The sequence below is a fragment of the Chrysochloris asiatica genome, unplaced genomic scaffold (genome assembly GCF_000296735.1).
Source record: "Chrysochloris asiatica unplaced genomic scaffold, ChrAsi1.0 scaffold00008, whole genome shotgun sequence".
Lineage (NCBI taxonomy): Eukaryota > Metazoa > Chordata > Mammalia > Afrosoricida > Chrysochloridae > Chrysochloris > Chrysochloris asiatica.
Window position 1 is genome coordinate 10,528,110 of NW_006408526.1, and position 67,399 is coordinate 10,595,508.

General features: G+C 38.8%; 2 protein-coding genes across 2 annotated transcripts; both read right to left on the minus strand.

Moving 5' to 3' along the window:
* Positions 1–15,273: 15,273 nt before the first annotated feature.
* Positions 15,274–32,971, minus strand: MMP27 (matrix metallopeptidase 27). The gene is made up of 10 exons (XM_006833952.1): positions 32,870–32,971; positions 29,408–29,646; positions 27,640–27,788; positions 27,421–27,549; positions 21,202–21,363; positions 20,889–21,009; positions 18,876–19,006; positions 17,324–17,483; positions 16,661–16,764; positions 15,274–15,515 (listed from the first exon to the last, which is right to left on the minus strand). The coding sequence occupies exons 1-10, from the start codon at positions 32,969–32,971 to the stop codon at positions 15,274–15,276; spliced, it is 1,539 nt and encodes a 512-aa protein (XP_006834015.1).
* A 10,236-nt stretch (positions 32,972–43,207) lies between these two features.
* MMP8 (matrix metallopeptidase 8 (neutrophil collagenase)) lies at positions 43,208–57,799 on the minus strand. The gene is made up of 10 exons (XM_006833773.1): positions 57,689–57,799; positions 54,363–54,607; positions 53,140–53,288; positions 52,928–53,053; positions 50,090–50,251; positions 47,719–47,836; positions 46,456–46,589; positions 44,518–44,671; positions 43,514–43,617; positions 43,208–43,308 (listed from the first exon to the last, which is right to left on the minus strand). The coding sequence occupies exons 1-10, from the start codon at positions 57,797–57,799 to the stop codon at positions 43,208–43,210; spliced, it is 1,404 nt and encodes a 467-aa protein (XP_006833836.1).
* Positions 57,800–67,399: the final 9,600 nt, after the last annotated feature.

Here is a 67,399-nt window from a genome sequence, read left to right on the forward strand (position 1 = left end):
AGAAAGCCTCATCTTTCTCCCGTGGAGCGGCTGGTAGTTTCGAACCGCTGACCTTAAGGTTCGCAGCCCGATTCGTAACTGCTACGCTACCAGAGCTCCTGTTTTCTTCAATACTTCTTGGTTCCAGCCCCTCCCAGTAGTTGGCGTTCCCTTCTACCCTCAAGAAAAGTTCGTCCTTCTCTATGGGTAAAACCACTTAGAAGGTTTTGCACAAGGAAGTAAACAACATAGTTTTATGGGTGATCTGTTTACAGTAAACAGACTCAAAAATGGGCAAAGTCTTGGGATTAATGCTTTCATCCTCCAGAGAATCTCTAAACTCCTAATCTCTGGGAGACTTGGAGAAGTCAAGTAGCAGATGTTAGGGGTTGGGCCACATCAGGGCTTCAGCTGGACCCATCATAGCTGCTCAGGGCACTTCCTTGGGGGAGGGGACTACAGTTCTTAGAAATCATCCCTAGTACTCAACAAGCATTTACTGAGTCCTGGTGGTTTAGAAGAGAATCAAGAGACCTCCTGTCCTTGAGTCAAACTCTTTGCTTTTGTAGTAACTCCGAAAGGCCTTCTAGGCTCCCTACCCATAATGTGTATGAGGTGCATGGACCAGGAATCAATCACATCAGGAGCTCCCCTGTGGAAAGAAGGAATTCTAGCACTGAGTCATCAAAGCCTATTAACAGCTTTAAAGTAACCTAATCACATTAAAATTAGGTGCAGTTCAAATGGAAAAGATCCTTTTTACTCATTGTGTGGAGAGCCTCAAGATAGACTTCACCTGGGAGCTTGTATAAATGCAGATTCTCAGGCCCCACCTAAAGTCACCCTAAATGGGAATCTGCATTTTACGAAGATCCCCAGGTGTTTCATGGGCACATTAAAATCAGAGACACACTGAAATGGGTTAAGGGGCCCTTATGGCACAATTGCTAAAGTGCTCACTTGCTAACAAAGGTTGGAGGTTCAAACCCACAGCTGTTCTGCAGGACAAAGATGTGGCAGTTTGCTTCCATAAAGATTTACAGCCTTGGAAACTCTTAGAGGTAGTTCTACTCTGTCCTAAAGGTTGCAATGGGGTGGAATAAGCTCAGTGACAGTGGGTTTGATTTTTGGTTGGCATAGGTTGTGTTTGCACTTTACCTTCCTTAAACACAGTTCAGATCCTACAAGAGATAAAACAGTATATTTCAGTTCACTGAATTTTTCACTAGAGGGCGCATGAAGAATTTAAATGATGCTTAAGATTTAAACACTGAAATTCAGAAGACTGTGAAAGCCAGATTTGGGTTCACTTAACTAATTTAATGAGAAGTTAAAAGAAAGTTAATCTAGGCCTGTGCTTAAAGAGTGAGTGATCACAGAATGCTCAGTTCTGTGGTCTGGTTCTATTCCCTTCTGGTCACGGATCTGAATGTTCTCTCATTGGCCAAGCCTGGTGTTTTCTTCCTAACAACCCACAGATATTTATGGAAACTGCTTGTTTTCTATCAGGCTGTAGAAATGAAAGTTTTAATGACAGAATCACCCATTTAGTAACCACCCACTCCAAGTAGACACAGCTGGCACTGCCGTGTGGTTAATTATTCTTACTGCCCTGGGCTTCCATAACACTGGAGAGGTATTTTGTCTACCCTTCCCTCTACACAAGGAGCACCGATGACACAGTGGGCTAAGTGTTGGGCTGCTAACCTGACAGTTGGTGGTTCAAACCCACTAGCCACTCTGTGGGAGAAAGACGGGGCAGTCTGTTTCTGTAAATATTTACAACCTCAGAAACTCTAGGGAGCAGTTTAATGCTGTCCTTGTGGTGCTGTAAACTAACGCATCAGACGGCAAAGCCATTTGAACTGCAAGGTCGGCGGTTCAAGCTCACCAGCTGCTCCTTGGAAAACTTATTCAGGGTCACTATGGGTCAGAATTGACTCAACGGAACTTAACAACAACATAGAGTCATTCGGAGTTGGAATGGCAGTGGGTTTGTTTACTTTTTGACTCTCTTTTACACAGAGCCTAAGAACAAAAACAGAGGAAGTGTCTAATGGCAACCTGGTGTGGCACTGTAGGATCAGCGCTGGACTACAAACCATGAGGTTGGCAGTTCAAACCCATGAGCTGCTCTTCGGAAACTCTACAGGGCTGCTATTAGTTGGAACATACTCAACGGCACTTAGCAACAATAACAATTGGGGCAAGAAGAGTAAATCAGTAATGTTTCACAAATTGGCACTTCCTATTTCTTTGAATGTTGTTGTTGTTGTTGTTAAGTGCCATTGAGTCGGGGATTCTGACCCATAATGACTCTGTATAGGATTTCCAAGGAGTCTCTGGTGAGTTTGAACTGTCAACTTTGTGGTTCAAACCTACCTTGGGGTCCAGTGCTTTATCCTACGGTACCACACCAGGACTCCTGTATAGTTCCTGACGAGTAGTTGGCTCTGTATAGGATTTCTGAGGAGCAGCTGGTGGGTTTGAACCACAAACCTGTGGTTAGCAGACCAGTGCTTATCCTACAGCATCACACCCGAACTTGACTAAATAGAGAGAAATTTGTGCATAATATAGCAGCACCATTTGGTATGCTTGCTAGAAATGTTGAGTCTTAGGTTCCGTCCCACTGAGATTCCAATTTAATTGCAAAGAATACAAATTCCAGAATACTTAATTGTGCTTATGTGGAACCAGTAAATAAACAAAGAGGCAGTCATTCAAGCAGAACAAGGGGATACTGCATGTTTCCAAATCAGGAAAGGTGTGCATCAGGTTTGCATTCTTTTGCTATACTTATTCATTGTGGTTGCTGAGCTAATAACCCAAGAAGCTGGACTGTATGAAGAAGAGTGTGCCATCAGGATTGAAGGAAGACTCATTAAAAATTTTCAACACGTAATTGACACAGTCTTGTCTGCTGAAAGTGAAGAGGACTCAAAGCACTTACTGATGAAGACCAAAGACGGAAGACTACAGCCTTCAGTACAAATTATGCTTCAATATAAAGTTGTGTTTCTTTATTTTTGTTGTTAAGTGCCATTGAGTCAGTACCAACTCATAGCAACCTTATGCACAATATGGCAATAGTAGTGAAGTTGGACCAAGATCAGGCAGTATTTCATTCTGCTGTGCATAAGGTCACTATGAGTCGGTACCAACTCGATGGCACCTAACAATAGCAACAACAATAAAGAAGACACAACTTCTCACAACTAGACCAATAAGCAAACTTCATGATAAATGAGAAAAGATTTAATTTGTCAAAGAATTTTTTTTTTTTTAACGTTGGTTCTACAATCAACACCCATGGAGGCAGCAGTCAGGATATCAAATGACATACTACATTGGGAAAATCTGCTGCAAACTGACTGTGTATAAATGATTTTTTAAAAAAACGTTTTATTGTGAATTATGTGATAGTTTACATGGGAGAACATTAGCTTTACATTCATCCTATCATATATCGTTTCATTGCCATGGTTACAGTCCCCTCCATGCATCATCAACCAACCAAAGGGTATACTCTGCAAGCCTGCCCCCTGGTTGTCAGCACACAGCTCCTCTCCCTCTCTGGGTCTAGAGTCCCCAGCCGCTCCATCTCTCCACATCATCGTCTCTGCCTCTATCTCTGGCGTCACTGTTTCTCTGGGCAAGGTCCCACACTTTGCTCTTCTCCCTTGATGGTCCCAGGGACCTCCATTCCTGGACTGCAAAGTCAATCATTTCCCTCCTTTTGCTACAAAACATCTACCTTTACATTTCCAACCCTCACAGTTAGTCCTGATAACAATTATTCACTATTGTACCACAAGAAACCTATCCCCATCTCCTTTCATCAGCCTTGCCCAGACAGATTGGATACTATTCATACTCTGTGGAGATTCTACCTTCCTCTACAGCCTCTGGATCTAGGCTCCCTCTTGAAAGCTTGTAACCCAGTCACTTCTTGCCTTTGTAGCTCCCCCGTCCCCCATTTTGGGTAGTTAATGTCCTAGTTGCCCATCCCTGTGTACTCTGTGTATGGAAGGGGTGGGAATGATCCTCACTGTAAAGATTTGTTCCCTCTTTTGAGCTATTGCATCCATAGGTATAGGTCAAGTTCATCAAATTGTATCAGATTATTCTTTTTTTCCTCTTCTTTCTTCTTCTAGTTGAGCTCTGATAATCTAGTCATTGAAGCCAGGTCAAGTGGGTATTATCTGCAAGTATGGGTGTTCTTACGCATGTGCCCTCTCTTCTTATCAGCTGGACACTTCACTCTCCACTCTAGTTCTCTATGGCTTTGTCACTGACTCTGGGTCAAAGAGTTCCCAGGTCTTGTCACACTGCTGGCCAACCAGGTCTTCACCCAGGTTCACAGAAGTCTATTGAATGTTGTAGGGCTTAGCTCACAGCTTCATTGCTGTTTATCCCTCACTTCCCCTTATTGGCGATGAACGTGGTCACCCATCAGAGCACATGTCTGCTTGTGTATTCCCATTGAGTTTTAGTCTTGGATGAGGGTTTGCTCTGAGTAAATGATTTCTTAAGGGTGATTTTGTGGACACCACGGTCACTTAAATTCTTCAGGTCATTGGCAATTAGGTCTCTGGGAGTTAAATTTTAAATTTACTGAATGTGCTTCTGTGTTTTGGGTTATGTAAGGCAGTGAGTTGAATTTTAATATTTCCAAACAACGATTGGCACCTCATAACATTAAATTTCGAACAATGGAAGCAATGAAAATATGGCTGTGAGGTGGTTTATTGTAATCCAACATATATTCTTTGAGGTCTGCTAGGGACTTGATATTATACCGAATATAAATATGTATAATTTATGGTCCCTACACTTAGGGAGGGTTTCCAATTAGGTGTGGCACTATGGATTAATGTGCTGGACTGCAAGGTCAGTTTGAACCACAAGGTTGGCAGTTCTAGGAAACTCTATGCAGGGTTGTTATGGGTTGGAACTGACTCAACAGCACTTAACAAGAACAACAACAACAACAATAAGACTAAAATAATCATCAACAAACAAGAAGTTGGAGGTCAAAGAATGTTACACAGGAAAGAATAGTAATAAAAAAGAATGCAGGAACATTAGCCACAATATTTGAATATAAATTCCACCTTTGTTACTCACTAAATGTATATCTTAGTGTTCATATCTGTAATATTGGTAAAATGTATTTATCACGACCAGCGTTCTCTTTTTTACCTCACAGAGTTATCTTGAGAACCACATAAGATCATGAATGTGGAAACAATTAGTAAAACACAAACCTTCTGTTCTCACTAGTGTCATCATTTGTTCATGTTGTTGTTGTTAAGTGCCATTGAGTTGGTTCTGACACATAGTGACCCTGTATAGGGTTTCTGAGGAGCAGCTGGTGGGTTTGAACTGCCTGCCTGGTGCTTTGCTGTCCAGTGCTGATCCTACAGAGCCACACCAGGAGTCCATGTAGTTCTATGAATAACTTGCAAGCCAGCATTTTCAGTCAGTTTTATTACTGTGAAATGAGAGAGTCCCAGGCTGAGAGGCAGAGAGGTTGGAGAGTTGAGATGCTGTCAGTTCTCCAGAGCTGCAGGGAAATTTTATTCTACAGGAATGTCTTGGGGGTACTGATACAAGCACCGTTGGGTTTTGCACAACTTGAGTTACTATCGTTTATCTCTTGGTGTGTTACAGGATTGCTTAAAAGTAGAATGTGCTGTGCTCTTTCTTTTTCCTTTACACACATTGAGAAAATAAACCACAGCAATAATGAAACCAGAACTTTGGTGAAATATGTTGCAGAAGAACTGGGAAATACCATTGCGATGGAACCTCTTGGGTGTTGGTTGCTTCAAGATTGGGGGGTTAAGAGAAGACTCAGGTTCCTATCAGTAAGCAGATAAAGGAGGTTTTTTTTTTTTTGGTGGGGGGGCTGTGGTGATAAGTATAATATATGGTAGAGTGTCACATTATTAAGATTTCATGAGAAGATGGAAACTATAAATAGATGAGACAAGATTTGTATTTTAACATGTAATATAACTCTGGGCAAGTAAAATAATTTCTCTTCATTTATAAAATGGGAGCAACAATACTGAACCTTATAGGATTGTAATAATGATAAATAAGAGAACACAAACTAACTAGTATGTTCTAAGTGTTCAGGGATTTAAAAAGCCCTTAAAGAACTATCTTGGATATCTTTAACAGTGAAGATAAAGTCTTAAAAATACAGGGGCTCATTTTCCATTGAGTATTTGCAACATACAAGATAAGTAATCCATTATGAACCATGTGCTGTTCATACTATTGGAAGTTAAATTTAAGAAAGTAAGATATTTTCCTAATTTGAACATAATGATTGAGGTGGAAAATGGTCAAATTTTTTTTTTTTTTCTGTTCTTAAAAATGCTGCCTCTAATTTTAAAATTTAGGCTGACTCACTTTTTTGGTTGGTTCTTAAAACAAATTGCACATTCATAGAAAAAAGATCAGTAATATTTATAATGCTTATTAAAATAAAGTCTCAGCAACACTCAAAGCCAGAAACACAGTCATCATATCAGCAATTGCTCAAATGCAAGTTAAGGCTGAAACTGAAGAATTAAAACAAGTCCATGAGAGCCAAAATGTGACCTTGAACATATGGCACCTGAATTTTGAGACCAACTCAAGAACAGATTTAATGCATTCGATTCTAATGACTGAAGACCAGAAGAGTTATGGCATGACATCAAGAACATCATACAGGAAGAAAGCTAAAGGCCATTAAAAGACCGAATAGAAAGAAAAGACCAATATGGATGTCAGAAGAGAGACTGAAATTTCCTTTCCAGCAAAGAGGTGCTAAAGTGAATGGAAGAAATCAGGAAGTCAAAGAGCTGAACAAAATTTCAACGGTCAGCTTGAGAAGACAGAGTCAAGTATTACAATGAAATGTGCAAAAACCTGGAGATAGAAAAACCAAAAGGGAAGAATATGATCATCATTTCTCAAATTGAAAAAACTGAGGACAAAAATCAAGCCTTGGCTTGAAATGTTGGATGATTCTATGGGCAAAATATTGAATGGCACAGAAAGCACCAAAAGAAGACAGAAGAAAAGATAGAAGGAATACACATAATCACTGTACCAAATGTTCAACTATTTCAAGAGACAGCATATGATCAAGAATCAATGGTACTGAAGGAAGAAGTTCAAGCCGCACTGAAGGAAGGCCTTGGCAAAAAATAAGGCTCCAGGAATTGATGGAACACAAATTTAAATTTTTTGAACAAACTTAAGAAGCACTGGACAACCTCACTCATCTATGCCAAGAAATTTGGAAGACAATTACCTGGCCAACCAATTGGAATGGGCACAATTCATATTTGTGCCCATTCCAAAAACAGGCAACCCAATGAAATGCAAAAATCACTGAACAAGTAAAATAAAAATATGGCAGCCACAGTATATCAACAGGGAACTGCCAGAAATTCAAGCTGGATTCAGAAGAGAATGTGAAAACAAGGGATATCATTGCTGACATCAGATGGATCTTGGCTGAAAGCAGAGATTACCAGAAAGATATTTTTACTTGTACTTTATCAACTATGTAAAGGATTTCAACTGTGAGGATCATGACAAGTTAGAGATAACATTCCAAAGAATGTGTATACCAGAACACTTAATTGTGCTCATAAGGAACCTGTAACTAGATGAGAAGGCAGTCATTCGAATAGAACAGGGGACATTGAATGATTTTAAATCAATAAAAATGTGTGCCATGCTTGTAGTCTTTCACCATACTTAATCTATATGTTGAGCAGATAATATGAGAAGCTGGATTATATGAAGAAGAGCATGGCATCAGGATTGGAGGGAAACTCATTAACAACCTGCTATATGCAAATGATACAATCTTGATTATTGAAAGCGAAGAGGACTTAAAAATACTCACTAATGAAGTTCAAAGACCACAGCCTACAGTATGCATAGCACCTCAATGTAAAGAAAACAAAAATCCTTACAACTGGTCCAATAAATAGCATCATGTTAAATGGAGACAAGATGGAAGTTGCCAAAGACTTCATTTTCCTTGGATCCACAATCAGCACTTATGGAAGTAGCAGTCAAGTAATAAAATGACATATTGCATTAGACAAATCTGTTGCACAAGGCATCTTTAAAGTGTTCGAGAACAAAAATAAAATTTTGAGGACTCAGGTGTGCCTGACCCAAGCCATGGTATTTTCAAAAGTCCCATATGCATGTGAAAGTTGGACAATGAAGACGGAGGATTATAAGAGAATTGATACATTTTAGTTGTGGTGCTGGAGAAGAACAGTGAAACTATCATGGACTGCCAAAGAACAAACAGATCTGTGTTGGAAGAAGTACAGCCAGAGTGCTCTTTATATAGACCAGAATCGTGAGACTTTATCTCTCATATTTTGGAATTTTTTTTTTTTTTTTTCAGGAGGGACCAGTTCCTGGAGTAGCACATCATGCTTGGTAAAATGAAGGGTCAGTGGTAAAGAGGAAGACCCCCAATGGGATGGATAGGCACAGTGGCAGCAGCAATCGACTCAAGTGTAACAACTGTGAGGAATTGCACAGGACCGTACAGTGTTTCATTCTGTTGTATATAGAGTCACTATGAGTCTCCATGGCACCTAACAACAGCATACACAAGGATCTCACCAGAGTGAAATACAGGAATCAAACTTACTAAAGCTCTTATATGCTAAAGGGATGGAAAACATGTGTTCACATAAATCTTTGTTTCCAAATCTTTATATCAGCATTAATTTTAATAGTCAAAAAGTGTTCAGAACCCAATATCCATCAACAGATGAATGGATAAATAGAATGTGGTATTGAAGCTTTCACTCCAATATACCATGATAAGTACCCACCCAGGAATTGGCCGATTGTGTGGTTTTTAAGTTACATCTTTCAGGGATCTACAAGGACAGAAGAACCAGTTCTCTTGGTTCTCTGTATCTGTGCAGACAGGGCATTGTTGTCCCACAGATTACTCCAGAATGCTCATTCACCAGAAGGAAGCCTGTGTTATGATACAGCTGCATACCAGAACCATTTCAGAAGTGAGGGATCTGTTTATCCAGATGTCTGGCCCAGATCTACAAGAATCTGTTGCAGTGATGTACAATATGCAGATCAAACCGACCAGTCGCTCCTCAGAAACCCTAGACAGGTTGCTATGAGTTGGAACAATAATATGGTATCTCCATGCTTAACCTCTATAGTAACTGCCAAACAGTTTCCAAAGTTGTTGCATTAGGTGGGGTTTCCAATTCATTCGTCTGCCTATGGCTATTCAGTCTTGGTGTGGTGCTGTAGGATAAGTACTCAACTGCAAGGTCAGTTTGAGCCACAAGGTTGGTGGTTCAAACCCACCAGTCACTCCTGGGAAAACCCTACACAGGGTCACTATGAGTCAGAATCGACTCGAAGGCACTTAATAACAACAACATATTCAATTTTAGATCTTTCCCCACACTAGTTTGAGGGAGTCCTGTATGGCGCTGTAGGATAAGCACTGGACCACAAGGTTGGTTTGAACTGCAAAGTCACACATTATGAGTTGGAATCAACTCAATGGCACTTAATACCAAGTAGGGTTCCAGATCATACATGCAGGGGTTTATTCCAAACAACATGTGCTTAAACATTATGTTTCTGTGATCAGTGTAGGGATGCAGACAAATTCTCCCAGTGATATACTTGTCTAAGTCTCGAACTTTTCCAAAAATAATCCAATCATACATAACTAACTTCTGAGGGAATATGCTGGGCTGGTTCAACTCAAGGCAGAGAGGTCACCACAGAATGTTATAGAGATTGTTTTTAGGGATTGCTAAAGGATAATCTTGGAGTCCTGGTGTGGTGCTGTGAGTTAATGTGCCAGACTGCAAAGTCGTTTGAACTGAAAGGTCGGTGGTTCAAGCTCACCAGCTGCTCCTCGGAAACCCTATACAGGGTCGCTATGGGTCGGAACTGACTCGAAGGCACTTAACAACAACAACAAGGGATGATCTTAATAGATTTTCTCAAAGCACACAGGGGCATATTATGAAAAATTTTCTTTTTGTTGTTATTAGGTGCAGCTGAGTCAGTTCTAACTCATAGTGACCTTACACATTACAGAATGAAGTACTGTCTGATCTTGTGACCACCCTCACAATCATTAAGTTTGAGTCCACTGCTGCTATCAGTGTGTCAATCCATCACTTTGGAGGGTCTTCCTCTTTTTCATTGATCCTTCACTTTATCATCTAGTGATGATGTCCTACACTAGGTCTGACCCGTTCTGGTAATATATCCAAAGTATGAGAGATAAAGTCTCACCAGCTAAGAAGCATTCTTACTGTACTTTTTTTGAACAAATTTGTTTGTTCTACCATTGGTGTTTTTTTTTTTTTTTTTAATATTCTTCTCAAACACCATAACTCAAATGCATCAATTCTTCTATGATCTTCCTTATTCACTGTCCAACTTTCACATGCATACTGAAAATTCCATGGTTTGGGTTAGGCACATCTTAATTCTCAAACTGACATCTTTGTTCTTGAACACTTTGAAGAGGTCTTGTACAGCAGATTTGTCCAATATAGTACATTATTTGTTTTCTTTCTTTTTAATGTTTTATTGTGAATTATGTGATAGCTTACATGGGAGAACATTACATTCATCCTATCACATATCGTCTCATTGCCATGGTTACAATCCCCTCCATGCATCATCAACCAACCAAAGGGTTATGCTTGCTTCATAAAATGTATTAGGAAGTTTTCCATCCTCCTCTATGTTCTGGAATAATTTGAGTAGAACTGGTGCAGCTCTTCCCTGTATGTTTGGTAGAACTCACCAGTGAAGCCATCTGGGCCTGTGCTTCTTTTGGTTGGGAGTTTTTTGATGACCTGATCAATTTCTTCTTTTGTTATGGGTCTGTTCAGGTTTTTTACTTCACTGTTTGTAAGTTTAGGTAGGTCGTGTTTATCTAAAAAAATGTATCCCTCTCTTCTTAGTTTTCAAATTTGTTGGAGTACAACTCTTCATAACTATTCTGTTGTTGTCCTTTTGGTTTCATTTGGTTCCATTGTGACATTGCCCATGTGGTTTCTAATGGGTGTTATTTCTGTTCTCCTTCTTTTCTTTTGTTAGGTTTGCCAGTGGTCTGTCAATTTTGTTAATTCTTTCAAAGAACCAGCTTCTTGTCCTGTTGATTCCTTCTATAGTTTTTCTGCTTTCTATCTCATTTATTTTTGCTCTAATCTTTATTATTTCTTTTCTTTTGGTGGTTGTAGGTTCCCTCTGTTGGTCTCTTTCTAATTGTTGTAGATGATGTGTTAATGTGTTAATTTTGGTTCTTTCTTCTTTTTGGATGTATGCATTTATTGCATTAAATTGTCCTCTCAGCACCGCTTTCGCTGTGTCCCAAAGCTTTTGGTATGTTGTGTTTTCGTTCTCATTTGTTTCTAGGAACTTTGTGAGTTCACGTTTAATTTCTTCTACTACCCATTCACTTTTCAGCAGGGTGTTATTCGGTTTCCATGTATTTGACTTGATTTCCTTGGTCTTCCTATTGTTGATTTCTAATTTGATAGCATTGTTGTCTGAGAAGATGCTTTGTAGTATTTTGATATTTGTAAATTTATGGAGATTTGTTTTGTGGCCTAAGGCATAGTTTATTCTGGAGAATGTTCCATGTGCACTGGAAAAGAATGTGTATTGTGCAGTTGTTGGGTTGAATGCTCTGTACACATCAATGAGGTCTATTTGGCTAATTGTGTTGTTTAGTTCTGTGTCTTTGTCAAGTTTCTTTCTGGTTGTTCTAACCATTTTTTAAATTGTAGATTCATCTATTTCTTTCTTGAAATCTATTAGAGTTTGCTTTGTATATGTTGGCGCTCTTTCCTTGAGAGCATAGATATTTATTATGGTTGCATTATCTTGTTCAATTGTCCCTTTAATCATGAGATAATGTCCATCTTTATCTATTATGCTCATTTTTGCCTTAAAGTTAATTTTATCAGAGATTAGTACTGCCACTCTTGTTCGTTTTTATTGCAATTAGCTTGGTAAAATTTTTTCCCATCCTTTGACTTTTAATCTGTTTTTGTCTCTGTGTGTGAGATGTGTCTCTTGAAGACAGTATATTGAAGGATCTTGTTTTCTTATCCATTCTGCCACTCTGTCTCTTAACAGGTTCACTTAATCCATTTACATTCTGTGTAATTATTGATAGGTATAGATTAATTGCTGCCATTATGTTTTTTGTTTTTTTTTTGTGGTGTTGCTGCTGTCTTTGTTCTGTGTGTCTTTCTTTGTTGAGTTCATGCTTTTTGTGTTCTTGCTTGTGAGTTTCCTCATATTTTTAATGTTTCCATGTTCTTCTTGGATTTTTTTTTTTTTTTTTTTTTTTTTTTTTTTGATTTTTTTTTTTTTTTTTTTTGGTATGTTGTGAATTATTACTTTTCTTTGAGCTTGCCTTATAATCCATTAACTTTTCTCTCCATTTAATGCAGTCTATTTTATCTTTTAATCTACCTGACCTTCTCACCATCTGGATCTCTGTTTACCTTCTTTTACATTGTAATTGTTTTGATCATAGACTGACCTCCCAGATTCTCTGAGTTTGTTCTCATAGTTTTGTTCTGTTTTTGATTCTTCCTTCTGTCAACTTAGTTCTGGGAGGTGCTGCCACTCATGTCAATCTCTGGTTGTTGTCTGTTCTTGTTGGTTCTCGGTCCACAGATCTTGGCTTTGGCAAGATCCCTTAGCTTCTGTTTATCCTGAAATGTTTTATTACACCATTATATTTGATTGATAGCTTTGGTGGATAAAGGATTCATGGTTGACAATATTTTTCTCTCAGGGTTTTTAAAATATATGTCTCCCCATTGCCTTCTTGCTTGCATGGTTTCTGCTGAGAGAGCTGAGCTTAATCTGACTTGCTTTCCTTTGTGTGGAACACTTCTGTTTTCCATAGCTGCTTTCAGAAGTGTCTCCTTATTTTTGATTTTGGAGAACTTGATTATGATATGTCTTGGTGGTTTTCTTTTGGGGTCTATCCTTCCTGGGGTTCATTGAGCTTCTTGAATGTTTATCTTTTCATTTTTCAGGATGTTAGAGAAGTTTTCTTCCAGAAGTACAACTATTTCTTCTGTGGACTTGTGTGATTCTTCTTGTTCTAAAATGCTGATAATTCTTAAGTTATTCCTCTTCAGGTTGTCCAACATGAATCTTAGACCTTCAGATTTTTTTTATCCTTTTTTCTGTTTGCTCTTTTATCTTAGTGGTATTGAGTGATTTGTCTTACAGCTCACTGGTTCTGCCTTCCATTTCTTCTGTTCTACTCCTTTGCCCTTTCAGAGTATTGTCTATTTCTAATATTATATTATTGATCATTTGGACCTCTTTTTGTAGGTTTTGAATTGTTTCCAATGCTATATCTATCTTATTTTATTGTTCCTGTAGCTTTTTCCTGACTTCTGTATTTTTCTCAACTCCATTGTAAAGTGTTTTGAAACATTTTGTAATCATTTTCATGAATTCCTTCTCAGGCATTTCCAAGGCCTGCCCTCCTTCCAGAATGGAGTTCAGGTCTACCTCTAGGCCATTTGCCTCAGATATTTTATCTTGTTTCTGGACATGTGCTGATACAGTCATCTGCTTTTGCTTCTTGGACATATTTAGTGTTTATCTGTGGCCTTAGTGCTTAATTGAGTATATGTTTTGGTATTTTTTATGCTTTCTGATTGCTTCCAGGTAGATGTGAGCAGGATGTGGGCTTCCCTTTTCAATCTTCTTATTACTTAAGTCAGAGTAACTTTCACAGGTGTTGTCTGCCTCCTTTGTATATGGCAGTTGGTATTGATTCTTGCCTGGGTTTTGATGTTTTATAGAGTGTGATTATAGCTTGACTATATGGCAGCAATTGCTGACTCTTCTTGGGTAATATAGGGAGAGATAGAGTGCCCCAAAGGTAGAAGGGGGAGCATAAAACAGCAAAACAGCACCAGCAAAAACAACAAACAAACAATAAAACAAAATTAGACTGAATACTGTAGTCTATAATCACAGCAAAGGGTGAGGAAGGAGAGAAGAAAAAATGTTATGAATAAAAAATTCTGTAGCCTAATATGAATATGACTTTAATGTTCTCTCTTCATCTTCTTGCTTTCAAAGCTGCGTGAGAGATTTCAAGTTGCCACTGTTGGTTTTTAATCTATACCTCAGGCTTTAATTTAATTCTCAGCCTGTTTTATTTTTAAACGCTCTTTCCCTCTCTACATCCCTGTCCTGGCCTTTACCGTATTTAAAAACAAAAACAAAAACTTGAAAGAGGTTTTAAGAAAACTGAGAACTGTACTTGTGGGGAATAGGACAGGAAATTTGCTCCAAGAAATCTTTTCTATTACAAAATGCACCTGTTCACTCTTTGAGGGTAACAAAGGTTGCTTTATGAAAATTTTGTTGGGTAACATCCCCCCATCCACGCTACATCTCTGATCTTACCCCTCAGATTTCTTTTCCCCGCTTCCCCAAAACTCAAAGAATATTTAAAAGGGACACAGCTTTTGAACCCAAAGGATGCCCAAACTGCTATTTTAATATGGTGCAAACCAATGAATGCAAAATTCTTCAGAGGAACATTTATAGACGTGCAAACACTACTTTCAGTGTGTATAGCACTACATGAAGGATATGTCAATAGCTAATATCTTCATGTTTTGATATTTTTGTTTAAAGGTTTCTATGATTTTTTAGTAATACTTTCCACTTAGCCTCATATTACCTGGGGATCATATTAAAATATAGATTCTGATCCAATATATCTAGGATGTGAACCAGTTTGAAACCCTGCACTGAACTCAAGAAAAACAAATGTAGTAGAAAACCAGACTTAGGAAGTTGTGAGATTCTCTCTGCTTATTCTATAGCACTTGACTGCTGCTCAATGTATCATTTAACTATTAAAATAGAGCGCTAAAGATGGGTTTAATAAATTTCTTCAGTGTATAGTATTACATATAAAGCATATTTACATGTATTATAAACATATTTTTTTCCTCCACGTCTACAAAGGCATGCAACAGTTTTAAAGTACACTGAGAGATTTTGTCTAGAAATAATAACTTCCTGTAAAAGAACCAGACAGTTTGAAATGGCTGTATAATCTTTATCTGATGGATACTTAGAACTAGGACTGGTGACTCAAGGTTAAAAATCAGTTCTATTCTACTTTGAGGCAGAGTTCAGATTAAAAGACCTCTTGAGATTTATTTCAGAGATTTGGGTTTATTAATAACTGTATGTTTTTCTCAGTAGGTGAACAATAGTGAAAATAAACATGTTTAAATTCTTATGATAAGACACCTCTACTACTCCTGAATGTGCAATTTCTGTGTTGATACTAAAATCAGATGATGAGTTTAATGGCTCTTTGCATTGAAACCAAGTACTGCTTTTCATCATTCGGGTAATATTCTTTGATTTTGGGTCATATTCAAATTGTCTGGATCCACGGGTGAAATAGAAGAATCCTAAAGAGAAACAATCATGATTAGTTCTCTTGTACAATGATACATTAGTCCTAAGATGTTCTTTAATTATTAACTTTGAGGGGAAGGCTGAAGAATTTTTTTATAAACAAACTATTTACTTCATGTGCTCAGTAATTTTCAAACTTAGAACTTTGTTGTTGTTGTTGTTAAGTGCCATCGAGTCGGTTCCGACCCATAGCGACCCTGTACAGGGTTTCCGAGGGTGTAAATCTTTACGGGAGTAGAAAGCCTCATCTTTCTCCCACGGAGCGGCTGGTAGTTTCGAACCGCTGGCCTTAAGGTTTGCAGCCCGATTCGTAACCACTACGCTACCAGAGCTCCTTTAGAACTTTGTAGAGGATGCCTTTTTGCAGTATCTTGAATCAATGATAAGTTAAAAAACAAAAATGTTTCCCACTTTTTATATAGATTTGGATTAGCATATAGCTAAGAGAATATAAAGTGTCCTTTTAGATCTTCTGACTGCCATTGTCAATTTAATCCCACATAGTTAAATCCTAAAAGAGCACAAGGTTCAAGGCAGACATTCTCCTATTGTTTTATTTTTCTGGGGAGAAAGTCAAACTGTGAAGAATGAATTGCAAGGGAAAATTATGCCAGAGGTTCTCAAAGTAGGTTTCAACAAAGTGCTTCAGTGAGGGGAAGGAGAAGGTTTGGCCTACATCCCCATTTTATTAGAGTCTCTGGTTTTATTTGTTTTCATTTTTGAGATTCTATGTTAAATTTCATTAGAATAAAAGAGTGTGTCATTCAAAAACATTTTTAGATTCCTAATTAAAGCCATGGTCTAGCCTCATGTCTGTGAAGATGAAGTAGCTATACTGTGTGCATTAGAAATTCCTATGATTATTTTAAAACTACAGGTTCTTGAGTCTCACCCACAATTCTACTGACTCAGAACACAAACTGTTCCAGATTGTGTCCTTAGTTACTTTTCACACTTAGAACATTTTGTGATGTTAATTATATCCAAATTTGATATTGCTGTCAGGATCAATGTTTATTATTATTTACATTTTAAGAGTAGTAAAATTACATTAAAATTAAAACTTTTACATGTGACTCTGTCTTCTTCATAGTCAACAGGCTCCCAGTGTCCCAGTAATTTAGGTATTTGTGCTTACCTTTATGCTGGAAAGCAGCATCGACTCGGAGACCAATTCCTGGAAAGAACTTTACCACCCTCCGTGGGTAGCCTTTGTCCATGGTTTGGGCCATCTCATCATACCTGGATAAATGGATTTGAAAGGTTTCCAGCAGATCTTTGTTTAGGGGAGCTTACTTCTTCTATTGCCTAGCTTGGAGTCAAGAACATATGGGGAGAATAAGCAGGACTAGCAGAGGAAAACGAATTGGGTCAATAAGAAATATATGACAAAGATTATGATTAATTAGATCATGTATATTGCTGCAAAACAAGAAATGATCTGACATAAAAGCTACATCATTTGTTAGGTTACTCCTATTCTGAAAAATTATTAAACCAAAGTGAGGACTTAGTTTAGAGGTTTCCTAGATTTTGACTGTGTCTGTGCATGACTGGCAATTCAGTTGGCATCAGCAGCTTTCTTATCTTTATTTTTTAAGTTGGAGAAAGGCACTTGGACTCATTGAAATATCTTTTGGTTTGGTAAATGTCATTCATCAAATGACATTTTAATGTTTTAATTTACATAAAAATAGCAAAAATAAACTCGAGATTAGTTTTCTTTTTGCCTGTGTTTCTGTGATGTTACGTAAGTATTTTCTCCTGAATAAAGTAAAAAGTAAATTCTCTATCAATTTACCTCCAGCACCAAATTCCCACAAAGAAATAGGTTTTTCTTGTGCTTTGGTCACAGACAGCTGCATCAATTTTCTTCACGTGTCTTGGAAAGCCAAAGGTATGGATGGATTTGGGATAATCTGGTAAAACAGCATATCCTCTGATCATCCAGAAATTGCCATCTAGGAAGAGAAAAAGTGGTTTACCTTCTGTTTTGTTTCTTAGAAGGAGAAATAGATGTTTTCATAAGTGTGGAAATAACTAGATGCCTAGTCCCTTTCAGCTACAATACTTAGAGATTTAATAATTTTGTGTTCCCATTTATTCCTACCACTTTCTTTGTATTTTTATCATTAATTTGATACAAATAATATAGACCTACAGTAAACAGTGGAGCCCTGGTGTGGCATTGCAGGTTAATGCACTGGACTGTAAGGTCAGTTTGAACCACAAGGTCGCAGTCCAAGCTCACCAGTCACTCCTCTGAAACCTAGTCTGGGTCGCTATGGGCCAGAACCGACTTGATGGCACTTAACAGCAACAACCTAGTTAACAATGTGCCTACCCTTGCCAACTGGTTTATCTGCATTGACTACTTTGAAATTGCCAACTTTGCCAAAACAGTCATGTATGTTTCAGCATGTTCTCCTGAAATTCAGCCCTCAAATGTTCTCAAAGGCAAGTAACCTAGTGAAATGCATGTTAAATATAGGATTTTTTTTTTTTTTTTCATAGTGACCCTGTGTAGGATTTCTAAGGAGTGGCTGGTGGGTTTGAACCACTGACCTTGTGGTTAGCAGTCCAGTGCTGATCTTACAGTGCCACACCAGGATTTGTTGTTGTTGTCAAGTGCCATAGAGTCAGTCCTGACTTATAGTGACCCTGTACATGGTTTCCGAGGAGAGGCTGGTAAGCTTAAACCATCAACCTGGCATTTCAAACTGACCTTTCAGTCCAGCACATTACCTGACAATGCCAAACCAGGATAGCTAGATACTGAATACCTAACTAATTTTGAATTTCAGATAAACAATTAATCATTTTGGGGGGGATAAATATTTCTAAAATATTGCATGTGACGTGCTCATAACAAAAGATGATTTGTTACTTACCTGAAATTCAAAGTATACTGTATTTATATCTGCCAAACCTGACAAACCTAGTATACAGGGAGCTTGACTATTTTTCAGTTTTTATGATACAGGTTTCTTTTAGCCCTGTGCAACCAGAATGGTGTTTATCTTCATGTTGCTATCGTTAAGTGCTGTGGAGTCGGTTCCAACTCATAACGACCTTGTATAGGATTTCAGAAGAGCCTCTTGTGAATTTGAACCACTGACCTTGCAGTTCAAACTGAGCTTGCAGTCCAGTGCTTATCCTACAATGCCACGCCAGAACTTTTCACAGCCCCAGAGACTTCCTAGATGCTTTGTCTTTATGACCGGAACCTAAGATCAGGGCAGAAAATCTGACCATTTGGCACATGTATGAAGATTATATTATTTGCACCAAAATACCTACAGGCCACTTGACACATCCTGAGAAAGAAAAGGAATCATAATGAGCAAAGTTACCTTTAAAAATCAGAATCTTATCTTTGGGGTTTTCATATGCAGCTTGAATATTTGCTGGCAGAGATGGCCAGAATGAAGCGATTAATTGAAATTCAATGTCAGTAGTATCGTAATAGATTCTCCACAGGTATCTGTGATAAACAGAAAACATTACACATGTACAGCCTGTGTTATTGTTGTTAAGAGTCATTGAGTTGGTTCCAACTCATAGTAATCCTGTATAGGGTTCAAAGGAGCAGCTGGTGGGTTTGAACCGAGGACCTGGTGATTAACAGTCCAGTACTTATTCTATAGTGCCACTCCATGATTTTGAACAGCCTATGGAGCTCTGGTAGTGTAGTGGTTACAAATCGGGCTGCAAATCTCATGGACAACAGTTCAAAACTACCAGCTGTTCCATGGGAGAAAGATGAGACTTTCTGCTCAAGATTTACAGCCTCGGAAATCCTATGAAGGGTTGCTATGAATCGGAACCAACTCCATGGCACATAACAATAACAACATATGTGTATATATTTCAATGAAGACATTGCAGTCTTAGGGTTGTCTTTTACTTAATCAGTTGATGCTTTCCTTAAATAATTTATAGATAATAATAATACAATTTCCCCTAGAAATTTTGGATGGTTTTGAGTTCAGTTCTTCCTTTAGACTATTGAGATTGGGAGCTATCTTTGCTCCTCCTCTCTTGGGTTCTTGGGGTAGGAAACTATCCACAGAAATATTGTAAATAATTCTGAGTGCCCAGAGACTTCATGCAGCCAAAGCAGCGATACCCAAGGCTAGAGGCATTCTAAGTTCTAAACAGAACATTTTATCCTATTACTTGCTGGAGTAAGAAATGATAGTTTTGAAGTGCCAAGAAACTTCCTCAACAGTCCCCTTCTGGCTATAAAATTTTATGCATCTGTGAATGAAATACGAAAAGTCCTATATTCCATGTCCCTTCCTATGTAGCCAAACTTTCTTTGATATCCCTGACAGGTGGTCTCTCAGCCTTGGCTGCTCTGAGCATGGCAGTGACCCCATGTAATTGCAGTGCTTGTATAGTAGAATAAGGGAGTCCTGGTGGCATAATGGGTTATGTGTTGAGCTGTTAACCACATGGTTGGTGCTTCAAATCCACCAAAGATGAGGCTTTCTGTTCTCGTAAAGATTTAAAGCCTAGAACACTAGACAGGGTTGCTATGAGTTGGAACCAACTTGACATCACATAACATATAACTAGATGGGTAGAAGGAGCCCAATTTCAAATATTCTTTCCTTTTTACCTATATATTTGTCAGATTGCATATGACCTAATAATTTATTTGGAAAATATGGTCATGGTATATTTATTAACTCACTATGCTGGAATATATATGTATGTCCAATAAATTATACATAGTGAAAAAAAAGAGTTCTTACTGTGCTTAATATTTATTGATGCAATATTAAGGAATTTTCAGCCATGTGTTGGCAAATGATTTCAAAAGATGAGTTTTAAAAAGAAACACACACAACAAAAAACTTGAGTTTACCTTTTGCCAATTTTCAGGGTATAAGCATGCTTCCCGTTTTCAGTTTCAAACTACCGGTATGACATCGATTGGTTTGCACAATCTCTGAAAATGTAATGATTGGCTCTTGAGCCAGGATGAACTTGTTCCAAAATAACACTAGGATTGATGCATCATTTTGGCCTAAAAGTCACTGGAAGTAGACTCTACTTATACATCTTATCCAATGATAATTTTTAATAAAGCATTTAAAAATAATAAACAGCATAAGAGATTTATATTTGTAGTAAAACACTCTAACAGTATTGTTGGTTTTAAGTGCCATCACGTCAGTTCCGACTCATAGCAACCCTGCATAGGGTTTCCGAGGAGTGGTTGGTATGTTTGAACTGTCCACCTTACAATTCAAACCAACCTTGTGCACACATTCTCATCGTTCATGTTGACTCCCTCCAAATTCCTTGAAAATAAAAATATTTATAGGAAGTTGAGATATTTAAGGGAATGGGTTTACCTGCCTTTAAAGAACATTATTTCTCTGCGGAAAGTGGTGATAGCATCAAAAGTCAAATCAGATTCACAGACATGGGGCACAGTGGTTTCCTTTGGCTTTGCAGACACCTTAGGTAAACCTCCTTTGATTTAAGAAAGAAAGAAATACCACAGTGAATTAATTAAGAAAACATGAGGAAACGCCCTACTGAAAGGATCTTACCCAACTGGTTATTTTCTTCATGACACTATTTCAAGAAGTGATTTTTCTCAATTTCCTTCCTGGAAGGCTTTATCTTTAGATTGTGTGTATTTAGATTTATCATTTTGCTCACCATAGATGGACTGAATTCCACTGATATCGTCTTGAGAAAGTGGGTATTTGCTAGGATCCATGGAGACGTAATTTGGAAACATCAACGCAGTTTGATCATTGGAGTGAGAAAGCCCCAGTGAATGACCAAATTCATGAGCAGCCACAAGGAACAAGCTGAATCCTTAACAAACACAAAGCAGGTGAAAGAAAAGCACATGAATCAGTTAAACGGAAGATGGTGCATCTGAATTATTGTTGGTGTTTCAGTGCCATCAAGTCAGTTCCAACTCATAGTGACCCTGTATAGGATTTCCGAAGAGCAACTGGTGGGTTTGAACCACCAACCTTGTGGGTTTATCCTAGTGACACACCAGGAGTCATATGATGTGTACGATTGTTGTTGTTGTTGTTAAGTGCCATCGAGTCGGGTCCGACCCATAGCGACCCTGTACAGGGTTTCCGAGGGTGTAAATCTTTACGGGAGTAGAAAGCCTCATCTTTCTCCCACGGAGCCGCTGGTAGTTTCGAACTGCTGGCCCTAAGGTTCGCATGTGTACGATATACATTATTAATTATTTGAAAAATATTCTAAGACTAATTGTTGGTATTGAGAGCATGGTGGTACTGTAGAATAAGCACTGGACTGCTAACTACAAGGTTGGCAGTTCAAGCCCACCAGTTGCTTTTTAGGAGGAAGATGAAGCTTTCTGCTCCCATAAAGATTTACAGCTTCAGAAACCTTATGTTGTTATTATGTGCCATGGAGTTGGTTGCCAACTCATAGCGACCCTGCATAGGGTTTCCAAGGCTATAAATCTTTATGGGAGCAGAAAGCCTCATCTTTCTCCCGCAGAACTGTTGGTAGTTTCAAACTGTTGACCGTGAGATTAGCAGCCCTATTCATAACCACGATGCTACCAGAGCTCCTTAGAAACTCTATACAGGGTCACTGTTAGTTAGAACCAACTCCACAGCGCTTAGCAACAACAATAATTGGTATTAGTCATATGTTGGTGAATTATAACCCAGAGAAAGCAAGTGATTGGAACCAGGTGTCTTAAAATGGATATTATATTTAAAAAAAAAACAGAATTCATTATTTTTGGTTGTTGCTGGGCTATATTATATGGAGTCACATTGTTCTTTGTTTCATAGGGTCCCCAGACATTCTCCACAAACTACAAGATTAAGTCCAAATATGATAACATCAACTTCCATGATTTGGTGGTGGTAGGGTGCTGTGGAGTCGGTTCCGACTCATAGCGACCCTGTACAGGGTTTCTGAGGCTGTAAATCTTTATGGGAGCAGAACACCTCATCTTTCTCTCGCGGAACAGCTGGCAGCTTCAAACTGCTGACCTTGAGGTTAGCAGCCTAATTTGTAATCACTATACTACCAGAGCTCCTTTTCCATGATTTAGACCCTGCCTTTTCTCAACCTTATATTTTATTGTCATATTCCATCAACTGGTGGTGGTTATGTGCTGTGGAGTCGGTTCTGACTCATAGCAACCCTGTATAGGGTTTCTGAGGCTGTAAATCTTTACGGGAGGAGATAGCCTCCTCTCTCTCCTGCGGAAAGGCTTGTAGTTTCAAACTGCTGACCTTGAGATTGGAAGGCTAACTCATAACCACCAACTGGTGGTAGTGGTTATGTGCTATGGAGTCGGAACTGACTCATAGTAACCCTGTACAGGGTTTCTGAGGCTGTAAATCTTTAAGGGAGCAGAAAGCCTCATCTTTCTCCTGAGAAACAGCTGGTAGTTTGGAACTGCTGACCTTACGGTTTGCAGCCCGATTCATAACCACTATGCTACCAGAGCTCCTTTTATTACCACCAACTAGCTACATTAAATCACTTGAAATTTTTCATCTGTGTCATGATAATTCTAATCTCTGTGTTTACAATTCCATTCCTTCTGCCTGGAATATTGTGTCTTCTACCTTTTCTTTGTCTAGCTTTCCTACTTATTGACTCTTGAGAGAACTCCTCTTAAGAGTCACTTTCTGTTTTGAGGCTTCCCTTATCTCCCTGTCTCCCATAAAGTCTGAGCTAAATAGCACTTCTCTGAGCTCCTATTCTGTCATATGACATAAGAAACTTCACTGATTATTTCTTTTATCAAGCTTTGTACCCTTGAGTACAGGTATGATGTCCTAATCATCTTTTATTTCTGGAAACTGATAAAATTACTGTTAGTAGTGGGTTGGATTAAGAGTTACAAATTTAGATGAAAGAATGATTAGAGACACCTACTTCACATGGCTGGAGTATCCTGTGCGTAACCATACTAGAAGTCTTGCCACACATCTTGGATCGCTTTTTAAATTTGTCTTTCCCACTGGTCTATATGGTTCTAAATATAAAGACTTTCCTTATAGACTTGAAACCATGTCCATGGAACATAAAGAAAAGACTGGGCCATTAACAGTTTTTACTATAATGAAAATACATACAGTGAAGGCTTACCCCAAATACTTTCATTTTAGAGAACAGCAAAGGATAGTTTTGTGGTTTTTGGTGCTTGTTTGCTCCGACCTCTTCTGCTGGCCCCTGTGTGGCTGTCTGTTTCACTGTGTGCACTTTTGGTTAAGAGACTGGACAAGTGAATCTTTAAAAATAACAATTCAAATGTAGGTCTTCTAAGTCAAGCCCAAGTCTTTATCCTGACTTTCAAGGCTCGCTACATTATGAGTTCTATTTGCTTTTCTGGCCTTCTCTTCCACTACAATTGTAGTAGTTGAATTCATCCGGGTTATTCTTTCCAGAACATTCTTATATTTTGCATGTTTAGCCTTCCAGTCTCAGCTTTGGGATTACTTCCTTTCTTGGCCTCTAGGTCTGGGTTGGTATTTTTTTCTAGGGGCTTCCATCTTGTTGCCATGGTTTCCTTTATCTTAGTATGTATGATGCTGGCTTTAATTGCCATATGATTATCTGTGTGTCTCCTAGACTGTAAACTCCTGGAGAATAGATCTATGTCTTGTATATTCTTACATCCTCTATTTTTTCCATCATAGATCTTGGGTCCTAGTAAAGTTTCAATAACTGACTATCAAATTATACCATTTACCAAATATTTGTGGCAGCAGTATTATAGGCCCTCAGATACTGCAGGGAAAAATTTGGCAAATCTCTGGTATCTTGGAGAGGTTTCTGGTTTCTTGATGATGTTTCAGTAGAGATACACTTGCACGTCATACATTTATACTTTTGTGGATCTTTTTCCCTCTGCTTGGAATACATCCATCTTAATCACCCTAACCATCGTCTCATCGTCCCTATGAACACTAATACTCACCAATACACTCAGTTCAAGCATTTTGAATCCACTCTGGGCAAGGGCTTTGTGAAGTGATTTCCCTGTTAGAGACAATTTGTGTCACTTCCCCACAAGAAGGGTGCTGTTATCTTCATTTTACAGATAAATAAACAGGGTACTAAGAAAACTGATGACCTTGATCAGAGTCTCTCAGCTATTAAATTTCCCCAAAATTTCCTATTAAAAATTCTACTTTGATCAGAGATTATATTTGCTTAATGTTCTATACTTTTATTTGCAAAAAGGAAGACATTTCCCCTTCAATACCCTGAGTAAACTAAGAGTTATTTAATTAGATGTGACCAAGGGCCCACGATTATTCCTGGGGGAATAATAATTGGAAAAGTTTTTTTTTTTTTTAATTGGTGCTTGATTCTACCCAAAACTTGGTTAAAGGCCATATTTATCCTCTGCCTTGGCCACTGAACTCTTCAGAATTTTTAAGAACACACCCACTCCAGTCTTCTTACAGGGGCTTGAAGCAGTGTGGGTGATAGTCATTAGCGCTGTTTTTATTTTTAGATGCTATCAAGTTGATTTTCAACTCAAAGATCACATGTGACAGACTAGAGTTGTTCCATAGAGTTTTCTATTCTGTAATCTTAATAGTGTGGTGTTGTGGGTTAATGAGCCAGACTGCAAAGCATTTGAACTGCAAGGTCGGTGGTTCAAGCTCACCACCTGCTTCTCAGAAACCCTATACAAGGTCGCTATGGGTTAGAATAGACTCGACGGCACTTCACAACAATCTTGATAGTGAGGTTGGTCCAGGATTGGGCAGTGTTTCGTTCTGCTGTGCATAAGGCCGCTATGAGTCGGTGCCGACTCGATGGCACCTAACAACAACAACAATATTGTTGGTTTTTTCCCACAGAGTCACCTGGTGGGTTTGCACCACCAACCTTTCTGTGAGCAGTCAGCCATTCAACTGTTGTGCCAACAGAGACAAAAGGGTGGTGAAATCTTTGAGATCTACCTCTGGATATGAAAGCAAAATCTGGTCAAGCAAAGGGAGTCAACCTGCTTTTTGCTAGGCCTCAGGATATCTCTTATAACTTCCTGCTAGAGCATATCCTTTAGATCAAGTCCAAAGAAATATTGGGACATGACTCAGCAGAATATATACAACAAGTATGTCTATTTGAGTCCTCCTTTATTTGAATGGCAATGTTATCCCATAGCCTTTATTCTCTTATCTGCTTGTGATGTTAAGTCATGTGGTAATTACAGCAACCAATCCCAGATTTCCCCTGGTGCTGGAAGACCAGCCAGTAGCTGCTATTTTTCTCCTTCCTTGCTCATTAGCACTTGGAAGAAAAAAATGGCCTCATAACCCTGTGCAGGGTCGCTATGGGTCGGAACTGATTCAACAGCACTTAACAACAACATGCTCAGACGAAGCTATCAGTGACCATGGACTACTTTCAATTGCAGGTTTGAGGGCCTTCTCTTTTACTGGCCCAATAAAACTAAAACTAAATAAAACCACAACAGTAGAAACGTCCTAGAGTTATTTAGCAGCACTGAACTATGGTCCGTGTGCTACCTGTCAGCAGAGCTATAGCCTCTGCTTTCTGGGAATTCTAGAAGCTAGAAGCCAGGCGCAAGATAGCTATCAGTAATAGAAGAAAAAGAGGGTTTGGGGGAGAATCCAAGAATTTGGATTGAGTCTGATACTCTGATGTATACACTGTTACCGTAGTGAAGTTTATTTTTTATTATTTGTTAAGTAACAAGGCATCTTTTATTCAAGTGCCAATAAAGTCTATTAGGAGTCGTGTGGCACTGTGGGTTACTGTGCAGGACTGCAAAGTCTGTGAGCCGCAAGATTGATGGTTTAAGCTCACCAGCCTGTCTTCGGAAACCCTGTACAGGGTCGCTATGAGTCAGAACCGATTCGATGGCTCTTAACAACAAAGTCCATTAAGAAAAAAATAAAACCTCATATTAGTAAGTCAAAGGATAGGATCTAATTCCCTAGCAGATGGACAAAAGTTAGAAAAGGAAGTTTATGCTTTGAAATAGACTCTTTATGTACTGAATTTACCCATCATCCTTTTTGAGTTTTGCTAACTCAAAACTGTTACACTCCTCAAATCACAAATGACTTCTAAAACTGGTCCAATAATAAACATGTTCTGCCTTGTATGGTATATTTACACCACACAAAATCATGAATGTTGTTAAGGACTGGAAAATTTCTAGTATGTTGTATAGTTCCAGGAATACAGTGGACCTTATACAGGAATGTGTAAGTAAGTGAAGAATACTCTGGTCCTAAGAGATTAACAGCTTTGTGAAGCTGTTGTATGAATAAGGCTCTGAACTACATAAATACAATTATCTGAATATGTATTAAACACATTAATGATGTCATTATTATGGACTGAATTGTATCCACCCCCTGTGAAGAAATGTGGAAGGCCTAACCCCTGTACTTGGAAATACAAATGTGCTCCTGTTTAGAAACAGTGCTTATGTTTTATTAAGCTCATGAGGCTATGTGGAGAGGAGGGTGGGTCTTAAACCTAAATACCTTCTGAATGGTGTTTTATTAAAAGACCAGAATAGACACAGAGACAGAGACTACACCATGGGAAGGAGACAAGGTAAAGATGGAGACAGATTAGACTACAAATCCAGGTGGCTGGCAGCTGCAATAACAGCTAAAAGAAACAAAGACGCACCTTCTCCTAGAGGTGACATCCTGAATTCAGACTTCGAGCCTACAGGATTGTGAATTTCTGTTCTTTAGAGAGGTCACTTGTTATGGCAGGCCTAGGTGTCTAAGACAGTCATCTTGAAATATGGACAACTATGGGGGAAGTTTAGAAGGTAAAAGAAACTGATGCAAAACTATTCTTCTCATGGATTTCAGAATAATAAAATTTGTTGATAGAAGTAATTGGACTCACCTTCTCCATCTTTGGTCCAGTTTTCATCCTCATCAAAGTGAGTGTCTCCTCCCAGACCTGGACCAGGAGGAAAGGCATGGCCGAGAACCCCCAAGGGGCCATCAAAATACCGAGGGCACCAACCGTGGACTGAGATACAATTCATGGGGGGGAAAAAGAATCAGCAACTTCAATCTCGTTAAGATGAACAGATACTTTCTGCTCTGTTGCACATTTTACCTCTGGTCCTAAAGGCAATCATGATGTCTGCAATCCCTTTGGAAATCTTGGTAAATATCAGGGGTGTCACCTTGCTCCACACTTCTAATGCTTTCTGGATAGCTTCATCCACATCACCTTGGGCCATATCTGGAGTGTAGTTCATTATTCTTAAAAAATTAAATAAAACATTTAATAAAATCGCACGAATGGCTGGTTATGTATACATGTATAACACATACTAAGAAAATAAAATCAATTCAGATTTATTAATGATGCGCTGAGGTAACTTTTGGAATGATGTCATTATCTTACATTTGTGCATCTTTATGGAAGCTGGCTGCCTCATCTTTCTCAAACCACTGACCTTGTGGTTAGCAACCCAGCACTTATCCCAATGTGCCACCAGGGATGCTATTACAGTTGAATTTGTTGTTGTTGTTGTTGTTAAGTGCCATTTAGTCAGTTCCGACCCATAGCGGCCCTGTATAGAGTTTCCAAGGAGCAACTGCATAGTACTTTAATATTTAAATAAAGCGTGTTTACATATGCTATATAATTCACTGAACCCTGGTGTAGCACTGTAGGTTAATGCGTTGGACTGCAAGGTTGGCTTAAACTGCAAGGTTGGTGGTTCAAGCTCATCAGCCACTCCTCGGAAACCCTATACAGCGTTACTATGAGTTGGAACCAACTGAACGGCACTTAACAAAAACAACAACAACATAAAATTCACTGCTTTCAGATCTCTGGTAATTAATAAATGAGGGTCAAAGAGGTTAAATGATATCCCTAAGATTGTCCCATATGTTGTTGTTATGTGCCATGGAGTCAATTCCGACTCATAGCGACCCTGTACAGGATTTCTGAGGCTATAAATGAGAAAGCCTCATTTACAGCCTCATCTTACCAGCTGGTAGCTTCAAACTGCTGACCTTGCTGTTCGCAGCCCGATTCCTAGCCACTACACTACCAGAGCTCCTTGTCCCTATGTAGAAGAAGGTTAATCTCATGTATGCATTTGCTGTGTGGGCTGTTCTGTGGTTGTATGCCATGGAGTTGGTTTTAACTCACAACAACCTTTCATAGCGTTTCCAAGGCTGTAAATCTTTATGGGAGTAGAAAGCCTCATCCATCTCCCATGGATGGCTAATAGTTTCGAACTGCTGACCTTGAGATAAGCAGCCAACTCATAACCATTAAGTTACTGTATATGGCTATATTATAAAAACATTCAATAAAGAATTGAGATTTATTTATTGAATGGTTTATGGAAATTGTTTGTTGTTGTTAAGTAAAGTCATATTGGTTCCTACTCATAATGTTCCTATATAGGGGTTTCTGTGGAGCAGCTGGTGAATTTGAACTGCCAACCTTGCAGTCCAGTGCATTAACCCACAGTGCTACACCAGGATTCCGGAAATTAGTTATGTGCATATATCATATATTAAAATTCTCTCATGAGAGTTACAAAGTATTCAGGAAGAGGTTTATCTCCTTTTCTGACTTACAATGCCACTGCATAGGGAAGAGAAAAACTGCTCCAGGTTTTTATGTGGAACAGTTGGTGGGTTGGAACTGCTGACCTTGTGGTTAGCAGTTGAGCACTTAACCCACTACACCACCAGGGCTCCCTAACTCTGGACTCAGAGCAGTAAATCACTTTTGCTACAATGTCTCTGTGCTTAGGGCAGCAATAACACTAGTTGGTTAGGAGGATGGAGTAAATGAATGAAATAAATGCATTTTTTCCCGGTTTTTGCTTTTCTTTAATTGGCGGAAGCATTACCTGTATGTGAGGTTGTGTTTTCTCCACCCAGGAAAAGTGTAGCCATACTGACCAACATCAGGCACCCCACACCTGGGTTTCTTCATGATCTCAAGAGTGTTTGAGTCCAGTTTTCCAGTCACAGTTAACCCAAAAAATGCTTGCATTTCTCGAAACTTGCCACCTATAAGACTTCTGTTCTTGCTCTGAATGAGATGACTTCCTTCTATTTCTGGAGAGTAGAACTGGTTGAGATATGCCTGATAAAAACAAAAGCATAGACTATAGGAGAGCAAAACTGCCATCTCGGGAGAAAACAAAATTGCCTGAAATTCTCTTTGGCAGTGGTGGTGATTGTGTATCACTGAGTCAGTTCCAACGCATATAGACTCTTTATAGGGTTTTGGGGGCTGTAAATTATTATGGGAGCAGACAGTCTCATCTTTCTCCCACAGAGCGACTGGTAGTTTCAAACTAATGACCTTGTGGTTTCCAGCCAGCTTGTAGTAGAGAGGTAAAAAGGATATAAGGAATGAGGGACTGGAACAAGTGAGAGAGGAAAGAAGAAAGGAAACAAAAAGGAAGAAAAGTCATCCTGCTCATTCATTTTTTCAAAAAGCTTTTATTGTGAATTAAATGATAGTTTACATGGAAGAACATGGGTTTTGCACTCATCGTATTTCATTTCATTGCAATGATTACAGTCCCTTCCATGCATCATCATTCAACAGTATTTGCTTCTATTCCCTTTGTTTGTTTGTTTGTTTTGTTTTGATATACACAAAAACATGCAAGAATATATAATCATTTAAACAACCTAAGGGCACATTCTGTAAGCCTGCCTTTTGGACACCAGCACAAAGTCTTCTCTTTCCTTGAATCTAGAGTCCTCAGCTGCTCTATCTCTCCAGGTCACCATCTCTGCCTCCATCTCTGGTGTCATTGCTTCTCTGGATAAGGTCCCACATTCTACTCATGATCTTCTCCCTTAATGGTCCTAGGGGCGTCTGTTCCTGGAATGTAAGATTAACTACTCCCCCCTTTTGTAACTTATGTTACAAAACTTTTACCTTTACAGTTGTGACCATCGCAATTAGTCATAATAACAATTAATCACTATTGAATCTTAAGAATCTTATCCCCATCTCCTTTCACTAGGCCCATCTAGTTAGTCAATGTGAAAATTATTCAGTGGGGACTCTACCTTACCCCACACACTCTGAAACTAAACTTCTTGAAAACTCATAAACTAGCCACTTTGTGCCTTTATACCCACCTGCCCTCCCCCATGTTCAATTTTTAAGAACTAGTAAAAACTATGTGTGACCAGAATTAGGTGTGACACATCCCACAAAACTCAAAACCCTCTACAGAAGAAAGTCAAGCTTCAACATGTTAAATGATGATATGGTTTACATATTTTTGCTATTACTTTTCATTGTGGTGTTTCTTTGAAACACATTCTAGAAGACATAGGTGATTATCCATTTAAAATATTAAGTTGGTTTGTTGTAGAGAAGAATCCACTTAGACTGTAAAACTTGAATTTGAGATAATATATTCAGAGGAAGAATAATTCACACCTGTAGACATCAGTCTACACAAGTGAGAACTGCTAACTTCAACTAAAATTTTCTCACAGAGATTGATATCCTTTGTGAAACAAAGACATTATAAAACAGTCATTTGGTTAATTTTTGGTTGTAGTCACAAGTAGGATAGGATGGGGTGGGGAACAGGCTTCTATTGGATGATTGGATATAAAGAGTTAACAGAATGAGCTCAGAAATGAATTATAGGTGTCTACAATCATTTTCATAGTTTTCAGATGGGATCATAAAACATCACTGGTGGAGTTCACATAATCTTAATCAGATATCTCAGGAGTGTGTGAAGATGAATCTTGGTTCTAGGGTCTCATTACCTGAATCTAGTTAGTCAAAGCTCTTAGGTGGTCTAGGAAAGTTCAGATCAGTCTGGTTTCAAGACCCTTTCAAAGAATTATCTTATTATGTCATTGTATTGAATAAATATTCCTTGGCTCACTTCATACAAAGGCAATTGTGTTAAGATTCCTTTCCTTAGAGTGTATATCCTTCACAATCTAACTAAATCAGAGTGATAAATCACCTTCTCAGTTTTATAGCTCCCAGCAATGAGCATATCCAGATAATAGGAGTTTGCAAGAAAACAAATATTTAGTTCCAGACAGGCAGGCAGTTGAATAAAAAGAGCAGCCTAATTTAACAAAATCTGAGTTAAAATTTAATCATGCAAATTTAGTCAAAAAAGCTTTATGAATTCCTTCTAGATAGGTTTAACACATTTAATTGGCAACTTAAATAGGCAAATAACTTGGATGATTTCTGAGGAAATCTCCAAAAGGATATATTTTTCACTCATCTAAGGATGTTGCTATTCTCAGGTGCCATTGAACTGATTTAGATTCATAATGACCCTATGTAACAGAGTAGAACTGCCTTATAGGATCTTATAGGGAGTCCTGGTGTAGCGCTGTGGGTTAATGTGCCAGACTGTAAAGCCGTTTGAACTGTTAGGTTGGTGGTTCAAGCTTACCAGCCACGCTGGGTCAGAATTGACTCAACAGTACTTAACAGCAACAACAACAATCTTTATGGAGTCCTGGTGTGGCACTGTGGGTTAATGCGCTGGACTGCAAAGTCATTTGAACCACAGATCACGGTTCAAGCTCACCAGCCGCTCCTTGGAAACCCTATACAGGGTCGCCATGGGTTGGAACAGACTCAATGGCACTTAACAACAAAAACAGCAACAATCTTTATGGGGGAGTCCTGGTGTGGCACTATAAGATAAGCACAGGACTGCTAACCACAAGGTTGGTAGTTCAAACCCACTAGCTCTTATTCAGAAACCCTGTACAGGGTTGCTATGAGTCAGAATTGACTCTATGGCACTTAACAACAACAGCAATCTTTGTGAGGGAGTCCTGGTGTAGTGCTGTAGGATAAGCACTGGGCTGCTAACCACAAGATTGGCAGATCAAACCCACCAGCCACTCTTCAGAGACAATATAGAAGGTCACAATGAGTTAAAGCCCAATCTACAGCATTTAATAACAACAATCTTTACTGGATTGTTGGTTTTTGTCCTGAGGAACCAGTAGGTGGTCTTAAACTATCCCAAACCACAGATTAGGTCTTACTGGTTGAAATGTTTTTGTAGAGATCTCCATTTCTATTCAGGCTGTCCCTTTTCTCCTCTCGCTATCGTTCACTTGTACGCATTGCTTAGAGTTGTAGCAAATCCTGTCCTCCTCATGTTCCCCCCTCCATCTTCTACCTCACATACAGTTCCTTGATGTCTTTAGAGCTGAAAAAAGGAAAACTTCTTACAATAAAGTTCAGCACTCTTTTGTAAGGAACTGCAGTCTTTTGAGGTCAAAAAGTCATTGATAAAATAAATGTATTGCTTGTTCAGGCATAGTATTTATTGAGACAGTACCTGAGCCAGTTGCATGCTTTCTTCATTATCCAATTTTTGCTCTGTTGGAAACGCAGACGAAAATGTTACAAAGAACAAAAGTAGAAATGGAAGTCTCTTCATTCCTTTTTCTCTTCGGTTGAAGCCTGATTCTGTATAAACAAAATTTAGAAAAATAATAGTGAGACGTGGCATGAGTTGGCTTGTATTAACATTTAATTAATAACAGAAAACAGCTTTTGCCATAAACTGTGCCGCAATATGCTTCTCGTTTTCTTTCCTGGATTGACTTGATTTTTCATCATATCTGCAATTATTCTGTAAACACAGTCATTTTTCATCATTTAGTTTAATGAAGTGAGCCTCCAAATTACTGTTGTCCTTGCAAAGTTGGAGATTTTTGGATCCTTAAATACTTAAGAGTTTATAAAATGATTTTCTTTTGAATGAAACCTCTAAATAGCTCTGTAGTATAGTGACCCCTGAGTCAGAAATTGGATACCCTAATTAGTTAAATCATCAAATGTCTTTTGAGCACCTGCCATCTGACCATCATTATGAATACAAGCATGGATAAGTTACCTTACTGATCTTGTTGGAAAAATACAGACATAAACAGTTAAGTGTTTATCTGTTTGCATTAATGCTAGGCAGGAATCCCTGGTTGGTTGGTGCAAATGAGTAACCCCCTCAACTTCTAATCAAAAGCTCCCCAGAAGAAAATCTGACGATATGCTTCCAAAAGATCACAGCCTTGAAAAGCCTATGGAGTACAGTTCTACTCCGACACATGTGCGGCTGCCATGCATCGAAATCCTCTGGATGCCAACTGGTAATGCAAGATAAAATACAGGCAAGTGGCAAAATACACAGTACCATTGATAAAAACAAGCAAACCCAAAAGGCGATGATCACTGTTGTTGGGAGTGGCTGATAAAACTCCCAGCAGATGTGTAAACTGGATATTGATGCATGGGTAAAATGTGCATAGGAAGGGAGAGGAAGTGTGAGTAGAGGGTGACAAAGGAAGTGGGGACTAAAGCAGAAATTAATATAGAGTGATAGGAAACCTGACCTAACTGGAGTAAAGTATGTATAGATAGCAATGTGAGATAGGGATGGCTTGTAAAAAAAAAAAAAAGTAGGAGAGATTGTGAAGAGGGAATTGTCCAGACATTAGAATGATAAGGAAATCAAGGATAGCTGGCTGATACCAGAAGCTGGGAGTGAAATGTGGAACAGATGCTCCCTCAGAGCCCTCAGAAGGAATCAACCCTGCAGCATCTTAATTTTTGATACTGGGACTTCTGGTGAGGAGCTGTAGGATAAACACCGGACTGTGAACCAAAAACTCAGCAGTTCGGACTCACCAGCTGCTCTTCAGAAACCACGTACAGGGACTCGAGTTGGAATCGATTTAAAAACAACAGCTCCAGAATTATTATGAGACAATACATTTTTGACATTTCAAACCACTCAGTTTCTATTATGACATTATGGCAGACCCAGGAAACTAACATAGAGTGGAAAGAGATAGATGTTTTGAATCTTGATTGATAGTGTGACTGGGTATACAATTTCAGGCTGAAATAAAATTTCCTTAAAATTTTGAAGATAGTCTTCTATTGCTTACCAGAATCTAACATTGCTATTGAAACATATTTTATTCTGTTCTTGATATTTTAAACGTTTGGTCTGAAAAGTTTTAGAAATCACTTTACTCAGTTTGTAGAAGAGAATTTGGCCTTGCCCCAAAGAGATCTTGTCTCTACCCTTGACTTCTGGGAAGTAAGCAATATCATACTGGATAGGAGTGTGTTTGTTTTTTGAGGGAGGTTTAGCCATACTCTGTGGTCTTAGGGTGTGAGTTGACTGCACCAGAAATAGCAACCAGATGATTTAGGATAGGGGCTTTGAGTTACTTGCTGTCAGTTGACCTAAAGGCTGAGACCAACCACTTAGGTAATCCATCAATTATGTTGAAATAACAGATTCCCAGTAAAAACTTTCAACACTGAGCTTCCCTGGAGGGCAATTTTCCATGCCAATTGTCACACATTGATTCCAAGAGAGTAATACATCCTGACTCCACATGGGGAGAATACAATGGAAGCTCTGAATTTGGAACGCTCCTGGAGTCTAACCTATTTGCCTCTTTGTTGATATTAATCTATATCCTTTTATTGCGTTGAGTCAGTACCAACTCATAGCAACCCTGTATAGGGTTTATGAGGAGTAGCTGGTGGGTTTGAACTACTGACCCTGTGGTTTACAGTCCAGTGCTGGTCCTACAGTGCCACACTAGGAGTCCTAAGTAACCTAATTCTCTTTGGTCAAGTATAACAAGATAAACCTCAAATGTTGTTGTTGTTGTTATGTGCTGTGGCGTCAGTTCCGACTCATAGCGACCCTGTACAGGATTTCTGAGGCTGTAAATCTTTACGGGAGCAGAAAGCCTCATCTTTCTCCCGTGGAACAGCAGGTAGTTTCAAACTATTGATCTTGCAGCTTGCAGCCCAGTTCATAACCACTACGCTACCAGAGATCCTTAAACCTCAAACAGCAGATGCTAAATAAAATGAGCATTTATTCATCCCTCACATAAAACAAATGCAGATTTGGCAATTCGAGTTGGTATGATAACTCTATGTCATGAAGGATGCAGGTAACATTTAGCATATTGCACCACTATCTAAGTGCATTGCCTCATGGTTCAGGGGAGGTCTTCTAAAGTCCTTGTTATTGTATCTGTATTACAGATAGCAGGAAGGAGGAAGGCAGAAAAGAAGAAAATCCCTAGTCTTTTTCCAGAGAAACCACACAACATTGTGCTTATATATTTTTGTCAAGAACTTAAACACGTTTAGCTGTAGGGAGACCACAGAATATTGCCTTTCAGGTAAACGCATAGCTACCATGAAGTAAAGGCTTTCTCTTAGTAGAGGAGGAAAGGAGAATGGATATTAGTGTAGGTGTAATAGCTAGGGTTCTGTGCCAACTCAACTAGGCCAGGATTTACAAAGGTTTAATAGTTGGGATATGTTTATTCCTATGATGATAAAACTGAATACAGGTATAGTTAACTTTATGATGAGCAGCTATGAACAGTCGATCAATTAAAGGTATGCTTCCTTGGGGGTGTGGCCTGTTCCAATATAATGGACACCTGGGATGGCCTATTTCTTCCTCTGGGGACCTGGGATTCTACAATTGTAAGATGATAAACTTCTCTTTAAATATATACATATATATGCTTCACTGGTTTTACTTCTCTAGAAAACTGGGCCTAAGACATGCGGTACCCAGAGAGTGGGGTTCCAGAGAAACAAAATCATGAGGATGAGTTTTCTAAATTTGTACTCAAATCTGATTAATCTTAAAGGCACTGATATGGGGAATTGATGGAATAAAAATTGAAATCTTTCAAGAAAGTGTGGTGGCACTGGAGGCACTCACTCATCTAATTCAAGAAATTTGGAAGACAACTATCTGGCCAACTAATTGGAAGAGATCCATATTTATGCCCATTCCAAAGAGAGGTGACCCAATGAAATGCGGAAATCATTGGACAATATCTTTGATATCCCACGCAATTAAAGTTTTACTAAAGGTAATACAGAAATGACTGCAACCATACATCAACAGAGAACTTCCAGAGGTTCAAGTCGGATTCAGAAGAGGATGTAGAACAAGGGATATCATTGCTAACATCAGATGGATCTTGGCTGAAAGCAGAGAATACCAAAAAGATGTATACTTGTGCTTTATTGACTAAGCAAAGTCTTTTTATTGTGTGGATCATGACAAGCTATGGACAACATTGAGAAGTATGAGTATTCCAGAACACTTAATTGTGCTCATGAGGAATCTGCATATGGACCAAGAGGCAGTTGTTCAAACAGAATGAGGAAACACTGAATGTTTTAAAATTAAGACAGGTGTGTGACAAGATTATATTCTTTCACCATACTTATTCAATTTGTATGCTAAGAAAATAATCTGTGAAGCTGGGTTATATGAAGAAAAACATGGCATCAGGATTGGAGGAAGACTCATTAACAACCTGCGATATGCTGATGATACAATCTTGCTTGCTGAAAGCGAAGAGGACTTAAAATATTGACTGATGAAGATCAAAGATGACAGCCTTCGATATGGATTGCAAAGAAAACAAAAATCCTCACCACTGGACCAATAAACAACATTCTTATCAATTGAAAAAAGATTGAAGTTGTCAAGGGCGTCATTCTTTCTTGGATCAACCATCAACACTCATGGAAACAACAGTCAAGAAATCAAACAACGTATTGTATTAAGTAAATCTGCTGCACAAGACCTCTTTTAAAGTGTTAAAGAGCAAAGATGACAGCTTGAGGACTAAGGTGCACCAAGCCGTGGTATTTTCAATAACCTCATATGCATGCGAAAGCTTGACTGTAAATAAGGAAGTCCATAGAAGAATTGATGCATTTGAGTTATGGTATTGGAGGAGAATATTGAAAGTACCGTGGGCTGCCAAAAGAACAAACAGATCTGTTGAAAGAAGTTCAGCCAGAGTGCTCCTTGGAGGCCAGGATGGCCAAACTTTGTCTCTCATACTTTGGACATATTGTCAGGTGGGACCAGTCACTGGAGAAGGATATCATGTTTGGTAAAATGAAGGGTCAGAGAAAAAGAGGAAAACCCCCAGTGAGATGGATTGGCCAAGTGGCAGCATCAATGAGCTCAAGCTTGGCAAGAATTGTGAGGTTGCCCCAGTGTTTCATTCTAGTTTGACTCCTGGGGGGAGAGGATTGGTTTCACTCAGTAATCTGATTAACATTCTAGTTTGACTCCTGTGGGGAAAGGATTGGTCCCATTCAGTAACCTGATTAACATTTTAGCTTGTCTCCTGGGTGGAGAGGGCAGTGAATGTTTTTACCTTTTCCTGTTCACCACTACCAACAGAACTAAAAAGGATCACATTAGAAGGTCCTGGTTGGAGTGAGATAAAATGTGGACAAAACTCAAAATTATTTAAAAACAAAAAAGGCCAGAGTTACTTGTCAGAAAGAGAATGGAGGAACCTTAGACTATGGCCTTCGACCACCCTTCAGGTCTGGAATGGAACTCACCCTTGTGGCCCAATTTTCAACCTAGCAGTAGATAGATATATAGGGGGCCAACAACACTAGTAAGGTATGCTCACTACAAAATGATCAGTCATTCAAGGTCAGGTGGGCAACATTTACCAAAGGAAAAAGTTCAGAAAAGTAGGGAAGAAGGATCGAATGGATATAAGAACCATAAGGAGCAAGTGGTATAACTGTTGTTGCATGACAAGTATTTGAATCATTGAGATGAAACAAAGTATATGATTTGTTGAAAGTAAAACTGATGATCTTGTCTGTAAACCTTTACTCTATTCACAATAAAAAGTACATAAAAAATCATCTATAATAACTAGCTAGCCCAGCTAGCAGAGTATCCAAGAAGATAAATCTCACATTTTTGCTATTGTAAAAAACTAAGTTTTCAGAAAAAACAATAGTCTTAAATGGATTCTTCTCTTCAAAATGCAGCGCTTAGTTTTTACAGATCATTTTACTTTTGTTAATGGAGTCCTGGTGTGCTCTGGGTCAGGCTGCTAACTGCAAGGTCAGGGTTCAAACTTACCAGTTGCTCCATGGGAGAGAGATGATACTGTCTGCTCCCATGAAGGTTTACAGCCTAGGAAACCCTATGGAGTAATCCTATTTGAACTATAGGGTCACTATGAGTCAGAATTGACTCCATGGCAGTGGATTTGGTTCTGAGTTAGTTGTGTTAAATTGGTACAATTAATTGTTTATAGACCTTTCTCATAGTGCAGTACCTAAAACATTTAAATGATTAATTATTGTTTAATAAATGAATTACTGAGTGAAATGATAGTGTACTAAGGGAGGTATGCAAGGGCCAAATGGAATACAGGTGCGATAGATACACAAAATTGGAACCACAGTGCTCTGTGTGTAGATAGATAGACACACAAGCTGAATGAGTATGGGAGGAGGAGTGGGATATCTATATCTAATAATATCTATATCTATATCTATGTCTATATCTATATATAGTTGTTGTTAAGTACCGTGGAGTCGGTTCCAATTCATAGTCACCCTGCACAGGGTTTCTGAGGCTCATCTTTCTCCCGTGGAAATCCTATGCAAGGTCTCTATGAGTTGGAACCGACTCCATGGCACATAACAGCAACATATATCTAGATCTCTCTCTCTGTCTCTGTCTCTGTCTCTGTCTCTCTCTCTCTCTCTCTCTCTCTTAGTTTTTACAGAACCAACTTGATGGCACTTAACAGCACAACATATAAACGTATATGTATTTTTATATATGAGAGTGAGTCAAAAATTAGCCATACTCCAGTTATATTAAAACATCCTGATGGTAACATTGAGTTGCACATTAAATGATTCTGTCAAACAGATGAGTGGCAGTGTATTACATGTCAAATTATTTTCAAGTCAGCCATGGCTCGGTGAAATAATCCGTGACAAACCTGGGTTTCAAAAAGTTTGTGCAAGATGGGTAGCAAAACAACTCACGGAAGAGCAAAACCAGAAGTGTTTGGACATCTGCAAACAAAATTTGGTCTGATAACTCTAAGGAAGGTAAAAGTTTCTTTAAAAAAAAAAATTGTTACTGGTAACAAGACATGGATTCATCACTATGTATGACTCTGAGAGTAAACAGTAAAGTATACAGTGGAAACATCCTCAAGGTCAACCAAGAGAAGGTTCAAAATTCAACCATCAGCTGAAAAATTGATGTTTACAATCTTCTGGGATTCTCAAGGGCCCATATTAGAGCACTATCAGTAAAAAGTTTCAACACTCACCAGTGCTCATTACAGTGAGATGCTCACTGAAGAGCTAAAGCCTAAACTTCTGATAAATGCAGAGAACTGCTATCCAAGGGCAAGGTGATCTTGCATGACAATGCACATCCACACACTCAGCCCACACTGTTGACACTGCAAAAACTTCATTTTGAGGTTTTAAAATATTCTCTCTATAATCCTGATCTTGCTCTACTGAATTTTCATCTGTTTGGTCCCTTAAAGTAGTCCTTTGAAGACAGAGAGTCACCTCTGATGAAGAAGTGAAGCCAGTGGTGAATTTGTAGCTCACAGCTCATCCTAAACCATTTTAAAATAAGGTAATATTAAAGCTTGCTGGCAGATGGACAAAGTGTATTAAAAAGCAAGAAGATTATGTTGAAAATTTATGTATTTGTCTTTTCTAAAAGTTGATTAAAATAAATTCTACATCCAGAGTGTGGATAATTTTTGACTCACCCTCATAGTTATAAATCCCACAAATATGTAAGAGTTTGAAATAGGGTATTTGTACACATGCAACTGCAGACAGGAAGCAGGACAACTGTTGTTGCATGGAGAGGATTGAAATTATTGAGATGAAACAAAGTATATGATTTGTAAAGTATATGAAAGTAAAACTGATGATCTTTTCTGTAAACCTTCACCCAATTCACAATAAAAAAAACTGTTACAAAAAGAAATCATAGTATACTAATTTCTGTTTACCAATCTTATAAAGTAAACTGAAAATAATGTCCCAACATCTCCAAGGGAATTTTCTGGAGATATAAAATATTTAATAAACATTTAAACAGTATCCAAAATTTTATTATCAATATTATGATAATTCTGAAAAGGGACTAAATAGTTGAGCATATCTGAAATTTGCTAATTCTTGTTTATACTTTAGATAAAGTATGTGGTGATACTTCAAAACAAAATTATAAGTAGATCACAAGTCAGTAATTTGAAAGTAAAATCTTTATTTCAAACTCATTTAATAGATGATTTTGAATCAGAATCAGTAGAATATTATACTAAATTATTTACCTGTAGAATTTAAAGACTTAATTGGATACAGAAAACAGAATGTACTAGGATAAACATAATTTACAAGCCACATATTTTTGTGTAATAAATTACATTATATCTTACCTGCAAATATGACATTTGATGTCTGGACTAGACATTTTGATTATATAGCTAAAGTTTTTATAATTAACAAATGCATGCCTCTAAGCTGTTTAATTCAATTTAGTAAGATTTATTGAATTTTGTGCCCATGATTGCTCAGGTGTGCAGTAAATCCCTGCTACTTGTAAAGTGTGCCCCCGGAACACCCTAGGAAATAAGGGATAACAGGGCCAACTAGCCATACACTTGGACTCTAGAAGGAGAGACAGGAAGAAGGAATTTTCCTCAAGAGATGCCATTTTATCCTTCATGGAGGTTCAACTTCGTCATTTTGTGTTTATTCATTTTACAAATCAAAGTTGTTGTATGCACCATTGAGTTTATTCTGACATAATACAACTACCCTATTGAGTTTCCAAGGCTAATCTCTACAGAGGAGTCCTGGTGTGGTGCTGTAGGATAAGCACTGGACTGTTAACCACAATGCTGGTGGTTCAAACCCACCAGCTGCTCCTCAGAAACCCTATACAGTGTTGCTATGAGTCTGAACAGACTTGCTCATACTTAACAACAACAACAATCCTTATGTAAAAGGAACCCTGGTGATTTAGTGGTTAAGCATTGGGCTATAGGCTTTGCATTGGACTAACTGTAAGGTCAGGAGCTCAAATCCAGTAACAGATGAAGCTTTTTGCTCCTGTAAAGATTTATGTTTGCAGAATCCCTGAAGTAGCCATACTATTCTGAGCTATAGAGTGGCTATTGTTATGCCCAGAATTCGGGGGTCCCCAAAGACCACCCAGGAGCCGTGTACCGGATGCAAATACATAAGGGTTGTTTATTCAAGCTTGAGCCAGGTCTCTAACCTTATCCGACACTTCGGAATAGGGAAAGAGCCCCGAATTCATTGTCTGCAGGGTTTTTATAGAGTTTTCAAACTCTATAAAGCTCAGGTTTCTCAGCTTTACAATCTTTGGATTGGTTAACAATTGGCAAACTATAAGATGTTACAGTTTAATTGGTCAGGACTGGTGGTCTTTGTTCTTAGGCTAGGGTAAAGGAAAACATCTGGCCCCTGGCCTTGAGCTGCCTGGCTATTTATACATATATCATTTTGTTGGAGCTAGAGGACGTGTTCAGGCTAATGTACAGAATGGAGATTGACCTTGTCTCTGGAGGGAACTAAAAACTGAGGCCTTGTCTATTTAAAATGCTTTCCTGAGCCTGACTAGAGTTTAGTCAAGCAGCCTCTAGGTAGGCAAAATCAGGTAAAATCAGTTTGGTCCTTACACTATGAGGCAGAATTAATTTGATACAGTGCGTGGTTAACCAAATGGTTCATGGTTTGAACCCACCATCTCTTTGAGGGAGAAAGATGTGTCTTCTTCCATAAAGATCACTAAGTTCCGTCAAGTCGTTCTGACACATGGTAACACTGTATAGGATTTTCAAGGGATAGTTGGTGAGTTCAAACTGGCCTTATGGTCTGTTGCTTATCCTATAGTGCCACACCAGGACTCCACGGTCTTGGAAACCCTTTGGTGGCAGTTTTACTCTGTGCTGGAGTCCTGGTATGGCACTGTAGGATAAGCACTGGACCACAAAGTCAGATTGAACCTCAAGGTTGGTGGTTCAAACTCACCAGTTGCTCCTCAGAAACCCTATACAGGATCACTATGGGTTGGAATTGATTTGATGGGAGTTAACAAGTTTTCTATAAATTGGATACAATTTGATGACAATGGGTTTTTTTATTTTAATCTTGACAGAAGTATATCACCTGGTCTCTCTCACGGTGCTAGTGGAATGGCTTGAGCTTCCAGCCTTTTATTTAATTGGCGACTACTTAACCACTGTGCTGTCAGGCTCCTTAAGTCCACAAGTGACAACCATAGTTCTCTCAAAGAATGGAAAAACAGCACCCCATTTTCTATAAAGTCAGTTACCATCGATGGTGCTTGCAATCCTTATTTCTAATTAAAATCTGGTGCTCAGTTGTATTTAGCAGACACTTTTAACACTTGCTCAAAGAAACTTAGTAACATATGAACATTTTAAAAATCAGATTAAGCAAGTAATGAAATAGTGAATATTGAGATGAAAAAGAGGGCTTATTTTCCTGTGGATCTATTCTGATAGACTTACTAACCCGAGGCAGAATGCATAGGACTTGAATCAGCCTCTGTAAATAGTGGACTATTCCATACTTTTGTTGAGGGCAAGTCAAATGAATACAATGAATGTCAACCGCTTTGCTGTTTATTGTTGAGAAAAATATAAACAGGAAATGATGTAATGAGTATGCATATTAATTTGCCTACTTTAACACTCAGAAAATGAATCCAAACAAATTTGAGTTTGCTTAAACTTTATCAACAGTTAAGCCATTCATTGCTTCTTCCAACCCTAGTAACTCTACGGGCATTAAGGTCAAATGCATGATATTCTGGCCCAGTGAAGAAAAAGAAGAAGTCTATAAAAAAAAAAAAAAAGAGAGAGAATTTGTTAGATTAGTTTGTAGAAGTAAACTTTCAGACATTTTCAGTTATGAACCCACACCTCTTTTGATATAACATTCCACTGCAAGCATTTACTTAAAAAAATTAAAATGTAAACAGTTATTATATATATATATATATATATATATATATATATATATATTTTTTTTTTTTACTTACATCCCTGATGGAAAACTGCATCAATTCTACTGTATATTCCTTGAAAGGCATTTGCTATGCTTTGGGGATAACCTGGTTCCATGGATTGTTTTTTGTTGTCATATCTGAGGAAAATATGTTGCATATTTTAAAATATGATACATAATGCAGTTTTCTTTAAATTGAACAGAATTTACAACATGCCTTCACATACTTTTTTTTCAGTCAGTCCTCACAATGTCCTATTTATTGGGATTAAGAATGGTTAACTTCTCTACTTAATGGTTAATTTCTATACAATACATATCCATTTATAAAAGATTGCTGTTGTTAAGTGCCACCAAGTCAGTTATGACTCATAGCGACCTTTTACAGGGTTTTCAAAAAGCAACTGGTGGGTTTGAACCACCGACTTTGTGGTTAACAATCTAGTGCTTATCCTACAATGCCACACTGGACTCCTTTATAAATGGTATGAGTACCATTCATACTGAAACAAGCTTCTAATTGTTGTGAAATGTGGTTTTTTTGTTTTGTTTTCTTTTTCCAAAACTGAACAAAAAACTTATATCTACTAAGGGTTGTATTGAATTGGTACAACTGAGTATGTGTGCATATGCATACATATATGTGAATAAATATAAATAAATCTAACTTGAGCACTAAATTCTGTACATTATTTGCATAATATTTGTGTGCCCGAATTTAATTCATATAGAGACTTAGCCTAATTCTTTCTTTGCCTCCCACCTTAATGTTTTATTAAGATTTCTATGTTCCATGATAAGAATTCTCAGTACCATCAAGCAGTCATTTTAGTTCATAAGATTAAAAATTTTAAAAGTCAAAGCACTAACAATTGCACTACAAAAAAAATATATACATTTTAGCTAAATCCTATCAAATACCACCTAGATTTTTAAAATCTTTGTATTCCTGAATTTTTAAAACATCTTAGGTGGTGTGTAGACAGAAAGTCAGATTTCAATGTTTAATTAAAAACACAACCATACATGTTATCTTACCTCCAGAATTGATTGTTGACAAAGAGGTATGTTTTTCCTCTATAGGACACAGCTGCATCGATGGCGTGGACACTGCGGGGTAAACCGTAGTTTGATATACTCTTGGGATAACCTGGCTGAATGTCATACCCATTCAGAGCCCAGTATTGGTTGCCTGCCAACGAGTCATGTTATATGTTAGATAAAGTTCGCCCATTTTTATAAAATAATGTACACCGCTTTTTGTATAAATACAGCAGAGAAATAAAAATGCATCATAGAACAAAGAATCTTGAAAAGATAAAGATGGTAAAGTTAAATCCATGGGATTATGATATACTTAGCCATTCCCCGAGATGCCCTGATGGTCTTTGGGTTAGGTGTTGGGTTGCTAACTGAAAGGTTGATGATTTAAATCTACCAGTCTACTCCATAGGAGAGAGATGAGGCTGTCTGCTCCCATAAAGATTGACAGTCTCAGAAATTCTCTAGGGCCTCTATGAGGTACTGTAGTATAAGCCCGGGACTGCTAAATGCAAGGTTGGTGGTTCAAATCTACCAGCCACCCCTCAAAAATCCTATACAGTTTTGTTATGAGTCAGAACCGACTCTATAGCACTTAACAACAACAACATGAGTCAATGGCAGTGGGGGTTTTGTGTTTTAGCAGTTCCCCAGCATCTTTTTAAAAATTCAAACTTCTTAGTTTGATATTTGAGGACACCATAATTTGTTGTTTTGTCACACATGACTTCTATACAGAGATCAAATTACAGGAATCTTAAAATATGACAGATAAGTAGAGGTGAAGAAACACTAAAGATGATCTAATATGGTCTTCTGTAGATGAGAAAACTGAGATTTGAAGAGGGTACAATTTGCTCAAGGTCACAGAGTTATTAGTGGGAGAGATAGGATATAACCCAAGTCTCCTGACGAAACCTGAACAGCAAAATGCGTTTTCATTGGCATACCTCTTTTGAATCTAGAAACTCACTGTAGATTGAAATGTGCCTCCCCCCAAAATACATGAAGAAATCCTAGGATTTCATAAACCCCTAAACCTATGAAATTGGAGTCCTGGTGTGGCACTGGACTGCTAACTACAAGGTTGGTGGTTCAAACTCTCCAGCTGCTCCTTGGAAACTGTACACAAGGTTGCGATGAGTCAGAACTGACTCCACTGCACATAATAACAACAACACAGCTATAAATGAGCCCTGATGTGGTGCTGTAGGATATGCATTGGACTGCTAAGCACAAGGTTGGCAGTTCAAGCTCACCAGCTACTCTCAGAAACACTATACAGGGTTGCTATGAGTTGGAACCAACTCCATGTCACACAATAACAATGTATCTATAAAAATAATTCTGTTTGGAACTAGTTTCCTTTGTTATGTTAATTAGGCTACACCAGAGTAGTGTGGGTCCTAAACCTAATCACTTCTGAGTTATAAAAAGAGCATAATGGATACAAAAACACACACAGGAGAAAAAGACACATAATAGGATATAAGATTCTCTAAGGATTGCTGGCAGCTACTAGAAGCTGAAGTCCACAAAGAAGGACCTCCCTCTAGACCCACGCCCTGAATTGGGGCATGCAGCCTGCTGAATTTTGAGAAAATACATTTCTGTGTTTTAAAACCATGCCCACTTATGGTATTTGCATTATAGCAGCACTAGATAACTAAGGCAGGACCACAAAGTCCTGCCCCCTTCCATTGTTGTTGTTGTTATGTGCCGTGGAGTTGGTTCAGACTCATAGCGACCCTGTACAGGGTTTCCGACGCTGTAAATCTTTACAGGAGCAGAAAGCCTCATCTTTCTCCCGCGGAACAGCTGGTAGCTTCTAACTTCCGGCCTTGAGGTTAGCAGCCCGATTCGTAACCACAACACTACCAGAGCCCCTTTCCATTAGGCAGAACTAAAAGTAATTTGAAAATCTCAGGCAATTACCTTTAAATAAGAAAACTAGGTCTCTATCAAAATCCTCATAGGCAGCCTGTATTCCATTTGGCAGGGATGGCCAGAATAGAGAAAGAAAGTTTAATTCGACTCTTTCTAGCTGAGGGTGGCTTCTCCAGAAATACCTAAAGAAACACAAAGGGAAAAAAACTCACACACCCAAACCTTCACCACCATGGTTGAGATGGGCAGTTTCTGTGCGTCTTGAGCTTCATAAGATTTCCGGGAGAATAGTACATGATACTGGATACAAAGTTCCTAGCACAGAAGCCAGCACATGGCCAGGGCTTATGGTGATATTATCTATCTGCTGAGCAGTTTACAGTTTTCAGACAGGTGCATAGGAACAGCCTCATTTGATTACACTTTGTTCCTCACACAATGACAAATCCATTATTGTTCCCAGAAAATGATAGAAAATAGAAATACAGTCATCACATCAACAGTACCCACCCCTGCCATGGAGTCTATTTAACTCATAGTGACTCTATAGGACAGCATAGAACCGCTCCTTTGGGTTCAGGAAACTGTAAACCTTTACAGGGGCAATCAGCTTCTTCATTCTCCCACAGAGCACCCTGTGGGTTTCAATTTCTGACCTAGTTATCAGTCCAGTGTGTATCCCACTGAGTTAACAGAGCTCCTTAGCAATTAACAGTACGCAATAGCAACACATTCCATTTCTGATTACAAAATTAACAAACAAACTAGGTGCCCTGAAGTTGATTCAAACTCTTTGCAACTTCATGTGCTATGGCCTACATCTGTGCTTCATAGGAATTTCAAACCTTGACCTTTTGGAAGCCGATGGCCAGAACTTTCGTTCAAGGAACCTCTGAATGGGTTCAAACCAGCCTTTTGATTAATAGTTAAGTGCTTCACTGTGACCAACAGACCAGTCTCTGATTACACAATGACAAAATAGCCAATGGAAAAGTGACGAATCCAGTCTGTTTTTTTGCCTGTCAGCTAGTTAAATCATAATTTCCATTTACTTAACTGATTTTGGATAGAATTGAATAATGGTTTCACGTCAGATAAACCCAGCTCTGAGGCTCTGAAGCTAATACAGCCTGTTCTGTTTATAATATTTTCGTTTTCTTCCTCCCCCACCTGGATATGTTGTTATCCAGAAAACAACTGAAAGTTCCAATGATATGAATATGTATAGAATCCTAGGAAAAAGTTGGGAACTGTATGACTTATTAGAATCCAGTAAGAAAAACCAAAGGAAGGAAAAATTCAGTCTTATACTTGTCTTTAAAGAAAAATATTTCTCCTCGGAGTGTGACGATAGCATCAAATGTCAATCTAGGATCACACGCTGTGGGGGTGCTTGGTCCAGTGGGTTTAATAGGGTTGCTTGAAGGTCCTGTTTAAATACAAAGTGGGGGTGCATTTAATAAGCAAGTTTAGCATGACTTCGGACACTCTTCAGAAAGATGAAGGGCTTTCATGTGAAGGGAAATATGACCACACTATGCCAAGAGGTATTCAAATAACAGTAGATTTGATCCTCTTACAGTTTATTTATTTATTTTCTTAATAAGAGGAGTGATAGGCCACAGAGTCAGTTCCAGGTTAATTTATAAAGTAATTTGAATTCTAGCCTCTTTTTTTTTTTTACCTTTTAAAAATTCTTCTCCCCTTCTTGGTGCCTCTTTCCTGTTTTCCGCTTTGGTGACATTCATTATCTACTGACTGCCTCATCACTAAAGCCCACTACTAAGAAAGATCTGGTTATCAGTCTTCTACCCCACAGTGTGAGTCTAAATTGAGCTTTAGTAATATTGTTTTAATTATTTTTGTGTTAACCCATTTTCTCATTGTAAAATTAAGGTCTACTCTTCTAGTTCTTAAGTGCCATCTAGTTGGTTCTGACTCATAGTGACCCTGTATAGGGTTTCTGAGGAGCGACTGGTGAGCTTGAACTGCAGATCTTGTGGTTCAAACTGACCTTTCAGTCCAACACTCTATTCTACTAGTTAGAAGAATTTAAAGCATTGGTGAGTCGAAGGGAGTTCGAGGGTGTGGAGAAAGTGTTGAAGAATAGAGACCATTAGAGCAGGCTTTCTCATTCATAGAATTTCTATTATCCTAAAAGAAATTTCCTGGTGTGGCGCTCTGGCAGGTTTGGTGTTGTAGTACTGTCCTGCCACAGAGGGGGAATGCTTTCCCCAACTCCACGCCACTCAATTCCATACTGTTTAATGAAACACTGATGTGGCACTGTGGGCCAGACTGCAAAGCCATTTGAACTGCAAGGTCGGCAGTTCAAGCTCATCAGCTGCTCCTTGAAAACCCTATGCAGGGTTTCTATGGGTTGGAATTGACTCGACAGCACTTGACAACAAAAACAACAAGTGTCACTTTAGGATCAGAACTGAACTGCTGACCGCAAGATTGGCAGTTCAAATCTACCAGTTGCTCCTCGGAAACTCTATATAGGATTGCTATGAGTTGGGACCAACTTGATGGTATTTAACAACAACAAACTAAAAGATTAGCAGTTTGAACCCATTCAGTGGAATCAATGAGAGAAAGACCCGGCGCTCCTCCTGTAAAGAAAACAGCCTAGAAAAGTCTATGAAGGAAGTTCTACTCTGTCACACAGAATCACCACGAGTCACAGATCTAGTCAACAGCACCTAAACAAACAGAAAAATGAATACCCTGGCTTCGTATTCTCCCTCACAACTACTAGAGAGCAGGAGGACAAGAGAGAGGTGAAGATACAATGAATTTACCTACGCAATACTTCCTAGGACAAGACAAAACGTTTCTATGACCCTCCTGAGAAGTATCCGTCAGACATTTAAAAAAATAAAATGTTCCTTTTCCTCCCTATTTTCTATTTCAATTCCCTCCTGTCTCCACCATCACAATTTTAATATGTTGAATACATATAGTTTTGTTCATATGTATTCTTGAAATTGCTTTGCTTTCTCTATATGTATTTTTAATTTATACAGATCAATGTTATATGATATAATTTATATATTGTGTAATACATATCACTCTATTTCTTCTTCACTATGCACCAAGTTTTAAATATCAACTTTGTTGTCCTATGTACATCAAATTCAGTGCATCTGACTGCTGTACTGTACTCCATGGTGTGCACCGGGACATTTTACCTTCACTTTCTCCTCATGACACACTTTCCTCCAACTCCCAACACCACCACAAACAAGACTACAGTGACATCCTTGGCATACCTTGTACCTGTACCCTTATGGGTGTACGTGATATTTTGGAGAGGGAAATATATTGAGGAGAAGGATTGCTGTATCAAAAGAGACAGTTATGTTTTTTACAAAATCTATAAAAATTAGAGAGTAAGGAGGAGGAGGGGGGAAAAATCACCACCTTTTTAAAGGGATGGTTATGGTGCATTTCTTCCTATTCTTTTTCTTAAGGAGGCAATACAGGCTCAGCTCCCCATGGGCCCCAGGCCTTCTTTGTTAATACAATATTAGATGCAAGTCGCCTTCAGAGGGCAGTTTAAGCTTTCCTAGAGGAGAGAATGTGAGTGAAGTGCAAAGGAAGAGTCGCCCAGATCCTGAGCTTGTTGGGGCCTCATTGAGATCCCCGTGAGCATTCAGCATTCTTTAGGTGACCTTACCATAGATGGCCTGGATTCCATTGATGTCATCTTGATGGAGCAGGTATGTGCTGGGGTCTGTGAAAGCATAGGTGGGATACATCAAGGCACCAGCATCAGATGAATGAGAGAGCCCCAATGAATGACCAAATTCATGAGCAGCAACAAGAAACAAGTTGTAATCTGAAATGCAAGCATGTGTGGAGACTAGTGGAAATACAATCTCAAAGAAAGTAACTCCTAAGCCCAAAAGGCCTGGAGGAACAGTCCCCCCAACCCCCACTCCATCTGTTTTCACATTCCCCTCAGGTACATGAACATACTGGAGATTGGAAGGAATCCAGCTAAAAGTCATAGGTTGGAATTTGGTGAGTATGAACTTCTCATCAAATCCTGGATCCAAGAAAAACTGCAAGTATTCCCTCTTGAACATTTTTTGGATTTGGACCTGAAGTTTGGAGAAATGGTGATCACATGACTTGCCAGAGGCAAAGTCATCACAGGTCTCATGCATGACTCTCTAAATTTCACTCCTCTTGTGCTACTTCTCTCAGTGAATAAGCACCAGGCAGATTTTTGGATGCAGGACCAACTCATGTTGTCATCCTAATCACTTATAGCATAACACTGGCTCTTCCCTATTCCTGAGTTCTCCAATCAGCAGTTCTAGGAAGGCTGCTTTGGAAAGAGAGAAATCCCTTATCACTCTATTACCCATCTTTTTATGTCTCCTTAGCATCTTTCTTGGAGTCCTGGTGTGGTGACATTGGATAAGCAGTGGACTCCTTATCACAAGGATGTAGCTCAATATAATATACAGTCATTCCTTGGAAATACTATACAGAGTCACTATGAGACAGAATTAGCTCAACAGCACTTACTAACACCACCAACAACAACAAAGTGTCTTTCATGATACACCTCCCATGCCTCACTCACTTGGATCCAAGAAACATTGAAGGGCTTGACTTCCTTGATTCAATGATGTGAATTCTTCATTTTAGATTTTTCACAAACACCCTGCATTTTTCTACATGACCTTGACCATTAATATTCATAGTTGTAGAATGCTTACTAAATGGAAGATAATATCCATATGCAATGCTATGTAATCTTCACAGTGTTTTTGTTAAAGAGGTATCATTAAAAATATTTTACAACAAAGGAACTGAGGCCATTGGATTTTGAGTATCTTATTCTTTGTCTTAAAATGGGTAAGTGTTAAACCTAGGGTCCAACCCAGCTTCAAAACCCATGCTCTTACCACAATGTTAATTTCCTGTTGATAATTGCACTAGAAAAATTTTACCCCTAATTCAAGACTTGCTGCCTTGATCATCACATTCTTTCATTTCTACATCCATGCATGCATTCCAAACAACAACAACAATCATCTTTGAGTGCATGGACTACTTTGTGACAGGGCATTGGGGATTTTTCATAGTTCTCTGCTTTCTGGGGTTGTATAGTCTAGAAGAGGATATTTATTATATGTACAAGTAACTTGAATGCACAGCATAACTAGGAGAAAGCAATTAGGGAGGCAGAAGAAAAGGACTGTTGTGATTCTGAGGAGAAAGAACTCATTTCCAGCTGAAAGACAAGAGGTTGCATTTGACATAACATGGAATGATGAGAGAATATGTGAAAGGTGGGCCTGGTGTATGAAGAAAGGTATTTCAGGAGGTAGAAGCAATGTGAACAAACTTGGAAAGGTTGGAAAGTACAATATATGACCTAGTTACAGAAAATAAAGCAATATTGACTGTGACATATGGAATATAAAGACAAACCAAGAAAAATTAGGGCAGACATTCACCAAGAGCTTTGAATGCCAAGTGAAGATATTTGGAATTTATTTGGTATAGAATATTTAAAGATTGAAACTTTTAAACAAGAAAGAGTATGTTCCCAGGTGGGCTTTCAAATGACAAGTCTCACTGCAGCTAGGAAAATTAGAGAGAGCAGAGGTTGGAGATGGAAAGCTTAGTTAGGAACCTGATTATTTAGTTTGGGTCTGGACATCTGAACTAGTGGGGAGGGCAATAGGGTTACAAAGCAGTAGAGTGTTGATATGTGTCTTTGAGTACACACAGCTCCTAGCTCAGGGATTTAGGTGAAAATGAATGTATATGTTGAGAAAATGGCAAGAGGTGCCAACTAAATATAGAAGGTGTCTTAAAGGTGTATTGTTGGCCTTGTAAAGTGCCACATGACACAGATAAACTGGTCCTTAGCCATTTTCTTCATTGCAGACACTCATCCTTTCTTCTTAAGGATTTTTTCTTGAACATACCATTATAAAGGAGTGTTGTGAAAATGCAGTAGCTAGATGGACAATCAGGTAACTGCTCTTTCCTAAAATAGGACAATTTTTATAAATACACCTAGTTATTTTTGGACTTCAAAAAAATAGAGGCCTTTTCTAAACACCATTAAATTTCAAAATATTGAAAGAAAGATATACTTTAAAATGGAGGTCAGCAAACTTTTTCTGTAAAGCTACAGATAGAAACTATTTTAGGTTTTATGGGCTGTGTGGTCTTTGCCACAACTACTTAAGTCTGTCATTGTAGATGGAAAGCAATCATGGACAATATACAAATAAGTGAGTGTGCACCTTCTCCAATAAAATATGATCTATAAAAGCAGGGGCCCAGGTTAGATTTGACCCTAGTCTATAGTTTCTGATCCTGTTCTAGAGATAAGGTCAGTACTTTTTAAGCTAAATTAACTGAATATCCTAAAACAGCAAAAATTTAAATGATCACTTGGTTGACTTGGAAATGTTAAAACAAAACAAAACAAAACAAAAAAACATTCAAGACTTATATGTGAATATAGTCTTGGTTAACTTACTTTGTGAGGTTTTGGTCCATGTTTCTTCTGCATCAAAATGAGCATCTCCTCCAATACCTTGGCCTGGTTGAAAGGCATGAGCAAGGATCCCATTTGGTCCATCAAATGGAGAATTATCACCATGATCTGAAAGAAAACAGTTCACATAGATCTTTGCTGAGTATCAGGTTAGTCATGAAATGCAAAATTAAGCATGATTACTTTAAGTCTACCTCTTATGACAAAATCAATCTCGATGTCTGCTTTCCTCTCTGAGGTCTTGCTGAAGTTCAGGGGTGATACATTACTCCAGATTTGAAAGGCTTTCATAATAGCGGTTTCCACATCAGTCTTTGCAAAATTTGAGGGATAATTTCTAATCCTTAAAAGTGAGAAGATGTGTGAAGAGTTCAGTATTGTCTAGAAGAACAGGCTATCAACAGATGATAGATTGATCTTAGAGTGAATTGCATACATGATGTGCTTTAACTGGGGAAAACATAAGAAAGAGGTTCAGAATTCTGGGTTGGGAATGAATATGGATCATGTCTGAGTTTTGACCTTTTTCAGACCAGCATTTTGGACAAGTTATTTTATGTCTTTAGACCTCAGTTTCCTTGTTCATAAAATGAAGATACTAAAATAGTACGCATCTCATAGGAGTTCTATGTAGATTGAAGGTAAAACATTACCTGGAAAACAATACTATTTTTAAAAAGATTGGAAAGTCCATAGGTCAGGTAACAAAAGACTGTAGAATGAAGAGTGAAGTAAGAGTTCAGCCAAAATATTGATTGATAGTTTAGAGACAGAATACACTTTAGAGAAACTCCTTTTCAACAGATTAGTAGATTACATCATAGTAGATTACATTATGGGACATGACTGAACTACATTACATTATATTCCTTTACATGACATGATATGACATTATGTTACATTACATTATAGAAGGTAAACTGCCTTACTCATTTACCACATGGGAACTACTCCATGACAGGAACTAGACTAGTGTTTAGCAAAACAACTGGGAACCACCACCTAGTCAGCTGATGCATAAAATTAACCATTCTAACTATCATCAGGATATATCAACAACCCTGAACTAGATTCCTTTCAGAAACAAATCTTTTTTGGGGATCCTGAAGTGAATATTTACAGCCACAACCTCATTTCAATATGGTTCTCTTTGGATTATTGGTGAAGGAAGACAAAAACGGCAAGCTGTGAAGTTGAAAATAATTCATTGAATACCTACTTTTTCATTCCCATATTCATTCACTCCAGACTTGAAGTCCATAAAACAATTCACCAGTATTACTCATTAGTAACGAAATTCCATAAAGGCAGGGATGTTTTTCTATTGGTCCCAAATCCTAGAACAGTGTCTGGCACATCCTAGAAGCTCAGTGCATACTGGCTGCATGAGTGAATTCTGAAACTCAAGAAATGTTACCTGTAGGTTAGGTTTGTGTGTTCCCACTTCGGGTTTCCTGGGGTTAACATAAAATCCCCAGTATCAGGCACTCCACAGCGAGCCTTTTCCATCACCTCCAGGGTTGCAGCATCTGGCTTCCCTGTCACATTCAATCCAAAGAACTGCTGCATTTCTTTAAGTTTTTCCACAATCATGCTGGCGCTGTTCTTCCTTTCAAACTGATGTTGACTCTTGGGCAATTGGTAGAATTTTTCTAGATAATTCTGGACAAAGACAAATACATAAAAGGTACTTGCTATGGCATTACTTTTGGTTCCCTAAATATTTTACATTCTTTTCTAAATTACTCCACGAATCAAAAATGACTCATAATCTGACATAGCTACAGAAACAAACCCATAAATTTGTAGGTAAACTTTGAGATAATAGTATCTGTTAGGAAGAATTGCTCTTCCATTCAGTACTGTGCCAAGTACTGACTGGAATTCAGTGGATTCCAAGGTTATGTGCCTTAGAATCAATTCCTACTCATAGCGACCCTGTACAGGGTTTCCAAGGCTATAAATCTTTACGGGAGCAGAAAGACTCATCTTTCTCCAGCAGAACAGCTGGTGGTTTCAAACTGCTGACCTTGAGATTAGCAGCCTGACTCATAACCACTATGTTACCAGAGCTCCTTTTTCAGTACTGTAGTTAATACTTATACATAAAATAGGCGACTCCTATTTTATGAGGAGCCAATTGCTACATACAAAATGCCACTATATAGTAATGAGATTGTACTCATTACTATACTTTTATAAACAGAAAAATTAGAACTAATATTTTTATTTATTTATATATATTTTGAAGGATTGGAGTCCTGGTGTTGCTGTAGATTAGGCATTGGGCAGCCAACTGCAAGATGGAGGATTCAAACCCACCAGTGCCTCCTTGGGAGAAAGATGAAGCTGTCAGCTCCTATAAAGACTGACCGTCTCAGAAACCCTAAGGAGTAGTTCTCCTCTCCCTATATAGAAGGTTGCTATGAGTTGAAATTGACTCACTGTATGTCGGTTTTGAAATATTAGTTGTAGCATGTAGATTATCTTTTTTAATCTTCAAACACTATTAACAACAAAAAAAACCCCAATAAACTAGTCACTGTTGAGTCAATTTTGACTGAGGGCAATCCCATGTGCATTAAAGTAGAACTATGCTCCATAGGGTTTGCAATGGTTGTTATCTTTCAGAAGTAGAATGCCAGACTTGTCTTCTGAGGTGTCTCAAGGTGGATTCAGGCCTCTAACTTTTCAGTTTGCAGCCAACGGCATTAACTATTTGGACTACTCAGGGATTCCAAGAATTACTACAAGATAGATTTAATAATCTTCATGAAGAATTAAAGGCTCAGAGAGGAAAGAAAATTGGTAAGACTGCAATTCAGGTCCCGACTCTCCAAGCTGCATCTCAAATGAGAATTTGCAATTTCAAAAGAGGAACTTCAAATAAATTTTAGGGGAATAGCAGCATGAGCAAAGTAACTCTTTATAAAGAGGTAACGTGCATTTGGAACTCAGGGTTCTCAAGAATGTTTACAAGGCAACCAATCATCTTTGCTTTGAAAACCTGGTCTTCTGTAAATGATACAAGACAGAAAGTAGGCTTGGAATTAGACAGGTTTGGGTTCACATCTTGGCTGAGCCACTGTACACAATGGTGCCAACTATCCCTCTCCCAGCACCCTCTACTTTTCATCTGGGTTTGATCATTCGTTGCAATGGCCACACAAAAGTCAGACACCATACTCAAAGTTATGTGGCTTATTAGGGAAATTAACAGGTTACAATAGGATCAGAAAAATGCTTAGGATATATGTATTTGGTAAGGATAGCCTCTTCTCGACCATATCCACAGACAGGCCTCTCTCTGGCCCTTGGCCCCTTCATCTATCGTCTGTCCTGCTCAGGCAATATTACAAAGTTCTTTTAGTACTGCTGATAAATGCCTCAGCCCCAAAGTACTCAGCTCTAGCTCCATGGTTCAGCAAACTTAGCTCCCCAATTAAGTGCCTGGAGACCCTCCAGTCCATGAGCCTCTGTTTAAAGGCTTTACATTCTCTGTGGATCAGGAAATCTACCCATTGCATGCTCGGGCTTTTCGTTCTGCTGCTGTTGCTCTTCTAATGCCACAGCTCTGTCTTCTGGGTTGAAGAGGTTCAATGCACAGGGATCTCAGGGTCCAAAGAACATGCTTCCTAGGGAAGCTATCATCTTTGATGGTATTGAAATTCCCCCTTTGCTTTTGAGATGGCTCATTTTATACCCAGGATGATGGCAAAATGGACCAATCACAATTAGTCCTGTTAAAAATCACCCTCAAATAAATCAGCATCTTCCCTTATCTTTTCTTACTCAGACTCATCAGAAAAAAGTCGTTTGATGGGAGTTTACAAAGACTGTGGTGAGAAGAGCTTTTAGATAATTCACTGCACTGGAGTCACCAATTAACTGTGAGACCTTGGACATGTCAGTTAACTGATTTAAGAGTCACAGGTCTCATCTCTAAAATAGAAATAATAATATCCACCTCACAGGGTTACAATGCATAAGATATTGTGTGTGTAACACTTAACAGATTGCTTTGTGAGTACTCAATGAATTAACTTAATAAATCTAGCTGTTAGTCCAGAGGTTACAGTTATCAGTGTAAGAAATACCAAAAAATTAGCAACAAAAAAATGTCTGTCTAAAAGTGCAAGGCTTAGAAAATTGCACATGCAAATATATAACAGTATTCCCCCCTTGCTTCTTAAAAAATGTGCCAGCATTCATACTGTACAACAACAGAAGAACGCTCTTGGCTCTTCTTTTATAGTGCTCCCTAGAGTTTACAAACAGCTCAATAATCTGGTGCCTGTTAAATCACTATGAACGATTCTTGCTTTGCTCTCATCTCTCACCTTTAACACTCAGGATTTTTTGGCTGCAAAGAACTATCTATATAGGAAGCAGCAGTCATGTTAATAACTCCAATGCCAATATAATGGAAGGAAAAATCTTAGGTAACTGAGAAAGAAAGAAAATAATGTAGTTTAATAATTAAAGCCGTTCCTTCTAAATAATGGAAGCAGTTTGGCAGCAGTATTTTTCCAGCCTTTGAAGAGCCAGCATATGTTCATGTCTGGAGGGCCCAACCCTTGACAGTTTGGAACTCTCCAAATCACTGAACGAAGTTGTTCAGCCTCAAACAAATCGCCCAGATAATTTATTTCAGACCGTTTTAACTAAGAAAACAACCCACCCAGTATCCTAAGACTCATCAAATCTATCCTCACCCCAGGAGTTAATTGAAAATTAGTTCACCTTAACAACTATTGTTTTTTTCTCTTCAGGTGGTTCAGCAGGTACAGGGAGGGCCTTGGAGAGCTGCGTGTGGAGCAAGAGCAGCAGTGGGAGAGTCTTCAGGTTTACCATGGCCTGTCCTTCTAACTCTGCCTCTCCTGATCTGCTTTTCTGCTCCTGTGCACAGTCTTCCTTTGGTGGGAGGCTTACAGCATTATAGGTCACTCCCTGTTCTTTTTGGTACCTTATAAAGCCACATCTTAACAATTGCTGCATCAGGAATATGAAGCAACATAGGGCATTTGTACCCTGACCATTTTGCAATTTTATGATGTGATTTAGTATCCCAAAATGGGGGAGACTTTCAGTGGCAAAAAGCAAAAAAGAGTTACACTTTGCTCTGGGGATTTTTATTTAGATATGTTCTTTGATAAAATCATCTGATCAAAGAAAAAGAATACACAATCGGAAGTTGCATGGAGAAACAACAGTTGTCTGGTTATGTAAGACACTGAGGCTGTATGAATTTATGCAGGGGACTATTGTTAGGTCAATGATAGGCATCTTAAAACTAAGGAGCCCAACTGGAGAATCCTTGTACTTGCCTATCCTCACTTTAATTGAAGAAACCGTAGGACTGGGTGGGTTATCACAAAGTGAGGTTCATGTCAGAATCTGGGATCAGCTTCTGGAGGATGTGGCTTCAGCCTCAATCTGTAAACCGGATGTTTCACAGGAAAGACAAAAAGAGCAATAGCTGATGAGGATAATAAGCATTTGCTGGTAATTTGTTATGTACTAGACTGACATGGTAAACATGTATTTAGTTCCTCCTCACACTGCCCTGGGAGGTAGATGTTATTGTTGTTGTTAAGTGCTGTCGAGTCAGTTCTGATCCACAGAGCCCCCATATAGTTTTCAAGGAGCTGCTGGTGAGTTTGAATTGACAACCTTATGATCCAAACTGACCTTACGGTTGAGTGCTTATCCTACAACGCCACACCAGCTCCATGTAGCTAATATTCTCATCTCATTTTATAGATGATATGAAGTCCAGAGAGGTTAGATGATTTGTCCAAATCACATGCTTAGTTTGTGAGGTGTTGGGATTCATTTCAAGGCCAGGCAGTGTGTTTAGAGAGGCTGACCTGGGTTCTGCTATATCGGGTTCTGCCTCATCTCCCCTTTAGGCCCCTGTTGTTGTTAAGTGCCTTTGAGGTGGCTCATAACAACCGTGTATAAGGTTTCTGAGGCTTTAATTCTTTGAGAGAGCAGAAAGCCTCATCTTTCTCCCACAGAAGGCAGGCAGGCTCAAAATTCGGACATTGTGGTACGCAGTTCATTGCTTATCACATGTCCATAATGGAGCCATAGCTCAAGGCCTGCACTAATGGGTAGAATGAACTCTCTGATAAATTCTCAAAGGCATAAGACGTTGAGAGGTAATTTTCCAACAGTGTGACTACATGGGGGACTGTAGTGGTCAGGGGCTCTTGGGTCCCCTGTTCTCACTTCTTCTGACTCTTCTGGTAGTTCATGTTATCATATACAGCCTTCATGTACATGTATGTACATGTGATGCAAAAGCATTCATGTGTATAAATGTACATGTCAACATGTATGCATGTGTTCATATGTGAATAAATAGTGTCTTTGGTTGAGATACAAAGACAATTAATTCAGTTTTATAAGCAATCTAAAAAGCTTTACAAACAATCCATAGTAATGTGTGGGGCTAGAATATATCTAGAAAGGAGAGTCAAGTTTACTTGATGTAGTAATGTAGATTACTGAATTCACTCAACAAATATTCTCTTCTGCATACCTGATCATATGTCAGGTATTAGATTATTGAGGATAAGTTACATGAGCAATGATGACATCAGCCTTAAAGGGGCAAGTGCCAGGAGTAGAGGTTCAGATAAAATATTATAGGAGTCCAGAGGCAGGAGCAATGGTGGGGGCTGCTATGATGTCACGATCATGTTCCCTCTCTCTGGGCACATGACTTTGTCATGATGGGACTTCCTTCACACTGAGTTTTTAGTGAAAATACCCCTTTTTCTGAACAGGAAGGCTTTAACATCTGATCCCATGCATGATGGAATGGAATGCTGCCTGGCTCTCCCCATGACTGATTACAAATCAGACGTTATTATCCATAGAGTTTTCATTGGCTGATTTTCAGAAACAGATTACCAGACCTTTTGTACCTATTCTATCTTAATCTGGAAGATTTGTTGAAACCCGTTCAGCATCATAGCACAACACAAGCCTTAACTGACTAGTTGGTGATGGATGCACTTGAGTACATTGGCCAGAAATACAACCCTAGTCTTTTGCATGGAAGCCAAGAATCTTACCACTGAGACTGGCTTACAAGCTTTCAGGAGGGAGCCCAATTTCAGAGGGTACGGGGAAGGTGGAATCTTCACTGAGAGGTTTCCAACCTGTTTGGATGGGGCTGGTGATAGGAGATGGAGATAAGACTCACGTGGGTCAATAGTGAATAATTGCTATCAGGACTGATTGTGAGTGTTGCAAATGTAAAGGTAGACATTTATTTTGTAACAAAAGGAGGGGAGTGGCTGATCTTGCAGTCCAGGAGTGGAAGTCCCTAGGACCATCAAGGGAGAAGAGTGGAGTGCGGGACCCTATCCAGAGAAGCAGCTATGCCAGAGATGGAGGTAGAAAAGATGACGTGGAGAGAGGGAGTGGCTGGGAACTCTGGACTCTGGGAGGGAGAGGGGCTGCTTGTTGATGGCCAGGAGGCAGGCTTGTGGGGTGTGCCATTTGGCTATTTGATGATGCATTCAGGGAACTGTAATCATTACAATGAAACAAGATAAGATAGAATCAATGTAAAGCTAATGTTGTCCCATGTAAACTATCATATGATTCACAATAAAAACTTAAAGAAAGAAAGGAAGAAAAACAGAACAAATACTATCACTGAGCCATCACATCCATTACAACGGATACCCTACATTAAAAAAAAAAAAAAAAAAAAAAAAAAATTGTAGTTGGGTTATTCAAAAAGCCCAAACTTGGGAAAACCCAGTTTTCTGGCATTTGTGTAAATGTGATGTTAAGAAGTGAAATTATTGGGTCTGGGTCCCTGACAACTGGTCCAGTCCCAAGCCAGCTGAGAAACCCCCACTTGTTTCCAAGGCCTCAAACAACTGTTTCTAAGTATTTTCTCCACACCTGACCACCAACCCTCCATGGTAACTTTTTGTTGCAAATTCTTCTGTGGCCTGGGATCCAGGGTTCTCTCAGACCTCTCCCATTTGAACATCTGCTCTTGGGAAAAGATAAGCTATCAGTCATTTACATTTCAGTGTGAATTTATGGGGCTCTTTGTGTTTTAAAAGGAGCTCTGGTAGCCTAGTCAAGACAATGAAGGATCTTACTGGTGCTTTGATACAATCCCCTAGGCAACAGTTTGTCTGACCACTACAAGTTGATCCATATTAGAACTAGCTACAAGGAAATGGGAAATTGTATTTCTATAGCTCAGGTATGGTTTTTTGCCCTGAAGAGTTAAACTAACTATATATAGTCTTTTTATCACTTGAGTTTAAAAAAAAAAATGTATCCACCCAGTCAGGATAGGCATTGTTATTGTTTTTAAGTGCTGTCGAGTTGGTTCTGACTCATAGTGACCCTGTATAGGGTTTCCAAAGAACAGCTTGTGGGATTGAACTGCCAATTTTGTGATGGTTTAAAGTCCAGTGCTTATCCTACAACACCATACCAGGAATCTATAAGAGATGTTGAGTAGATTCCAATTCATAGTGATCCTGTATAAGGTTTCTGAGGAGCAGCTAGTTTGAACTGCTGACCTTAGGGTTCAAACTGACCTTGTGGTTCAGTGCTTATCCTACAATGCCACAGCAAGACTCCTGAGAGATGGCATGAGCTAAATATGTAGAGTGCTGATATGGCACTGTATGATAAGCACTGGATGGCTAATCACAAGGCCCTGGTTCAAATTCAACAGTTGCCCCTTGGAAACTGCATACAGGGTCATTTTGAGTAGGAACAGACTTGATGATACTTAACAATAGCAACCATGTACAGAAGTGTGTCTAGTGAATTATATGACTAATCTCATTTATATTGTTGTTGTTGTAAAGTGCCATTGAGTTGATTCCAACTCAAGGTTTCCAAGGGAGCAACTGGTAGGTTTGAATTGCCAACCTTATGATTCATAGCTCAGTGTAGATCCTACAGCGCCACACCAGGAGCATAATTCATATTAGCCAAAGTGCCACTGTAGGATCAGCACTGGACTGTTGAGTTTGGTTTGAACTGCAAGGTAAGAGATTCAAACTCACCAGCGGCTCCTCAGAAACCCTACAGTGTCACTAAGAGTCTGAACTGACTTGACGTCACTTAAAAACAACAACGAAGCAAAATACTTCTGCATTATTGGACTCTCAAAATCAGGATGAAACTCTATGCAGCCCTGATTCAGATAACAGAATAATTGTTGGGGTCAGTTGTGTGAAGGGAAAAGAACTTCGGACTTGAAATTAGACTGTTGTTAGTTACTGTCAAGTTGATTCTGACTCATGACAATTCCGTGTATGCAGAATAGAGCTACTCCATAGTTTTCAAGCCTGAGAACTTTGGGAAGCAGATCTTCTGACTTGTCTTCTGAGGTGACTCTGGATAGGTTTGAACCATTAGCCTTTGGTTAGTAGTTCAGTGTTTAAACTTTTGCACCACCCAGGAATTCCAGAATTAAACTAGCTAGGTTCAAATTGTACACTTTCTATTTGTGCAACTTTCAGCAAATCTAACTTTTTCTGAGGCTTAACTTCCACATCTATAAAGCATTAGCATCTCCCTCTTAGAGCATCATGAAAATTAAATAAAACAGTAAATGTAAAAGTTCTGTGTAAACCCACAAGCGTAGTGCCCTTGTGTTAAGGATGTGATGAACTAACTTTTATCTATGTTAGTTCATTGTGTGATGAGTTAGAACAAGTTCTCTCTTCCAAAAAGAGAAGCGATTCAAAGTTAAGTCACTGAGTAATGGAATAACTTCCACAGAACTTCCTTTAGTATCCAATGCAACCAGTGACAATATGTTGTGGTGTACATCCTTTATACAGAATATAAACGATTAAACACAAGTCACACAAACCATTGTTAAACACTGGGCTACTGGCAGTATTTACTATCAAGAAAGGGAAACCAATGTGTACTACTTACCTACACTCAGTAGGACTGTGGTTGATATTCACTATTTGTTGTCATTATTAAACTTCGTGACAGCCCAGGGAAATTGTAGACAAGGAATTTTTTAAAGACAAAGAAACGGAGGTTCAGATATCTGATTCAAACCCATCTTTTCATTTACCCTTCCTAGTAATCCTCTTTGGAGTCCTGGTGTGGTACTGTGGGCTAATGAGTCAGACTGCAAAGTCATTTGAACTGCAAGGTCGGTGGTTCAAGATCACCAGCTGCTCCTTGGAAACCCTAGACAGGGTCACTATGGGTTGGAATCAACCCGATGGCACTTAAGAACAACGACAAAGTAATCCTCTTTGCTCCCTCAGTATGACAGCTTGAAAATAAGGTGAACTCTTAGTTTGCATCAGAATCTGTATTAAAATACAGATAATTGGGCTCCACTCCAGCTACTAAGTCAGAATCTTTGGGGCCCAGGCACATACGTTTTTATTAAGCATCTCAGGTGCTGCTGAGAATGAGTTGGGAACCTCTTTTGTAAAAGAATACAGAGAATATATAAGAGAAAAACACCAGGAGCTGACACCAGTTCCTACCTGAGATGAATTTCCTCATTTTCTCTCAATTTTACAACAAAAAGTCTCTGTTTTTCCTTACTGACATCTGATGACTATCCTTTAGTGTGACTGAAGGCTGATCCTTCTCCATAGCTCTACACCAAGTCCTATTCTCCTCACCCTTCAGGAATTCAACCTTCTCTCATACTTTCCCCCTCATGGTCTCATACCATCAGGCCTGCAAATGCAATCAAGCTTTTTCTAGTGAGAGAAAACAAAAGCTCCGCCCTGCTAACCATTTGAGTCACTGTCCTGAGCTACTTTCATCCCTTCACTGTCAAACTGCTTTCATCCTCATGTCTATTTCTGAGCACAGCTGGAAAATGATTTCCCGTTTAAGGAATCACGTTATTAGATTGAATCTATCTGGGCAGATGGATAATCTGTCCATCTCAAGATCTTTAACTGAGTCACATTTACATAGTCCCTTTTGCCATTAAGGTAACATATTCACAGCTTCCAGGGATTATAGTGTGTGATCTTTTAGGGAGCTATTATTTTACCTGCCATTAGTAGTAACTCTTAATGGAAGAGATTGGGGTAGGGAGGGGTGGTTAGTAAATGTGTGGAGGGGTTGGATAGAGAATGGGACTTTAGGATCTTTAAGTCTATAAGTAATTTGAAAAAAACCCTTACGAATTCTATGCTTTGTAATCCTAGTATTCACCTCAGTAAATACTCACTGAACACTCAGTTATAAGTAAGATGTAGTTTAAACATTTACAGTGTCACTTTCATGTAAAATTAAAAAACAAAACAAAAATGATGCAGAAACTAAAACCAAACAGCTAGCAGGTATATAATGTGAGATGGGGTTTAGGATCCAAATGAGGATTTGTATCTGTGACTCCAAGGCTCTTTCCATTAAAGCTCAACAGCACAGAAAGACTGAAGTTGACTTTTCACCCTGAGTGGCTACTTTGGTTCAAATGCAACATTAGTGTCATTTTAAGAATTTGCTTCCTCCAAATTCTGTAGCTATTATGGTTGTCTAGTACATGATGGAGAAGTTCTGGTAGCGTATTGGTACAATTTGGGCTGCTAACCTCAAGTTCATCAGTTTGAAACTACCATCTGTTGCGTGGGACAAAGATGAAGCTCTCTGCTCCCATAAAGATTTGCCACCTCCAAAACCCTATACAGGGTCACTGTGAGTTGGAACCAACTCCATAGCACACCATCACCATCATCACCAGTTCATAGTGAGAGAGTCCTGGTATGGTGTTGTGGGTTAATGCGTTGGACTATAAAGTTCAAACTCACCAGCTTCTCTTCGGAAAACTTATACAAGGTTACTGTGTGTTGGAACTGACTCGATGAGGAAGTGAGTGCTATGGCTCTGTAGGATAAACACCAGACTTCCAACAACAAGGTCTGAGGTTCAGCCAACCAGCTGCTCTGATGGAGAAAGAGGATGCTTTCTGCTCCTGAAAAGATTTACAGCCTCAGAAACCCTCTTCACGGTCACTATGAGTCAGAACCAACTCAACGGCACTTAACAATAATAGTACATGATGAAAGAACTTTGGAGAAATCTGATGTGGCAAACCCCAGGGTCCTCACATCTTATCTCTAGAGTTGTTCTACTCCACTTTACCATTTACTTGACTTTGGACATGTTTGTCTCTTTAAGTCTCTATTTCACATTGGTCACTTGTGGCTGTGGGACCCAGAACAACTCACTTAATGTCCCTAGGTTTGTGAAATGGTAATAATAGCATCTATCTCATAGGAATGTTGTGAAGATTAAGTGAAGTTGTGCATGGAAAGTGTTTCACACACAGAGAAGCATGTGGTGCTAAATAACAGATGGAAATTACAATTCTCTTACAATTGGATATGAAACCATCTCACAAGATTGTCATGAATTCCAATGAGGTAATGGATGAAAAAAAGCAATTTGTAGGCTATGAAGTGCTGTTCAAATAGTTTATTTTAATTTTAAAAATGTAATATCCTAGTGATACATGAATGCATGCTCATTTGTAAAAAACAATTTCAAAGCAATCAGAAGAATAAAACGTAAATGACACTTTCTCTAATACTTCCTCCATCTCACTCTCCTCCGCCAAAGGTGGTCACTGTTAAGATTTTGCTGTGTCTGTGCTTTGGTGTGGTGCTATGGGCTAATGCGCTGGACTGCAAAGTCATTTGAGCTGCATGGACAGTGGTTCTAGCTCACCAGTTGCTCTTTGGAAACCCTATACAGGGTCGTTATGGGTTGGATCTGACTCGATGGCACTTAACAACAACAATAAATGCTTTAAAGCAAGGAGCTCTTGTAGCATAGTGGTTACAGTTGGGCTGCTAATCTCAAGCTTAGCAGTTCAAAACTACTAGTGGTTCTGCCGGAGAAAGATGAGGCTTTCTATTTCTGTAAAGATTTGTTGGCGTTGCTGTTGTTAAGTGCCATAATACGGTTCTGTCCCATAACCCATAAACAGGGTTTCCGAGGCTGTAAATCTTTATGGGAGCAGAAAGCCTCATCTTTCTCCCGCAGTCCGATTCGTAACCACTACACTACCAGAGCCTCAAAAATCCTTTTCAGTATCTATGAGTAGCTATAAGGAGCTCTGGTAGCGTAGTGGTTACCAATCGGGCTGCTAACTTCAAAGTCGGCAGTTCAAAACTACCAGCTGTTCCACGGGAGAAAGATGAGGCTTTCTGCTCCCGTAAAGATTTGCAGCCTCGGAAACCCTGTACAGGGTCGCTATGAGTCGGAACGACTCCACGGTAATTAACAACAACAACAAAGAGTCGCTATGAGTTCCTATGAGTACACATGCGCACAGACCTCCTCAAAATTTAAAGTGACAGTTTCCACTTAAAACCCAATGGCCACAACTTGTCTGTCAGTTTGTTGTCTGTCAGTTGTGGTGGCTTGTGAGTTGCTGTGATTCTGAAAGCTATACCACCGGTATTTTAAATACCAGCAGGTCACCCATGGTGGACAGGTTTCAGATGTTTCCAAACGAAGACAGACTAGGACGAAGAGTGACAAACTACTTCCGAATATTTAGTCACTGAAAACCTCATTAATAGCAGAGAAACACTTTCAGAGATAGTGCGGGAAAATGAACCCCTCAGGTTGGAAGACACTTAAAATGCGACTGGGAAAGAGCTGCCTCCTCAAAGTAGAGGTGACCATGATGACACGAATGGAGTAAAGCCCCCGGGACCTTCATTTGCTGATTGGGCACAACTCAAAATAAAGAGAAACAGCTGTAAACATCCATTAAAAATTGGAACATGGACTGTACGAAGTATGAATCTGGGAAAATTGGAAGTTGTCAAAAATGAAATGGAACACATGAGCATCAATATCTTAGGCATTAAAGAGGTGAAATGGACTGGTATTGGCCATTTTGAATCTGACAACCACATGGTTTACTATGCCAGGAATGACAAATTAAAGAGGAATGGTGTTGCAATCATTGTGCAAAAGAACATATCCAGATCAGTCATGAGGTACAATGCTGTCTGTGATAGGATAATGTCCATGTGCCTACAGGGAAGACCAGTTAATACCACTATTCTTCAAATTTATGCACTAACCACTAAAGCCAGTGAGGATGAAATGGAAGAATTCTACCAAGTTCTTCAATCTGAAATTGATCAAACATGCAATCAAGATGTATTGATCATTACTGGTGATTGGAATGAAAAGGTTGGGCACAAAAAGGAAGGATCAGTACTTGGAAAATACGGCCTTGGTGATAGAAATGATGCTGGAGAACGCATAATAGAATTCTGCTAAACCAATGATTTGTTCATCTCAAATAACTTCTTTAGACAGCATGACGACTATACACATGGACCTCACCAGATGGAATACATAGAAATCAAATTGACTACATCTGCAAAAAGAGACAATGGAAAAGCTCCATATCATCAGTCAAAACAAGGCCAGGGG

Bases quoted from the DNA above. Each gene is read 5' to 3' on its own strand.
- MMP27 (XM_006833952.1), bottom strand. From the start codon at position 32,971: ATGAAGAGACTTCCATTTCTACTTTTGTTCTTTGTAACATTTTCGTCT. The intron at 21,364-27,420 runs GTGAGTCCAATT...GTGTTTGTTAAG, and splicing joins CTGGACCAAAGATGGAGAAG to GATTCAGCTTGTTCCTTGTG. The intron at 21,010-21,201 runs GTGAGCAAAATG...CTTAAATCAAAG, and splicing joins TGGAATTCAGTCCATCTATG to GAGGTTTACCTAAGGTGTCT.
- MMP8 (XM_006833773.1), bottom strand. From the start codon at position 57,799: ATGGTAAACCTGAAGACTCTCCCACTGCTGCTCTTGCTCCACACGCAG. The intron at 50,252-52,927 runs GTAAGTTAACCA...CTTGCATTTCAG, and splicing joins ATGGACCAAAACCTCACAAA to ATTACAACTTGTTTCTTGTT. The intron at 47,837-50,089 runs GTAAGGTCACCT...GTATTTAAACAG, and splicing joins TGGAATCCAGGCCATCTATG to GACCTTCAAGCAACCCTATT.